Here is a 69,496-nt window from a genome sequence, read left to right on the forward strand (position 1 = left end):
GTGTCTCACTTGCAAGGTGAGTGCTCTAACCACTGAGCTACAGGACTTCACTTTTGGGGTGTCAGGGTGTCTGACACACACACAGAAACCCATCCCCAGGCTTAAGAGTATCCAAACCAAGTGAGAATTCCATGCATCCCACCTACACGTGGAAATCCCAGAGAGATAGATTGTTGAAATGGAATGTGCACTCTCTCCCTGAAGGGAAGCATCCTGTTTATCTAATTCAGGAAAGTATTAGGCGCAGGTTGGCAAGAGCCAAGGCCCGGGGACACGAGAGTGTGCATTGGGGTAACTGTTGGAGTCTAACCAACTAAAACCACATAGCTTGCCATTGAGAGACTGCCTGGCAAGCTTTCCCACTGCTCGACCACCCTACCCTTGCAGGGTTAACAGGAGCTATTCTCAATAATAGGGATCGAGAACTTCAGTGGAATTCTCCACAGAAACAGAAGCTTGCCAATTACCTGATGTTTAATCGCTGTAGACCTTGGGATGTCCTCCCAACGTGAAAGGCACTATACAAATGTAATTTTGTATTGTATTGTAGACCTCAGAGCCTCACTCACAGCTGTGAGGCCTGCCTTGTGTTTGAACATCCCTCTGTTTGGTGTGATGCCTCAGTGTGCCTGCATGCGCAGTCACTGAGGTGTGGGATCAGAGCTTGGGAACTGGATTGTTTACTCTTCAACTTGTGATGGAAAACTACCAGCGCCATTCTCAATCCAAATAAAATAAGCTTTACATTAAAATCTCCTTTCTGATCCAGCCCTCTGCGGCTGTCATAACACACAAACATTCCTTCCAGTCAATCCACTTCACAATATATTCTGTTAAACACTTTGAGACATCTCAATAACTTGATTAGACACTAAATCAAATGCAAGGATTATTATTAAAATTTGTTGGAAATATTATAGAATCATAGGGCAATCTAGGCTGGCCCTCTGGGCGGTAGAAACGCTATCCTTTTGACTAGACGTTAAACTGAGATCCCGTCTGAGCCTGTTCAGGTGGATGTTAGAGATCCTGCGGTGCCATTCGAAAAGAGAAGTGAGTTTCGCGCTCTCTCCAGTTTCCTGGCAAACAATCCCCAGATAAAATTATTTGTTCACTCTGCGCACAATTGGCAGCAGTGTTTTTCCCCACAAAATATACTGTCAATTTTCTATGAAGTGCTTTGTGATGTCCAACGATGTGATAAGGCGCTACATCAAATACAAGGATTATTATAATATATTATTTGATATGTTTTCCTGTGATAAAGCACAATACCAAATGCAAAAATAAATATTATTTTTATTATTAGTATTTTTGCTAGTTAGTTGTTTCCGTTGGGACTTACTCGCACTCATTCTCCACGGTGTGGTGGGCGGCTATTTGTTGGACACTGCTGTGGGCAATTGGCTGCCATGTTTCGCCCACAAAATACACTGTCAATCCACTTTGCAGTATATTCTGTGAAGCGCTTTGAGAAGTCTCGACTACATTATAAGGCCAATGCAAGGATTATTATTATTAGTTGACACTTATTATAATAGCGTATTCGTCCTCTGCCCCAAAGTGACCTGCAAACCTTGTACCAAACTTGTAACAAAAGCCGCTGTGTAAATACAAGTCATTTAGTGAAGTCGATTATGTATCGCTGTGTCCTGTAGAGGGGAATTATTAATAGATTTAATTCACTGTCGAGGAAAAAAAATGCACAAAGTGATGTCTCTTTTGAACCAGTGTAGCGGTGGTTGTCTAACACTGCTTCGCTGTGGGGGGTGGGGGATAATGTGATTACATGGAGCTTTGGAAATAACAGAGCAAAGTCACTGACCCATCCAAGCATGCCAGAGCCAGTCTCCCAAATCCAGGGAGCCAGTCGGCTATCTGTTACCAACAAGCTCCCTGATGGAATATCTGGGCTCTAATCACCTCTCCTCTTTGTTTTCCTGATGACCAGCCTTTATTAAGGAAAGCTCTGATTTAACCCCTCGCTGGGCTGTGGGAACCTGAGTCACGAGGCTGACCCCCACCCCTGCTTGAGTCGGGTTGGGTATCCATCTGCTGCCAGGAGACAGTGGACACACTGTTCTCCTCCCATCGCAGCACGGAGAACGAGCACAAACCAGACCCACCAAAACCAGCAAAATAACAATAATCAAAATAAGAATCATTCACCATGTCAAAACATCTCAAATAATCTATAATAATAATCCCTTCATTAGATTTAGTGCCTTGTTACACCTAACTGCGCTTTCACAGGATATACTGTAAAGTGAATTAACAGTGTATTTTGTGGGCAACATGCGGCAGCCAATTGCATACAGCAGTGTCCCACAAACAGCCGTGGATTGAGTGTGCAAATTTTTTTTAGATCTGGCCAATTTTTGGCCAGGACACCAGGAGAGGAACTCCCTTCTCTTTACGAATATCGTCACATGATCTTTAACGTACACCTGAACAGACATGGTTTAATGTCTCATCTGAAAGATGGATTTCCTTGCTTTCTGTTTCTTCAATTCTTCCTTTCTTCCTTTCTTTCTTTCTTTCTTTCTTTCTTTCTTTCTTTCTTTCGCAAGGTGAAATGCTGGGTATGTGGAAGTAGCATGAATTCATCAACTGCTGTGCCAATTGGCTGCCGTGTTTCGCCCACAAAATACACAGTCACTCCACTTTATAGTATATTCTGTGAAGCGCTTTGAGACTTCTCAATGACATGATAAGGTGTTATATCAAATGCAAGGATTACTCGAATTATTGTATGTTCCCTTGGCTTGAATCTCACATCCCATGGATAAAGCAGAATGACACCCTTCCCCGCCCTGTCTTCCACCCCCCACCCCCTCCCTCGCTACCAATCCTTAATTCCCGAAGATGAAGACACAGATAAAACGATCAGCATCCGAGCCTGTGACTGCGCCCGGCGGGGAGGTGGGGAAGGGAGGAGGAGGGAGCAAACCCTGGTGCCGTTGCTGATCCCTTCAGTCTCTGTGCTTTTATTCCCAGCTTAAACCAGCAATTTGCCCTGTTGCGGCTCAGGTGATTTGGCTGCAGACGAAACGTTCCAGTGTAGGAGCTCCCCAGTCACTGGGACCTTTAATCTGACTGCCCTCTGCGGGAGACTAGTCCCATTCTCCTTCAATTAGCTCCATCCTGTTTGAACTCACTGTTCTCTTTGTTATGGTCCCTGTGCCGTGCCTACTCCTGCACTCACCCAGTCACTCATCTCCCTCCCTCTTACAAGTTTGTTACAAGTTTTGCAGTTTTTGGGAAGAGGACAAATACGTTTTTATAAAAAGTATCAAATGCAAATTTTTTTAAATTTATTGTTTAGATCAGATGCAGTGCCTTATCATGACACCAAAATGTCTCAAAGCGCTTCACGGGATTTTACTCTCACGTGCGGTGACTGTGTGTTTTTGTAGCCAAATGTGTTGGGGTGTGTACTGCAAACTCACGATCACCTCGTGAGGCATCCCATAGCATAATTTAGCGTGCTCACCTTACAAGCGAGAGGACTGGGGTTCAATTCCCAAGTGGAGTGAAACTTTGGGCAAGGTTCCTTACTCCACACACCTGTTTACCCAGCAGTAAGTTGGAACCTGGTTGTTAGCGGATTTGCGGGTCACTTTCCGGGGGTAATAACGCCTCAAAAAAAATTGGTCGCTGTTTATGGTGTTATATCCACAACGGTTTGTGGGATACTGCTGTGCGCAATTGGCTACTGCATTTCCCCCGTACAATCCAAAACTCTGCAGCTTGTGTCCTCTCCCGCACCAGGCTCCCTATCACCTCCACCCTTGCCCGGCTCCCTTCCCTTGCCTCCTTCAAGGTCCAAGTTCCTGTTTGACCATTTCCACAGGGAAATGTGTATTCCATGTATAGGTGGCGTAAATATGTGGAACTCTCAGTCTGGTTTGGATTCTCTTAAGCACAGTGATGTGTTTTTACATGGGTCAGACACCCGGCTGATCACGGCAATGGGTTTCCATGTGTGTCAGACACCCGGCTGATCACGGCAATGGGTTTCCATGTGTGTCAGACACCGGGCTGATCACGGCAATGGGTTTCCATGTGTGTCAGACACCGGGCTGATCATGGCAATGGGTTTCCATGTGTGTCAGACACCCGGCTGATCACGGCAATGGGTTTCCATGTGTGTCAGACACCGGGCTGATCACGGCAATGGGTTTCCATGTGTGTCAGACACCCGGCTGATCACGGCAATGGGTTTCCATGTGTGTCAGACACCGGGCTGATCACGGCAATGGGTTTCCATGTGTGTCAGACACCGGGCTGATCATGGCAATGGGTTTCCATGTGTGTCAGACACCGGGCTGATCATGGCAATGGGTTTCCATGTGTGTCAGACACCCGGCTGATCACGGCAATGGGTTTCCATGTGTGTCAGACACCGGGCTGATCACGGTGATGGGTATTCGCATGGGTCCCTGTTCCCCTGTTTTCCTGTGTTGCTAATTCAGACTGTAAATACACAAACTGGCCCTCCCCACCCCCACCCCAGCGCGGCGATGCTGGAGTGGAACGTTAAGGTATTATTAGGTGATTGTCTTAAATAATGAGGCCCCCCACCCATGGCCACATCTTAATGACACTTTGCTCTCCATTAGCAGCTGCTAATCTGTCACATCCTGTGCCTGCTCTCAGCTTCCCACAGCAGTCTGACAGTCAGCACACACACACATACACACACGCTTGCTCGCTTGGTCACTTGCTCTCAAATGCTGCTGCAGAAAACAGACAAAATAAAATTCGATTTTATATTGCATCAAATTTGGTGTCGGTCTGGCTCAGGCAACAGCACTCCCGCCTCCGAGTCAGGAGGTTGTGAGTTCAAACTGCACATCGGGGACTTTGAGCTCACAGTCCAGGCTGACACTCCAGTGCAGGGGAGGGGGGAGCATTGCGTTTTCAGACATACTGTCCATTCGAGAGATATTAAAACGAGCTCCCTGTCAGTGCCTGTCCAGGTGAATGTTAAAGATCCCGCGGTGCTGTTGGAAAAGAGAAGGGAGTTTCTGCCTCCCGGTGTCCCGGACGATAATCTCCAGATAAAATCAGTCATTCACTTCATGGCTGTTAGTGGGGAGATTGCTGTTCGCAAATTGGCTGCTGTGTTTGCTCACAAAACACACGGTTGTTGCATTCACAGTATAAATCCTGTGCTTTGAGACATTTTTATTCTATTCTATTTTATAATCTATTGGAAAAAGAAGGGAGTTTCTTTCTCCTGGTGTCCTGGCCAACAATCACCCAAATAAAATTGGTCACTTACTCATTTGTTTCATGGCTATTTGTGAGACGTTGTTCATGAGACATTGTACTAAATGTAAAGATTATTATTATTATTTTGACGATGTGGTAAGGTCTGTGTGTGTGTGTGTGTGTGGAGGGAGGGGGGGTGGGGAGGAGAAAGCGACTGAGCTCTTTCAGAGCCAGGACAGGTACGTTGAGCCGAATAGCCTGTTTCCTTGTTGTAAATCTGTGGCGTGCTGTACCGGATCATTACCATTGAAAAGTTACAACTTAATTTAACATCATTGGTGTCAATTAAAGGGCTGTGAAGCCTTTGTGCCTGTGCTGCTTGTCCCAAGCTTTGCTCCCTGTGTGGCCAGAGACCAAACAATGGTAGGAAATCTTTTATACTCCAGTCCCAGGTCCCAGACGGCCACAGTTGCTTTGTGGCTTTTATCTCTCATTCACTTTCATGGTTGTTTGTGGGGATGTCGCTGTGTACAAATTGGTTTCCGCGTTCACCTGCAGGGTGTGCATAAGAACATAAGAATTGCTAGACGAAAGAAGAACAAGGTCCACCCAGCTGGCCTTTCACCATCCTAGCAGTCACATAACATGTTGTGTCACAAATTATATACTGTATCCCGAGATTTTATTTCATAACAGAAATCTATCTAATTTGCTTTGGGAAGAATTAACACTTTCTGCTTCCACTGCCTCTCCCTAGGGAGCCTGTTTCATACATTTACTACTCACTCACTGAAGTAGTGGTTCCACAGATTTATTTTGAATTTACCACCCTACAATCGCAGGCCGTGTCCTTTGCTTCTACTGCTTCTCCTGTTCAGTAAAAGGTGAAACAGCTTATCGTGGTTTACATTAGTCCCCTGTTTTTTTTACAATTAATTTCTTATTTTCGTTTGCGGTTGAGTCGAGCGTAACAGTGTCTGACACCAGTAACGTCCTCCTCACTCCATCCATGTTACTGAAGGTGTCACCGAACATGGAGACGGATCATTATCTGCCATGAAAATGATGGCGCTCACTCACACCGATCCTCTGGACGTCTAAATCCAGTTAAACACTTGTACTGACTACAATTAAGTACTTTTAAATACAATTGTTATCATTCTTCCACATGTTTAAGTCGTTGGTCAGTGCACTGTAGAAAAAGAACATTGGATAACAGGACTTTGTGAACACCCTGTACAAACACACAGTCACCACACTTGAGAAAAACTCTGTGAAACTCTGAGGAGGTTTAAAATTATACACACTGTATCAAACACAAGGGGTTTTATTAAAATCTTTATCAGGTGAATCATGTTAGCCAAAATTCACTTAATCTTAGTCTCATGTTCCTATGTCTCTTAAACAAGGGTAATAATCCCTCCTTTTAAAAAAAATTTGGTCCTACAATCCATGTCTTTTGTGGGACACTGCTGTGCGCAATTGACTGCCATGTTTCACCCACAAAATACACTGTCAATGCATTCAATTTAAATATATTCTGTGAAGGACGTTGAGATGTCTCAACAATGTGATAAGGTGCTATGTCAAATGCAAAGATTATTATTTATTATTTTAACCTTGTTTTGCCTTAATATTTAAAGTCCCACAGAATTGTGGAGTGATCCTGAACCCAGCCCTGGTTTGAAAACCATGTTTTCTTCAACTCCTAGATTCAGACTGGATTTATACCTTTCTCGTAGTGCTGTGTTAGGTTAAATTCTCAGATAATAATGGTCTCGCAGGATAAGACTCGGCAGAGGGAGGGTGGAACCGGGTCAGGATATTTAATATTTTATTTGGGTGATTGTTGCCAGGACACTGGGAGAGAGAAACTCCCTTCTCTTTTCCAATAGCACCGCGGGATTGTTAACATTCACCTGAAAAGCAGAGGGGACCTTGGTTTAATGTCATATCCGAAGGATGGCGCCTCTGACAATGCTATGCTCTCTCTTCCCCCAGCACTGCACTGCACTGGAATTTCAGTCTGGACTGCGAGCTAAAGGGCCCAATGTGGGGCCATAACATACAATGTTCTGCCTCAGAAACAAGAGTGCTACCAACTGAAGAAAAAAAGAGAGAAAGAAAGAGAGAGAGAGAGAGAGAGAGAGAGAGAGAAAGAAATAAAGAAAAGAGAAAGAAACAAAGAAAGTAAGAAAGAGGGGAAAAAAAGAGAAAAAGTAAGAGAGAGAAAAAAAGAAAGAAGGGAAGAAAGAAAAGAGAAATTGGAAGGAAGGAAGGAAGGAAGTGGGAAGGGGGGGGAGGAGGAAAAAAAGAGAAAGAAAGGAGAAAAAGAGAAAGTTTTATAGCACGTTATCACGTCAAAAGATCTCAAAGACTTCACGGTAATCAATATAAAGTGTAGCGACTAATTTTGTAGGCAAACTGACACCTACCTCCTGGGAGCTAAGCAGTGTGGGTGGGGGATGGAAGTCAGTTTCTCTCTATCCTGCTGTTCTTTATCTCTCTGCGGGAGGTGGAGAGAGATAAAAAGCAGCAAGATAGAGAGAAATTGTGAGTGAATGGTTGCCCTATGTTACTGTTGACAGCTTCGCTTGTCCCTGTTTGAGTGGTACCTGGAGGAGAGGTGACACTTTTCTCAGCTTGTTAGCAAAGTGAAAGTTCAGGGAGTGACTTGTGTGCTCAGCGCTAATGAGAAGCATGATGAGTAATTGACTGGTTTAATCTGGGACAAAGCGGGGCAGCAGGCAGAGCGTGAACCCCAAGGGGGGTATCAAAGGCTGGCTTGTCCCACTCGCTTGTTACATCTCAGAGGTCATTATAACAATCTGAAACTCTCTGTGTTGTGTGCTCACACATACACTGGCTAGTCACGATAATAATAATAATCCTTGCATTTGATATAGTGCCTTACCATGTCGTTGAGACTTCTCAAAGTGTGACACTGCTGTGGGCAACTGGCTACCGTGTTTCACCCACAAAATACTCAATCACTGCACTTTACAGTATATCTTGTGAAGCGCTTTGAGATGTCTCAACGATGTGATAAGGTGCTACATCAAATGCGAGCATTATTATTATTATCATCGAAATATCTCAAAGGCTACACAGGATTTACTGTAAGGTTTCTGACTGTATTTTGTAGGGAAATGCGGCAGACACTTTATGCACAGCACTGTCCCACAAACACCCATGGAGCGAGTGACCAATATTATCTGGGGGATTGTTGGCCAGGTCACCAGGAGAGAGAAAATCCCTTCTCTTTTTCAATAGCACCACAGGATTTTTAATGTCCAGCTGAACAGGGTGCAGACATGTTGGATCAACATCTCATCTGAAGGAAAGCGTCTCTGACAATGCAGCACTCTCTCTCCCCAACACTGAGCTGGAGTGTCAGCCTGGACTGTGAGCTCAGAGTCCACAATTTGGGGCTTGAACCCACAACCTCCTGACTGACTCAGATACAAGTACTTTCAACTGAGCCAGGCTGGTTAATCACATTGTTAAAAAAAATCAAAGCGCTTTCCCAGGATTTGTTGTACAGTGTAGTACAGCAAAGATCCCACATGTGAGCACACAACACAGTACAGTGACTTTGTGGGTGAACATGGCAGCCAATTTGCACACAAACATCCCACAAACAGCCATGAAGCCAATTTTTTAAGGACTGCAGAAAACAGCTTCAAATTAAGGCTGAATTTCTGAGAGGGGGAGGGCGGGCAGGCGGTCAGAATTCTGTGCTGTCTAAAATTTTAAATAATGGTCTCAGCCTAAGACTGGTGGAATTTTTCTCTCTTTCATCCTTCCTACCTTCCCTTCTTCATAAACTATAATAATATAATAATCCTTGTATTTAATATATCTTATTGCCTTATCTTATTGTTGAGACATCTCAAAATGTTTCACAGAATATATTGAAAAGTGGATGGACTGTATATTTTGTGGGTGAATCGTGGCAGCCAATTGTGCACAGCAGCGTCCCACAAACAGCCATGGAGTGAGTGACCGATTTTATTTGGTGTTTTGTTGGCCAGGACACCAAGAAAGAGAAACTCCCTTCTCATTTTGAATAGCGCCGCGGGATCTTTAACATCCACCTGAACAGGTAGACGGGAACTCGACTCATCCAAAGGACAGATTTCTTTGCTCTCTGTTTCTTCAATCCCTCTTTCTTTCTTTCTTTCTTTCTTTCTTTCTTTCTTTCTTTCTTTCTTTCTTTCTTTCTTTCTTTCTTTCTTTCTTTCTTTCTTTCTTTCTTTCTTTCTTTCTTTCTTTCTTTCTTTCTTTCTTTCTTTTTCTTTCTTTCTTTCTTTCCCTCTCTCTCTCTCTCTTTCTTTCACAAGATGAAACATTGAGTTATTCTCTAACACAGGATGGGTGGGTGGAGGTAACGTGAATACTTTAAAAATCTTAAAATGCCTTCATATATCATGTGGAGAGAGAGAGAGGGAGAGAGGGAGAGGGAGTTTGAGTTAATAAAACGTGAGTTGGACAGTGGGGTCGGTGTGTTGCGGGTGTCTAAAATCACACAATGCAAATCGAATTTCTTTCGAGTTGCAAATGTGTTCGTAAAGTCGCAAGTGAATGCGCTTTTTTTCTTTAACAAAACCGAACAGATAGATTCCTTCTGCCACGGTGTGGTGTAGGGCTGAAGCAGACCAGCTGTGGTTTGACCGTCTCAGCTTCTGCTCCATCACTGGTAAATGACCCCCAGCACCACAGCTCCAAATAGTTACCCGGAAAACACGTCCAGCGAATGAAACATTCCTGGTCACTTGTCACTGCAGAGACTCCATTCTCACTGAACGAATTTCAACTTCAATGAGCAGACTTTTTCTGGCGAATATGTTGTGGCGAAATGTTTCCGTGTTTACAATAAGGGTTTCAAAGGAAATCTCTGGCCTTGAGCTGTTTAGTAAGATCAAGTGTCACCCTCCCGACCAGCCTCCCAATTTAGTGCTTTAATAAGACAGTAATGTCAACTCTCCCACAGCTTCCCGTCACCATGTAAAAGGGACGGAAACTGCCCGCTGTATTGACAGAGGTTTTGTCAGCACAGCTGTCCTGACACAACCCCCACATCTATTCAACATAATCCCCCACCTCCCCTCTCCCCTCCTCCTCCTTATTGTCTCCCCCCCACCCCCACCCTCACCATCCAGCACAGGCAAATTACACATCTCAGCCTGACTCACTGCTCCGGCCTCTGGGGCAGAAGGTTATAATAATATAATAATACTTCTATTTTGATATAGCGCCTTATCACGTCATGGAGATTGTCTCAAAGCGCTTCATTGAATATACTGTAAAGTGAATTGACTGTATATTTTGTGGACAAAATGCAGCAGCCAATTGGGCACAGCAGGATTGAGTGATCAAATTATTATTTATTTTTGAAGGGATTATTATTGAAGGGAAAACAATCCTCCAATTGACTAACAACAGGGTTCCTACTTACTGCTAGGTAAACAGAGGCTTTTGGAGTAAGGAAACTTGCCTAAGGTTTCGCCCCATCCGGGAATCGAACCTGGGTCCTCTCGTGAGCAAGGCAGATTGTCCTCTTTGACCGTGCCTTTGATTATCCTCCCACCCAACCTTGTCTGTTGAGGTAGACGTTAAAGATCCCATGGCACTATTCGAAAAGAGAAAGGAGTTTTTCTTTCCAGGTATCCTGGCCAACAATCCATAAAATTAATCACTCACTTCATGGCTGTTTGTGTGCATACTGGCTGTTGCGTTTTGCCCACAAATTATAGTCACTACCCCCTACAATATACCTTGTGAAGCACTTTGAGATGCCTCACCATGATAAGGCGCTATATCAAATGCAAGGATTATTATTGTTGGAGGACAGGCGCGTTGAGTTTGGTCGAGGTGAGGACGTGGGTGGTGGAGTTGGACCTTGTGGATGATGGAGCTGGGAAGAACAGCGAGCAGCGAGCTTGAGAAATCGAGGTAGGAGGTGACAAGAGTGTCGATAGCATTGCATCTACAACATTTACAGCATTGAGCTGCCTCAACACTAAACGTCCGCTCTGAGCAATGAGGAAGCAAGAACAGAGGAAATATGAAGTGGTCACTGAGTCAGTCACCGGAGAGCGCAAGTTTAATACCATTCATATTATAATAATTCTTATAACAATAAATTTGTATGGTGCCTTTCACTTCGGGAGGACATCCCAAGACACTGCAAGGTCAGGGATTTTGACCCGAGCTGGTGGTTGGGATCAGGAGGGGTGGAGGGCAGGGAGAGTGGGGGTAGGAGGATGACCGAAGGCACATTCGAAGAGGAAGGTCTTGAGACGGGCCTTGAAAGAGGCGAGCATTGGGGTGATGGGAGTGTGGAGTTCGGTGCGGGTAAGGATACAGAGGTGGTGGAGCTGGGGAGACTGTCGAGAAGGGGTGCAGTGTAGTGCCTTTGTGTAGGTGAAACACGGCAGCCAATTGCACACAGCAGTGTCCCACAAACAACGATGGAGTAAGTAACCAATTTTATCTGGGAGATGGTTGGCCAGGACACCGGAACAGAGAAACTCTTCTTTTCGAATAGCGCCGTGGGATCTTTAACATCCACCTGGACAGGCACATGGGACCTCAGTGGTGTGGGGAGGGAGTGAAAAGAGCTCTTTCAGGGAACCGGCACAAGCACAAGGCTGTGTTGCCCCCTCATGGGGGAAATGAGCCTGACAGCCACACTGGGATGAAGCCTCATACTGAAGAATGCTTATTTGGTAATCTCTAGCGCCTCCATGTGGTAGCATGCAGCAATTGCACCCCATGTCTCAGAATCCATAAACACTATAAATTAGCAAATAGAAGTATAAATTAGCAAATAGAGGATCTAAAGGAGAATTTCGGAGAGATTAATAATAAATAATAATCCTTGCATTTGATACAGCGCTTTTCACGTCGGGAGGACGTCCCAAAACGCTTCACAGAACACACTGTAAAGTGAATTGACTGTATATTTGTGGGCGAACGCGGCAGCCAATTGCGCACAGCAATGTCCCACAAACAGTCGTAGATTCAAAATGACCAATTTATTATTGTTTTGTTTTGGAGGGATTATTATTAGGGGTGTGGAGTAAGGAAACTTGCCCAAGGTTTCGCCCTCTGCCTGGAATTGAACTCAGGTCTCTCGCTTGCAAAGCGAGTGCTCTAACCGCTGAGCTACAGGACTCCACACAAAGTGAGAATGTGGAACTCTCCACTGCAGATGAAACAGATAATGTAGATGTATTTAATAAATAATAATCCTTGTATTTGATATAGCGCCTTTCATATAAGGAGGACATCCAAATTGCTTCACAGAAAAGGGCAGTGAAAGTGTTTTTGTGTGCAGGTGAACATGACAGCCAATATGAATACAACAGAAGCCCACAAACGGCCAGGTTAAACTCCCATCTTTTTGAATAGTGCAGCGAGATTTTCAAAGTCCACCTGAACAGACACAGACGGGAGCTTGGTTTAATGTTTCATCCAAAGGACAAAAAAGGAAGCTGGACAACAAAACAACTTGCATTTATATAGCGGCCCTCACAGAGCGTAGCATCCCAGAGCACTTGAACTAGACCTTCACATGAGGGAGAGAGGAAGATAGAGAGTGGGAAGGAATGAGAAGTGAGGGTAACTCATGTGGAGTATAAACATCAGCACAGACTGGTTTGGTGAGTGGCCTGCTTTCGTGCTGTACAGTCTGTGTAAGTTGGATAGAGTTATTTTGGTTTGTTCATTATATGGTTTTCATTATTCCCTCGAGGACAGAGAATCATACATTAATATACAAAGCCCAATGGATCAGTAATTGAAGTACTATCAATCACTATACATACACTCAACAAATCAAATATTAGATATTAGAACTATAATTTTTGTGTTTGATACAGCGTCTTATCACATCATCGAAACATCTCAAAGCAATTCACACGATTTACTGGAACAACAACGACAAGATTTCATTTAGAGCGCCTTTCACCTCGGGAGGACGCCCCAAGGCACTGGACAGTTGGGTCAGGACCCGACATGGGGGAAATGGTCAGGGTGAGGGGAGGGAAGGGAGGGAGCGAGGAGGGGGAAGATGGAGTGACTCTGTATTTTCTCAGTGAAAGTGACAGCTAATCTGTGCACAGCAACATCCTGCAAACAGCCAATAGTGTGTAACTAACTCAGTGTGAGTGTATATAACTAACCTATCGGAGTCCCATAGTATATTGGTCGTTAGACCACTCGCCTCGCAAGGGTTCGATTCCCATTCTGAGCAAAACCTTAGGCAAGTTTCCTTATTCCACACGCATCTGTTTACCTGGCAGTAAGTAGGAACCCAGTTGTTAGTCGGATCACTTTCTGGAGATAATAATCCCTTCAAAAAATAATAATAATAATTTGGTCACTCAATGCACAACTGTTTGTGGGACACTGCTGTGCGCAATTGGCTGCCGCGTTTCGCCCACAAAATACCCAGTCAATTCACTTTAAAATATACGTATCCTGTGAAGCGCTTTGAGACGTCTCAATGACGTGATAAGACGCTATATCAAATGTCAGGATTATCACTGTTATTGTTATCATAAGAATAATAATCCCTCCAAAACCCCAAAACAGTAATAAATGGGTCATTTTCAATCTGCGACTGTTTGTGGGACATTGCTGTGCGCAATTGGCTGCCGCGTTCGCCCACAAATATACAGTCAATTCACTTTACAGTGTGTTCTGTGAAGCGCTTTGGGACGTCCTCCCGACGGGAAAAGCGCTATATCAAATGCGAGGATTATTATTATTATTATTATTAACTGTAACCCAGTGAGTGGGTCTGTGCAGCTGTAAGTGACTGAGGGAGCTGCTGTCCCCGCCGCTGCCTGTGAGGGGCGCTGTGGGGCGAGGCTCGCTGATTGGCCAGGCGGCTGGCGGGGTCAGAGGGCAGTAAGATGGCGGTTCCCATGAGCGAACTGCTGAGCTTCTGCGCGGAGCCGAGCGGCGCGGCCTCGCGGGTGGAGGTCAGGTTCATCAGCGGCCTGAAGGTGAGAGGGGCCCCGGGGAGCGGCTCTGCCGTGTGCTGGGGTGACCGGGGCCGAGGCCCGGCCCCCGCTGGCGGGAAGCCTGACCCGCTGACCCGCTGCTGGGACTGACACCCGAGGAGACCCGTCACCACGTGGCACAGCGTCTCCAAACCAACCCGCACCTGCGGGTGTCCCGTCCACACACACCGAAACCCCCCACACGGGGAGTTGGAATGGAATGCTCTCTCTCCCTGGAGGGACACCTCCTGGTTACCTAATTCTGGAGAGTATTAGGGCACAGGTCGGCGAGAGCTAAGGCTTGGGGACCCCAGAGTGTGCGTTGGGGTAACTGCTGGAGTCTAACCATAGCAGCATAGCCTGCCATTGAGAGTGCTGTCTGGCCAGCTTTCCCGCTGTGTGTCCAGCTGGGACCACCCTACCCGTGAGGGCTTTGGTTTGCAGGGTTAACAGGAGCTGAGTGGGAGGATTCCCTGCCCCCAGTGACTGGTCTGCCCTTCCAGGTCCTGGTGATGAGCCAGGCTGGGCTGTGCTGCCATCAGCAGTGCCCTGGAACACTGCGGACCCACTTGGCTCAGGATCCCGACGAGAGACCGTCACAGAGGGTGGGCTTGATTCTGACATTCTGTTGCCAAACATGTCACCTTGGAGCCAGTTCAGCTCTGAGGTGATCCGCTTACCTCCCATTCAGCACATAGCCAGGCTCCTCGCACTTGCGTCTTCCCCAGGGTCCCGCCGCTGAATCTTATTCTCAACCATCAGCAACGTTTTGTGGGAAACTGCAATCCAGGCTCAGAACCAAGGCCAGATTCTGTTTAAGAAACAGCTTTTAATAACGGCCAAATTACTGAAGGGTTTCACACAATTTGGAGCCACTTAAATCGGTTGCAGATCTGCCTGGCTCAGGAACCGGGCTGGAGACCGCCACAGAGGGTGGACTTGATTCATACATTCTGTCACCAAACATGTCATCTTAGAGCCAGCTCAGCCCCAAGAAGACCCCTCATACCATCCCGAGGATAATACTGGGGCTCAACTGTTGAGCAAATTATCAGTATCCTCACAGCTGGACTCCCTGTCTCTGGTCTCCTATCTTACTCCACTGCTTGTTCCCGTCTTCAGTCCTACCAACGATGGTCAGCGACTGTGCTCACCCCACACCTGCCTCGATTGAACCCTTCATCTTGCTTTTTCTCTCAATTTCTTCAAAACTCCTATAAAATTGATCTCTTGTGATCTTGCCTTCGGCAACATCATTAATTTATTTTACCTCTACTCCCTGCTGGGTGAGCTGCATTGTTTCTGTAAAGTGTTTCATTTATGAGTTGGAATAGAGTAGGGACAAGGCAAAGGGATTTTTATAGTGAGTTCCTGAGAGAGAAAAAAAATTGTGAATGAAGGCTCAGCTGCTGATGGTGAAATGGATGAAGTGAGGAACGAGCAATAGTCGGAGGAGGCAGGGCTGAAGGAGATGGCGACTCAGGAGATGATGAGGGGGGTTTCAGGATGAGGATCCATTGGGATCTGGTGGAGTCTGGCAAGGAGGGGTGATTGAAACATAGAACCATAGACATTTACAGCACAGAAGAAAGCCATTCGGCCCATCGTGTCTGTGACTGCTCCCTCAAGAACAATCCTTTCATTCCCTTTTCCTCGCCCTTCCTTTTACCCTATAGTTGACTCCTTTTAAAGGTATTTATCTAGTTCCCTTATGAAAGCTAATTTTGATTCTGCCTCAATCACCGCTCCCAGCAGGGAATTCAATATCCTAACCATCTTAAATTGATGCTCTCTAGTCACTGACTCACCGCCCACGAGCACATGGAGTTTGATTCAGGAGAATTAATAATGATAATCCTTGCATTTGATATAGTGCTTTATCACATTGTTGAAACACCTCAAAGCGCTTCACAGAATATATTGTAAAGTGAATTAACTGTATATTTTGTGGGCGAAACACAGCAGCCAATTGCGCTCAGCAATGACCCACGGTGGATTGAGTGACCAAGTTATAATTTTTTTTAAAATTGGACATTGCTTTGATGGCTGTCCTGGCCAATGCCCTATTTCTGTTTGTAACTGACTTTGTTTCTTCTTTTGAAGGGAAAGGGACTCTTTGCCACTAAAAGTGTAAGGAGAGGGGAAACCATCTTTGTGGAGCGCCCCCTGGTGTCTGCACAGTTCTTTTGGAATGCACTCTATAAATATAAGGGTAGGTGTCTTACCTCGAAGAATGATAGCGAGAATCTGGGGCAGGAAACATGGAATTCACTACCACAAACAACTGGTGGGTCCAACCCTGTTGAATATTCAATAGGGAGGTCAGGGAATGTTTGGTGTGCAAGGGTTTGAAGGGATATGATGAAAGACTCGATTGGCTGAATGGCTTCCTCCTATTCCTTGTTTTTTATGCTCTTGTGGGGGAGGGGGGGGGTGTCGGGGGAGGGATGGTAGGTGGGTACTTTAAGTTGGCATACATGTGGGAATCTCCGAGGCAGGTGGGGTTTGGGTTTACATGTGGGCGGAGGGGGATTACTGCACAGGTTGAGGGGTTGTTTTGTGGGCTGGATTGGTTGTGCAGGGGCAGAAGGGTTGGTGATGGGGGTTAGATGAGCTGGGGTGCGTGGGGTGTGTTACTTATACTGGGCTGATTTTGCAAGGCAGAAGGATGGGATTTGGGAGAGTTGAGTGCAGGTTGGGGGGGAATTTGCGAGATGTCACTGACCTGTGATGTGCTGTGCTCTGACCTGCTCTGTGTGTGGACAGCTTGTGACCACTGCATGCGCCCCCTGGAGACAGCGGACGAGAATGGCCGGAGGCTCTCAGCGAATCCCGACCTGATACTTCCTCACCAGGAGCAGTGCAGCGTCCGCCCACAGCTCCACCAGCTCTGTCCCTTCTGCCAGGTACCAGGGAATGGCACGCCAGGAAAAGCTTAGCATTCCGGGAACGGATGGCACACGCGAGTAGCGGCGCATAGTTGGTGCTCGGAGTAGTGTAGATTGGAAGCCTCTGAGCTCAGTATGTGTGTTGTCGTCCTGACATGAGAGGCTCTGTATAAATACAATTTGTTGTTGTTGTATGGGACACAGTGACAGGCTGCTCAGCCCATCAATACAGCACTTGTCGTTTTCTCCACACCAACTGCTCAGTCAGCTTGGCTCAGCTCATCACATTCTCGCCTCTGAGTCAGAAGGTTGTAGTTTCAAGCCGTCTTTGAGCTCACTGTCTAGGCTGACACTCCAGTGCATTGCTGGGGGGAGTGGTGCATTGTCGAAAGTTTTATCCTTCGGATTAGATGTTAAAATCTAGGTCCCATCTGTGCCTATTCAGGTGATTGTTAAAGATCCAGCAAAGAGAGCATTTAAAAAACGAAGGAATTTCTCTCTCCAAGTATCCTGGCCAACAATCCCCCAGATAAATTGCTTGGTCACTCACCACGAGCTGTGTCACACTTTGTGGCTGCTGTGTTTGTCTACAACAACAACAACGATTTATGCCATAAATCAAGAAATATTCAATCAAGAAAAGCTAGAAACACACTGTTGTCTTAAAACCGACTCACCTAGACGAGTGCGAATGTTCATGGATTAGTCACCACTTGTCTTATCTATAAAGCAAGCCATGGACTCGGTCCTTCCTACTGCTCAATCTATTAAACTTTACCAACTGACAACTTCCTCCCTTCTGCAGGGACATTGGCCTGCTCCATGTTCCTCACCCTGCCTGCTCCACCATCGCCAGTTGAGCCTTCAGTCTTTCTGTCCCAATCCTCTAGAACTCCATCCAGAGCTTCTTCGCCTCATCCCCTCCCTTGCCTCCTTCAAGGCCCGTCTTAAGACCTTCCTCTTTGACCGTGCCTTTGGTTATCCTTCCTCCTGCACCCCACTTGCCCTCTACTCCTCGTGATCCCAACCCTGCAGCTTGGGTCCAAATCCCTGACTGTCCAGCTCCTTGACACAAGAACAACTTGCATTTATATAGCGCCCCTCACGCAGGGTGCGTTTGACAGTGGCGGAGCATGACACCGAGCTGGGTGGATGTGACCATACGCACTGTCAAAAAGAAAGGTCTTCGGGCATGACCTAAAGATGGGGGAAGGAAGGGGAAAGGGGGCGGGATAGAGGAAGAGTGTTCCAGAGTTTTGGGGCGTAATGGCTGAAAGTGCGGCCACTGATGCTGGAACGGAGAACACGAGGGACATGCAAGAGATCGGAGCCAGTCAAGCGGAGGCAGCGGGTAGTGGTTTGGGTAGTAAGTCAGGGAGGTAGGCAGGTACCATGGTGTGAAGGGATTTGAAAACAAGTGTGAGGATCTTGAAATCGATCCATTCAACAATAGTGAGCCAGTAGAGCCTGGATAGAGCTGGTGTGATGGGGGGGGTGGGCGGCGGAGTTTGGGATCTTGTGGATGGCAGAGCTGGGGAGACCGGCAAATGAGGGCATTTGAAAAGTCGAGTCGGGAGGTGACAAACACATGGACGGAGGTACAGTTAGAGGTGACAATGTGGCGGAGGTGGAGGAAGGTGTCAGGAACTGGATGTGGGGGAGGAAGGACAGCACGAGTTCGGTGAGTCTGAGGGATAGGCCGGGGAGGTTGAAGAGGTCAGAGCCGCAGGACTGAAGACGTTGACGGGAGGCAAGGAGTATGGCTTCCGTCTTGTCAATATTTAGTTGCAGAAAGGTGAGCTCATCCAGGCCCTGATGTCTGCTGAACAATTCGACAGAACATCGACGGACCTAGAGTTGTGGAGTCCTGTAGCTCAGTGGTTAGAGCACTCGCCTTGCAAGCGAGAGACCTGAGTTCAATTCCAGGCACAGGGCGAAACCTTGGGCAAGTTTCCTTACTCCACACGCCTAATAATAATCCCTTCATAAACCAAAAACAATAATAAAATTGGTCATTTTCAATCTACGACTGTTTGTGGGACATTGCTGTGCGCAATTGGCTGCCGCGTTCGCCCACAAATATACAGTCAATTCACTTTACAGTGTGTTCTGTGAAGCGCTTTGGGACGTCCTCCCGACGTGAAAAGCGCTATATCAAATGCAAGGATTATTATTATTATTATTATTATAGAGTTGCAGCTGGAGGATGAGAATTAGATTTGGGACATGCTCCCAACGTGAAAGACGCTGTGTAAATATAATTTTTTGTTGTTGGTGGTCTACACTGAGCCAAGCTGACCCCTGTACTGTGTCTGTCCAGGTGGTGTACTGCAGTGCAGAGTGCAAACAGGTAGCCTTTAATCAGTATCATCAGGCTCTGTGCCTCGGGCCCTCGAAGGACGACCCTAAGCATCCTCTCAACAAGCTGCAGGAGGCATGGAGGTGAGCACAGACCCTGTTTGGGAGTCTCAAGTCTGAGCTACATCTGAGTGTGTTTATCTCTCTCTCAGATGTTTATGTGCGTGTGTATGTGGGGGTGGTGGAGGAGGCATGAGTGGGGGCTCTTGACAATCGCTCTCATCCCCCTCTGCTGTCCCCCCCATAGATTCAGGAGAGGAAAGGAAAAGATAAACACCTTATTGTCGGCAACACTGGTGCTCTCTCCCCCACTGGAGCTGTCTACTCTAATCCCATTCCCTGCTCTCTCCCCATTGTGTCTGTGCTGGTGCTCGCTCTCCACTGGAGCTCTCCACTGTAATCCCATTCCCTGCTCTCTCCCCATCATGTCTGTGTTGGTGCTCACTCCCCCACTGGAGCTCTCTACTCTAATCCCATTGCCTGCTCTCTCCCCATCGTGTCTGTGTTGGTGCTCACTCCCCCACTGGAGCTCTCTACTCTAATCCCATTCCCTGCTCTCTCTCCATCATGTCTGTGCTGGTGCTCGCTCCCCCACTGGCTCTCTACTCTAATCCCATGCCCTTCTCTCTCCCCATCATGTCTGTGCTGGTGTTCGCTCCCCCACTGGAGCTCTGTACTCTAATCCCATTCTCTATGTTATATTGTTATAATAGCCATGCTGTAACACTGCTTATTCTATGTCTGGGTGTTTCAGGAACATGCATTACCCTCCGGAGACTGCCAGTATTATGCTCATGGCCAGATTAGTTGCCACAGTGAAGCAGGTAAAGAGGCCGTCAGAGGAGGGGCGGGGGCGGGGCTCATGGGTGTGACAATGAGACACTGCGGAGGATGTTGGGGGAGGTACTTGTCAAATGAGAGAATTTTTACCTTCAAAATTATAAGTGTCCACAAAGTCCTGTTATCCCCACATTTTTTTTCCTATAATGCACTGAACAACAACTGAAACATGTGGAAGAATCATACAGTCTTACAGACCGAAGGAGGCCATTCGGCCCATTGTGCCTGTGCCGGCTCTTTGAAAAATTAGGCCAACTAGTCCCACTTCCCTGCTCTTTCCCCATACCCTGCAAATTTTCCTTTTCCAATGTATATTTAATTCCCTTTTTAAAGTTATTATTGAATTTGCTTTCATCACCCTTTCAGGCAGCACATTCCAGACCGTAACAACTCTCTGGGTAAAAAAAATCTCCTTGTGTCCCCTCTGGTTCTTTTGCAATTATCTTAAATCTGTGTCCTCTGGTTACCAACCCACCCACCAGAGAAAACAGTTTCTCCTTATTTACTCTTATCAAAACCCAATTATCAAAATAAATCATCGGAATGATAATTGTATTTAGAAGCTCTTAGTTGTATTCAGTACAAGTGTTTTAACTGTATTTAGACGTCCAGAGGATCGGTCGGTGTGAGTGAGTGCCATTATTTTCATGGTAGATTATGATCCGTCACCATGTTCAATGACATCTTTAGTAACGTGAATGTAGTGAGGAGGTGAAATACATCTCTGACAGCTTGTTTCAGCTCCTCCGTAGTCTCACATCGCTGTTTTGTAATAGGGGATAACAGGACTTTGTGGACACACCGTACTTCACAGTGAACCATGTCAAGTGTAGTGACTGTTTTGTGTAGCTCCACTTTCTTTATGTAAAGCCTCCCATCTGTGGTGTCATCCAAGTACATCTGCAGTGCACCATCTCTATGGCCTTGACTTTCTCCCCATGGGGAGTGGCAGAATTGGACACTGGGCACAGACTAACCAATATACGTTTACTCATTAACGTACATTTCCTCTTATTCTTTTTCCCAAAATTCATCATCTCACACTTGTTGTTAAACTTCACTTGCCACCTTTCTGCCCATTCCCAGCTGTTTGTGTCGGTTTTGCTCAGCCGCTTGCATTCTGGGTCAGAAGGTTGTGGGTATGGTCTTCCCACGTCAGAGACTTTGAGCTAACTGTCCATGATGGTGTTCCAGCACAGTCACTACACTTGTGGAGTTCTCTGAGACCTTTTGACATTGTAATGCTGTATTGAGTGGAAGGAACGCGCTCTCCTTGTTTTCTGCAAGTATCCCCTCTCCCCCTCCCCTCCCTCCCCCTTCCAAGTCAGGTGATTGACGTTTGCTGTGTGTGTCTCTCAAAAGGCAAAGGACAAAGCTCGCTGGCTCAAGCTCTTCTCCCAGTTCTGCAGCCGAACGGCCAACGAAGAGGAAGAGATTGTGCACAAGTTAATTGGGGACAAGTTCCAGGTCAGTATTTCTCAGGCCCAGGCCTCGCACTAGCCCGTGCCTCCGGGCCTGTCTTCCATCGTCTGATTCCCTGTCCACCAGCCCTCACTTATCCCTCCGCCGCCCATCACCCATCCCCGAGCCCTGCTCTATATCGCCCAATCCCCGGAGCTGAACTGCCATTGTTTGAGAGTGACCTGAAGCATTGCTGTTCACCCACTGGGGAAGGAATGGGCAGCCTTCAACGGAGGGGGGAGAAAAGTTCCATAAAACTCTGGGAGGGTTGGGGTTGCCTGCCTGTACCCCTCAGAGAGGGCAGCGGTGTCTGCCTGTACCTACTTGTAGATTAGTGGTGTTATCAGGTTCTGTGGTGGCAGGTATGTGTGTCACCGTGGTGATGGGTGTGTATGTCACTGTGGTGACAGGTGTCTGTGTCACTGGTGACAGGTGTCTGTGTCACTGGTGACAGGTGTGTATGTCACTGGTGACGGGTATGTGTGTCACTGGTAACGGGTGTGTAAGTCACTGTGTGAAGGGTATGTGTGTCACTGTGGTGAAGGGTGTTTGTCACTCCGGTGACAGGTGTGTGTGTCACTGTGGTGATGGGTGTGTGTGTGTCGCTGTGGTGATAGGTGGGTGTGTGTGTGTCACTGTGGTGATGGGTGTGTGTGTGTGTGTCACTGGTGATGGGTGGGAGTGTGTGTGTCACTGTGGTGATGGGTGTGTGTGTGTGTGTCACTGTGGTGATGGGTGGGTGTGTGTGTGTCACTATGATGATGGGCGGGTGTGTGTGTGTGTCACTGTGGTGACAGGTGTGTGTGGCACTGTGGTGCCAACAACAACAAGATTACATTTGTATAGCGCCTTTCATTTCGGGAGGACGTCCCAAGGCGCTGGACAGTGTACAGCATTTCAGACCCGAGCTGGGGTTGGGGGAGTAAGGGAGGGGAGGGGAAGAGGGGTGGCCGATGGCATGGTTGAAGAGGAGGGTCTTGAGGCAGGACTTGAAGGAGGCTAAGGAGGGGGCGAGGCGGAGTGACTGGGGGATGGAATTCCAGAGGTGCCAGGTGCTTGTGTGTCACTGTGGTGATGGGTGTGTGTCTCACGGTGAATGTGTCACTGTGTGTGGTTGTCTCCAGGGGCAGCAGCAGATCCTCAGACAGCTGTTTACTGAAGCTCTGCATGAGGAATGTCTCGCTCGGGTAAGTGACTAACCTCAGACCCTGCCCTTGCCGGGTAGTGGGCGGGGGTGGGGGAAAGGAAGGTAGGAGTTGGAGGGAAAGGGGGGAGATTCAAGCCACTTTCCCAGCCTTGCACGCACTGACTCGTCAGGACAGCTCCACGGGGGTCAGTGATGAACATCACAGGCCTGTTCCTGTCCTTCCGCCCAATACAATCTCCCTCAGGGTGTCGGTAGATCAAATGCTTCTTTTTTGTGTGGGGTGTGGGGGGGGCTGGGGGGTAGGGAATATTCTCTCTCGTCTGTTTGTTGGTGAACCAACTATTGTGGTCTCCTTGGGGCTCCAAGGCAGAGTGACAGCAACATAATGTAGGAATCGAGTCAACCCTTTCAATGGCAAGCAATGTGATTTTAGCTGGTTAGACTCCAACAGTTACCCCAACCAACACACAATCTGTCAACCTGTGCCTAATATTCTCCAGAATTAGGTAAGCACACTGCGTCCCTCCAGAGAGAGAGAGAGCACTTCCATTCCACACAGAAATTCCATGTATTCCCATGACATTACATGCATGGAACTCAATCTAGTTTGGAGACTTAAGCACATTGACGGGTTTCTGATCAACAGCTGATCACGGTGATGGGTTTCCGGGTGTGTCAGACACCCGGCTGATCACAGTGGTGGGTTTCCATGTGTGTCAGATCCGGATGACATGTGTTGTGCGCTCTGTTCCAGTGGTTCACTCCTGAGGGATTCCTTTCACTCCTCGCATTGGTTGGGACTAATGGGCAAGGCATCGGGACCAGGTGAGTCTCAACAAAGCCTGAGAGATCACACTACAGGACGAGGCAATTCAGCCAATCATGACTGTACTGAACTCTCCACTCTAATCCCATTCCCTGCTTTCTCCCCATTGTGTCTGTGCTGTTGCTCACTCCCTCACTGGAGCTCTCGACTTTAATCCCATTCTGCTGTCCTATCCCCGCATACCTTGCTTGGTGGATGCTAAAGATCCCGCGACATTATTAGAAAAGAGAAAGGAGTTTCTCCCGACGATCACTCATTCTTTAGTGACTGTTTGTGGGATGATACTGTGTGCAAACTGCCTATTGAATCTGGCTGCAAATAACTAAAGGGCGGTGGAGCTGAGATGAGGGCAGTAGAGGAGGGGTGGGGCAGTGGAGGGGAGAGGAGGGGCGGAGCAACTGAGGGGAGAGAAGGGACAGTGGTGGGGACAGGAGGAACGGAGCAGTGTTGCTGAGTTGTGCTGATGGGTTGCCTCTCTTTGCAGCTCTCTGAGTCAGTGGGTGCACGGGTGCGATGCACTGGAGCTTCCTGCACAGGAGCGAGAGGAGCTGGACGCCTTTATTGACCAGCTGTACAAGGACATCGAGAAAGGTACAACAATTGCCACCACAACAACAACCACAACAACCAACACCACCACAACAAGAAATTACATTTGATGTAGTGCCTTATCACCTCTTCAAGATATCTCAAAGAATATACTGTAAAGTGAATTGACAATATATTTTGTGGGCAAAACATGGCAGCCAATTGTCCCACAAACAGTCGTGGATTAAGTGACAAAATTATTTTTTTTTGAAGGAATTATTACGCCCCGAAAAGCGATCCGCCAATCAACTAACAACCGTGATCCTACTTACTGCTGGGTAAACAGAGGCTTGCAGAGTAAGGAATCAAACCCAGGTTTCTTGCTTGCAAGGAGAGGGTTCCAGCCACTGAGCTATAGGACTCCACGTGTTGAAAACAACAACTACAACAACCACAACAGTTTTGTAGTCCTGTAGCGTAGTAGTTAGAGCACTCGCAAGTGAGAGGACCCGGGTTTGATTCCCAGACAAGGTGAATCACCCAGGGGGTAGTGGCGGGGGTAGGGGCCAAGAGGTGGGGAGAGTTGATTGAAGTATCAAAGAGCAGAGAGGTCCTTAAGGTAAACATTGAAGGAGGTGAGGGACGGGAAGACTCATAAGGATTATGTGATGGTTCCAGAGGGTGGTAGCAGGTAGGCTAAAGGCCTGTCAGCAATGGTGGGGTGGGTAAGGCTGTTCAACACACCTTTATTAAGGGGGGAAAGCTCCTGAATAATGATTGGAGCAGAGGATCTTGGCTGACTTTCTCCCAGTTGAACCCCAGGGGGCGATGTCTGCTGCCCTCAAGTGGCTACTGGGCACCATGCACTGTCACTTTGCTGGTTTCTGGCTCATTAGGACACCCAGCGTCCTGAACCTGAGCTTCGGGGAGTCGGGAGACGGACAGACAGGAGCTGATGGCTGTGTCTTTTGTGTTACAGAAAGTGGCGAGTTCCTGAACTGTGAAGGCTCCGGCCTCTACGTGCTCCAGAGCTGCTGTAAGTGAGCGTGATCTACCGGCCTGAGAGACAGAGACACACTGAGCCTCAGGGACACTGAGCCTGAGGGACACAGTAGCCTGAGGGACACAGTGAGCCTGAGGGACAGAGACACAGTGAGCCTGAGGGACACAGTGAGCAGTGTGAGCTGAGCGAGGCACTGAGCAGCAGTGAGCTCACACTGACTGGGGCCTCTTCTGTTTCAGGTAACCACAGCTGCACCCCCAACTCTGAGACCTGTTTCCCACAGAGCAATTTCCTGCTGCACCTGACGGCACTGACGGACATCGAGGCGGGAGAGGTATGGTCCAACAACAACGGCAATTCGTGATTATACATCGCTCAACATTCAGGGAAGCGTCTTGGAGTGCTTACAGTTGCAGAGCCTGACAGCGAGCCAGTGAGAGAGAGGAGTTGACCTTGGAGGCAGCATAAGCAGTCAAAAGAGGAACAACTTCAGATGCAATGTGAAGACAGACAAGCAGGGGCGAGGCGGAGGGATTTGAGGGAGAGTTCCAGAGACTCGAGTCATAGTGGCTGAAAGTATGGCTGCCGATGGACAAGCAGAAGGCCTGAGTTTGTCGACCGAAGGGAGCAGGTAGAGAAGTGGGATATGAGCAGGTCAGATATGTAGGGAATTAAATGATTCGTACGCGAGTGTGAGAATCTTGAAATGTTGCATTCAGCAATAGGTAGCTAGTGGAGCCTGGCAAGCAACACCTGCGTGGTTGTGGGGAAGAGGGAGGTTGTCTTCCTTTTCCTAGAGACCGATAACCTGTGTGTTTGCCCCACAGGAGCTGTGTATCAGTTACCTTGAGTGCTGTCAGCGAGACCGCAGCAGGCATTCCCGCATGAAGATCCTCAGGTACCCAATAACAACAACTTGCATTTCTAATAATAATAATAATCCTTGCACTTTACTCATGCAGTTGAGATATCTCAAAGCGCTTCACAGAATATACTGTAAAGTAAATTGATTGTATATTTTGTGGGCGAGACGCGGCACCCAATTGCGCACAGCAGTGTCCCACAAACTGTCGTGGATTGAGTGATCACATTTTTTTTTAGGGATTATTACAACCAAAAAGTGAACAACTGGGTTCCTACTTACTGCTAGGATAAACATAGGCATGAGGGAGCTTTACTCTGTTTCAAACCTATGCTGTCACTGACCTGGGAGTGTGGACGGACAGCATTAGAGGGAGCTTTGCTCTATCGCTGACCTGCCTGTGCTTTTTCCCCTCAGAGAGAACTATCTCTTCACCTGTTCCTGTCCCAAGTGCCTGGCCCAGGCCAGCGATCCTGACCTGACTTCGGAGGAAGAGGAGGAGGCGGAGCTAGAGGATGAGATGACGGATGTGTAACGATGGCGAGCACCGCGGGCACAGGCTGACCCCACACCCACCAGCGGCAAGAGAGAGAGACACGGACACACGCAGAGAGTGAGCCTTCACCCACCCTAAAAAACACAAGCAAATAGCACACAATCTAACTGACTCCCTCCATCACTTGCTGACATCAAAAGAGCGGGAGAGAGACGGAGAGTGAGCGGGAGTGAGAGAGAGAGAGAGTGTGTGAACAAGCAGAGAGAGAGAGAGACAGAATGAGTGGGGGGGGGGGAGAGAGGGCGCAAGAAGTGGGGAGAGAAAAGAAGAGGATAGTGGAGAGTGAGAGCGCAAGTGGGAGGGTGTGGGTGATAAAGATGAGATCTGTTGTGGGGGTGGGGATGGCTTCCTCCATAAACAGCTGAAGGGGCTAGAAATGGGGAGAGAGTGCAGACACAAAGGCTGGAGTGTCAGCTGTCAGAAACTTCTCTGCCTCCCCCACTATCACTCTTTCCCCCTCTCCCCAAATCTTTTTTCACCCACCTCCCCCACTATCTCCCTTCTCCCACCAACCTGAAATCTCTCTCCTTCCTCCCCACATCTGAAATCGTTCTTCCCTCCTGCAAGAGTAGGAAGTACAGAGAGTCGGGGGGGGGGGGGAGGGTGAGAAGCCGAGGGGGTGGTTTTAGTGAGTAGGGTGTGAGCCCCACCAGTTGAGCTGAGCCAGACAACGAGAACAGGTGATGTGCTGTAACCACTTTACACATGTCAGTGTGGGGGGGGGGGGGGGGGTGACTCAATAAAGTCATCGCTCCGCATCGTGTTAAGGACACGTCAGTCAGACTGTGCCTTGTGGGCACGTTCTTTACATTCCCCCTCCCTGCCGAGAGAGGAGAGGAGCTCTCGCCCACGGGGGAAGGTTTAAGGCCCCCACATCGGGGGCTCTGAGCTCACAGTCCAGGTGCTGGGGGAGAAGCGCTGCATTGTCAGTGGCGTTGTGTTTCACGTGAAATGTTAAAAAACTGAAGTATAATGCCACGTCTGCTTATAAAATACACAGTACTACACTTTGCAGTAAATATCTGTCTCAAAGCTGCTGTTCTGTCAGTTGGTGGCTCAGGCTGTGCTGATGTGTAACATGATCATCCCATTTGTTTCCAATTCATCTCAACCTGGGCTGCGCATGAGGGGGTTTAACAATAACAAATTACATTTACACAGCGAGGACATCGGAAGGTACTGGACAATGAGGTGTTTGCACCCGAGCTGGGGTTTGGGTTCAGGAGAGATGGAGGGCTGGGAGGCACAGTCGAAGAGGAAGGTCTTGAGGAGGACCTTGAAGGAAGCAAAGGAGGGAACGAGGTGAAGGGACTGTGTGATGGAGTTCCAAAGTGTGATGGCAGAAAGGCTGAAGTCGTAAAGGCCAATGATAGGGCGGGCCAGGCAGGAGGGGGGGAGCCTGCTGAGCCGAGGTCGATATAGAGTTAGCTGGTCACTAATGTAGAGAAGAGCAAGACCACGAATGGCTTTAAAGGTGTGGACGAGGATATTGAACTTGATTCTCTGGAGGATGGGGAGCCAGTGAAGCTGGTTGGGGGTGATAGGGTCACGAAGTGCGGGAGCTTAGTGCTCAGAACCTACCCACGTGAAGGCCACTATATAAATGCAAGTTGTATCTGTTTAACGTGAAAGATGCTGAGAGAAGATGGCAATACAAAAACACACACACAGGTGTATTTGTGTAATATGCATTGCCTTTCTTTGTAACCAGCATGCCAGACACACAGTCCTACACATTATATACCTACACGCAGGCTCAGACATACACACAGGCACGTGGGCACACAGACTACACACATGCTTGCAAGTTTTGTATGTTTATAAAATAAGTCAATCTCAGAAGCTTTCAGATCTTCCAGCCTTCCAAAGTAGTGCAAAAATTAGTCAGAGGTGTGAGGGGGGTGATGTCGGGGCAAAGGATTGTGTTCTCTGTCTGCCCTGCCCCACCACACAGGATGGCTGCCTGAGCTGCAGACTGGGTGTTGTGGTCACATTGACTAGGATGGAAATGACAGCCCAGGGCAGGCCGCACTGTTCCAGCGATGTCCTGATAATGTACCTGGGCAACACAGGAAGGAAATGACAATCCGGCCACTCCAGATGTTCAAAGAAAGGCACATCCTTGTCAGTGTAGGGAACTGACAGCCAATTTGCAGACAACGATGAGATGAATGAGTGATTTTATCTGGGGGTTGGTAGCCAGAACACAGAGAGAGAAACACCATTCTCTTCCAATGGCGCCGCAGGATCTTTAACATCCACCTGAACAGGCACAGTTGGGGGGAGCTGGGTTTAACATCTCAGCTGAACGACGCTGCCTCTTACAATGCAACCGGCTAAGCTAGCTAGTGGAGTAAAGTAGAGGTTTCATCCTACCCAAGAATTGAATCCGGATCCTCTTGCAAGGGCGAGTGCTCTAACCACTATGCTGCAGGACCCCACTTACCCTCAGTCCACCAGTTTGATCTGGTCCTCGATGAACACGACATTGTTCAGCTCTGAGGGGGTTTGGCCAGCACCAGGTAAATCTACTCGTACCTTGTATGCCTCAAGAGCATCAGACACCAAACCTCATAGTGAATTTGTTTTGGTCAGCCTCATGACTGACATGGGGAAACCCATCACCATGCTTAAGAGTATATAAACCAAGCTGAGAAATCCATCCATCTCAACTACATATGAAATGCATGTGAACATTGCCACCATTTTCCTGACCGCAGCTCGGGCACATGTCCCTTCCCATTGAGTGATGGTTTCACCAGTTGGAGGTGCCGAGTTTAAGCAGCAGCTGCTTATCTTTCTGCAAGCCAATCAAGGTGGATTCCAGACGTTGGATATATAAATGTGTACTCGAACTCCAGGTAACGTCTTCCAGTAGCTGTTGCCCCAAACCTCGGAGTTTCCTCAGCTGTCTGGCGGGCATCTGCCTTCAACGTGGTGGAAGGAAAGGAATTTATGTGCAAGTGGGATGCAAACAATTCTCAGATTGGTTTTGATATTTTTAAGCACAGTGATGGGATTGATACCCGGTTGACCAAGAAAAGTGGAAATTTCAGAGAGATTGTTGGAATGGAATGTGCACGCTCTCCCTGGAGGGACACATCCTGTTTATCTCATTCCAGAGAGTATTAGGCGCAGGTTGGCAAGAGCCAAGGCTTGGGGACCCCAGAGAGCTGCATTGTCAGAAACATTGCCTTCAGATGGTTCTATCTGTGCTTGTTCAGGTGTATGTTAAGATCCTGTGGCACTATTTGAAAAGTTTCTCTCTCCAGGTGTCCTGACTGACAATCCCCCAGATAAAATGGCTCATTCGCTTTGTGGGCTAGTGCACAGAACGTTCACCTACAAATACACAGTCACTACATCCTGCAGCGATTTTCTGGGAAGTGTTCTGAGATGCTGCCATTGGCTCTACTTACAAAGACTCCTCCAACATTGTCAGTGAGGTTTGTCTGCAAGATGTAGCAGATATCTGACGGGTCCTCCCTATCTCTCTGATCTACCCCACTCCTCTGCTTCTCCTCTCACTCCTTCCATCTCCCGCAACCAGCTCCATGACCCTATCACCCTTTTCCTTGTGCCTTTCCTCAACCGACTCCACTGGCTCTCCATCCCCCAAAGGATATAGTTTAAGATCCTCATCCTCACTTTTAAAGCCCTCCACAATCTTGCTCCTCCCTACCTCAAACCCTGCCAACTTCTGCGGGCACCTGCTTCACGTCCCCCGCTCTACCCTCGGCAGTCGAGCCTTCAATTTTTCTGCCACCACTGTCTGGAACTCCATCCCAGATGGCCTTTGCCTCGCCCCTTCCCTCCAAGATGCATGTAAAGCTCTTCCTCTTTGACACACTTGACACACCCTTGACTCCAGGACCACTGCTGTCCTGACTGAATGTCTGTCAGACATCAAGTCCTGGTAGGAGCTAACTTTCTCCAGTTGAATGTCAACAAGACTGAGGCTCCCGATTGGCTCCCATCAGTGACTCCACACCTCGGGCACTGACAGCATCACCATCCATGGTTGCACACTCCACCTCACTGAGCCAGTCTGGAACCTTGGTGTCTTGTTTGACCTCAACCCCACATCCAACCCACTCTGCCTTCCCCCACCTCCCCAGGCTGGACTGTGTTGTCCTCAGCAGTGCCCTGGAATACTGCTGACCTGCCTGGTTTAGAAACTGCACTGGAGACCATCACAGAGAGTGGACCCAATTCCAGATTCTGGAACATCAGCCTGGACTGTGAGCACACAGTCCCCAATGTGGGGCTCGAAAACAGAAGCTACAGACCCCCAGAGCGGGACACGAGAGAATCTCTCACATTGAAAAGGCACAAAGAAAAGAGGTAAATAAGAATCGAGTCAGTACAAGACTTATGGATGATTTTACAGATGACCTGGCAACAATCCTCAATCTGAATATGGAATTCACTACCCCAGAAGGCTGTAGATGCTCAGTCTTCAAGGCTGAGACTGATAGATTTTTAAAACACAGAGGGATTAGGGGATATGGGGATAGTGCCGGTAATTAGAGTTAGGTCTGAAGATCAGCCATGATCTTATCGAATGGCGGGGCAGGCTCGAGGGGCCGAATGGCCTACTCCTGCTCCTAATCCTTATGTTCTTATGAAGACACCTGGCCACACCCATATCCTCTGCAGGCAGTGACCACTGCCCTTGGGCACAGTATATGGTGTTCTCAACGTCCTGTTAACTTTTTCTTACAATTAATTTTTATTTTCTGTTGCAGTTGAGTCAAGTGTAACAATGTGACACCAATAACTTCCTCCTCTATTCATGTTACAGAAGATGGCACCAAACATAGGGATGGATCATTATCTTCCATGAAAATAATGATAATAATAATCCTTGCATTTGATATAGTGCCTTATGTCGTTGAGAGACGTCTCAAAGTACTTCACAGAATGTACTGTGAAGTGGATTGACTGGGTATTTTGTGGGTAAAACGCTCACAAAATATTTGATCGCACTCACTCTCACCAACCCTCTGGATGTCTAAATACAGTTAAACACTTATACTGAATACAATTAAGTACTTCTATATACAGTTTTGCGGAGCTCATCACTGAATTGATGAGAGAGGGGAGATGACTCTGCCCGGGAATCAAATCCATGGCGGGAGGAGGGATGTTGTAAGAACGGGGCCAGATCTTCACCTGCTACTCCTCGTGCTTCACTGCCATCTCTGACTTGTTCAGGGCTGCGGTCAAGACAGTTATTGTTATGTGGAGGCCTGTAGTGTGGTGGTTGGAGCACTCGTCTCGCAAGGCAGAGGACCCAGATTTGATTCCCGGGCAGGGTGAAACCTTAGGCAAATTTTCTTACTCCACACATCTCTGTTTACCTAGCAGTAAGCTGGAATCCGGTTGTTAGTCGATTGGCGGATCACTTCAGGGGGTAATAATCCCCCCTCCCCCCACAAACAGTAATTTGGTCACTCATTACACAGCTGTTTGTGGGACGCTGCTGTGTGCAATTGGCTGCCGTCTTTCGCCCACAAAATACACAATCAATTTATTTTATAATATATTCTGTGAAGAGCTTGTGATGTCTCAATGACGTGATAAGATGCTGTATCAAATGCAAGTATTATTATAAGAGCAAAGCCCCCCACGGGACTATTGATCAGTGATTGCTCGTGAGAATGTGTCCCTGAGTGAAGAGATTCCCTCCCTTCTCCCCAAACTCCCCTGCTATCTCTTCTGAGAACTCCACCCTACCTCCCAAGTTCGAGAGACTTTCACAAACGTTCACTCACTCACTCAGTGACGGAAACCTCACTATTTTGCAACACTGTTTGCAATAAAAGTTGACTAGTTTGTAACACATTTGGAAATTACATAAACTCCCCCCACCCTCCCCCCCACACATCTCAGGCTCTTTCTCACACACAATGAGATTAACAGAACACGTCCCTCTCTCTCACACACACATAGGCCATGGCTGTGGTTACAGAGAAAGTTACAGCAACATGCTTGTGCCTCTGCATGTTGGCCTGTGCCTGAGCTCTGCACAGACATCATGGGGCAAACTGCCTTGTGTGCTGTGAAATTCTGTCGTACTGAATTCTGATCTCACTGATGAACCCCATTGCCTCTCCTGCCTCAGAGTGTACTTTGAGCTCACAGTGCACTCCTGTATAGAGAACGGCAATGTCAGAAGCACCGTCCTTTAGATGGGATGTTAAACCGAGGTGCTGTCTGAGCCTGTTTACGTGGTTATTAAAGATCCCATGTCATTACTTTTTCAAAAAAAGAGAAGGGAGTTTCTCTCTCCCTGTCCTGGCCAACAATTCTCCAAATAAAACTGGTCACTCACTGCAACAACAACAAAATTACATTTATAGAGCGCCTTTCACGTCTGGAGAACATCCCAAAGCGCTGAACAGTCAGGCGTCGGGGCCCGAGCATGGGGGAGGGATGAAGGAAGGCAGAAAAGTGGGAGGGAGACCAAAGGCACAGTCGAAGAGAAGGGTCTTCAGACCGGCCTTGAAGGAGCCAAGGGAGGAAGTGAGGCGAAGGGACCGTGGGATGGAGTTCCAGAGTGTGGGGGCAGAGAGGCTGAAATCCCGGCCATCGATGGTAGGGTGGATCGGGCGGGAGACATGGAGCTGACCGGAGCCCAATGAATGGAAGGAGCGGGCAGGTTGGTAGGGAGTCAGCAGGTCAGAGAGGTCGGAGGGGGCAAGGTCATGGATGGCCTTGAAGGTGAGTATGAGGATCTTGAACTCGATCCTCTGGGGAATGGGGAGCCAGTGGAGTCGGGCGAGGGTGGGAGTGATGGGGTCACGGAGCCTGGTGTGTGAAAGTACATGAGCTGCAGAGGTTTGGATGATCTGCAGCTTGTGAAGGGAAGAGTTGGGAAGGCCGATGAGGAAGGAGTTCCCGTAATTGAGCCTTGAGTGACATGCATAGGTGAGGGTTTCGGCAGCCTGAGGGGTGAGGCAGTGGTGGAGTCTGGCAAAATTGCGGAGGTGGTGGTAGACAGTGCCAGTCATGGCACGGATGTGAGGGAGAAAGGATAGTTCAGGGTCAAACAAGATACCCAGGTTACTGACTGGCTTAGTGAGGTTGAGTGTGCAGCCGTGGAGGCTGATGCTGCCAGTGCCTGAGGTGCGGAGGTGCTGGCGCGAGCCAATCAGGAGAGCCTCGGTCTTGCTGACGTTGAGCTGGAGAAAGTTGTCCCTTGTCCAGGACTTGATGTCGGACAAGCAGTCGGTCAGGACGCCAGTAATCCTGGAGTTCAGGGTGGAAGCAGAGCGGTAGAGTTGGGTGTCATCCGCATACATGTGGAAATTTAACCCATGTCTGCGGATGACGTCACCAAGGGGGAGCGTGTAGAGGGTGAAGAGGAGGGGACCGAGGATAGAGCCCTGAGGAACACCGCACAAGACAGTGAGGAGACTAGAGGAGAAACCGTTTGCCGCGATGAAGTGGAGGTGGTGTGAAAGGTAGGACCTGAACCAGTCAAGGACAGAACCTTGAAGGTTGAGGTGGGAGGAGAGGCGGTGGAGGAGGATTGAGTGGTCCATGGTGTCAAAGGCGGCGGAGAGGTCGAGGAGGACGAGGAGGCAGAGGGAGCCCTGGTCACATATGGTCAGGATATCGTTTGTGACCTTGACCAGAGCAGTTTCCGTGCTGTAGGCAGCACGGAAATCCAATTGGAGGGGTTCATGGAGGGAGTGGGAGGAGAGGAAAGAACAAAGCTGGGAGGCAACGGCTCTCTCAAGGACCTTGGATAGGAAGGGGAGATTTGAGATGGGCTGATAGCTGTGATGGGTCGAGGGAAGGTTTCTTCAAGGTGGGGGTGATAATGGCTGTTTTAAGGCTGCAGGGCTGTTTGTGGGAAGTTGTTGTGTGCAAATTAGCTGCCTCATTCACTCACTACACTTTACAATGAAATCCTGGGAAGCACTTTGAGACAAATCTACAGTGTGACAAGACGCTGAAACAAATGCAAGCTTAGAAAAACTCACTGACCACTCACCGTAGAAGCAATTCTCCCTCATCCACCCCCCCCCCCCCCCCCCCCCCCCACACACACCCAACAGTTAAAGGCTTTGATCAGGTCTCTTTTCAAAGTTTCTCTATCCAGTGAGAGCAGCCCCACATAGTCCAGTTTCATTTATAATAATCCTTGCATTTGATACAGTGCCATATCCCCAGAAAAGTGATCCACCAATCGACTAACAAGCAGGTTCCTACTTACTTCTCGGTAAACAGAAGCATTTGGAGTAAGGAAACTTGCCTCAGGATTCGCTCAACCAGGAATTGAACAAGGGTCCTCTCGCTTGCGAGGCAAGTGCTCTAACAACAACAACAAAATTACATTTATAGAACGCCTTTCACGCTGGGAGGACGTCCCAAAGCGCTGAAACTAATCACTAAACTACGGGACTAGAGCTGGCTACTGCTTTTGTGTAGTTAATGCAGCAACCAGAGGCTGACACTCCAGCCGAGTGCTGTGGAGAACAATGTATTGGAGAGCCTGGCTCTGACCTGTTAGCCCCCCATAGTGCCACTTGTTGAGTCTCCAGGTCCTAGTGACGGGCAGCCACATCTGGTCGATGACGTCCAAGATACTCCACAAGTTCCTGATGACACGTTGCAGCACCGAGGTGTAGTACATGTCAAACATGTAGCCAGCGTCTTGCAGCCCCTTAGCACTGAGGTCAGCGTCAAACCAGCCCAAGAAATGGTTCTTCCATCACCAACATATCAGCATGAAACACACCACCTGCTCCTTTGACCCCATCCCCATCCCTCTCCTTACTTCCCAGCTCAACCTCCTTGCCCCTCTATTCTCCGATCCCATCAATCTCTCTCTATTACCTGGCACCGTTCCCATCCCCCTAAAAACAGCTATAATCACCCCCATCCTGAAAAAACCTTCCCTGGACCCATCCCTGCCATCTAACTACCGGCCCATCTCCAACCTCCCTTTACTTTCCAAGTTCCTTGAAAGAATCGTTACGTTCCAGCTTTGCTCCTTCTTCTTCTCCTACCACTCCCTTCACGAGCCCCTCCAATTGGGTTTCCATGCTGCTCACAGCATAGAAACTACTCTGGTCAAGGACACAAACGACATTCCGTCCATCTGGAGTCCTGTAGCTCAGTGGTTAGAGCACTCACCTTGCAAGCGAGACACCTGGGTTCAATTCCAGGCAGGGCTAAACCTTGGGAAAGTTTCCTTACACCACACGCCTAATAATAATCCCTCCAAAACAAAAAAACAATAATAAATGGGTCATTTTTAATCCACGACTGTTTGTGGGACACTGCTGTGTACAATTGGCTGCTGCGTTTCGCCCACAAATATACGGTCAATTCACTTTACAGCATATTCTGTGAAGCGCTTTGAGACGTCAAGAAGACATGAAAAGCATTATATCAAATGCAAGGATTATTATTATTATTATCTGTGACCAGGGCTCCCTCTGCCTCCCCGTCCTCCTTGACCTCTCTGCTACCTTCGATACCGTGGACCACTCCATACTCCTCCACCGCCTCTCCTCTCACTTCAACCTTGAAGGTTCTGTCTATGAATGGTTCAGGTTTTATCTCTCATACCATTCCCAATTTGTATCTGTCAATGGTTTCACTTCCAGCCTGCGCAGTCTTGTGTGGTGTTCCTCAGGGTTCTGTCCTTGGTCCCCTCCTCTTCAACCTCTACATGCTCCCAGTTGGTGACATCATCCGCAGACATGGGGTCAACTTCTACATGCATGTGGATGGCAAACAACTCTACATCTCTGCCTCCACCCGCAATTCCAGGACCACTGGCGCCCTGACAGACTGTCTGTCAGACATCAAGTCCTGGATGATGGCCAACTTTAGCTGATTGTCAGCAAGATTGAGGCCCTCCAGATTGGCTCGCGCCTCAGGCACTGGCAGCATTAGCATCCATTGATGCACACACCACCTCACCAAGCCACTCAGGAACCTGGCGTCTTGTTCAGCCCTCAAATTCCTTTCTCCCCCATATCCCTGCCATGACCCGCTCTGCTTCCTCCCACCTCCGCAACATTTCCCGACTCCGCCCATGCCTCACCTCTCAGACTGCCGAAACCCTCATACACGCATTCGTCATATCAAGGTCCCACTACGGACACTGCCTCCTTGTCGGCCTCCCCAACTCTTCCCTCCACAAACTGAAGATCATCTAGAACTCTGCAGCTCGTGTCCTCTCCAGCACCAGGCTCCGTGACCCCATCACCCTCACCCACACTGGGTTCCATTGGCTCCCCATCCCCCAGAGGATAGAATTCAAAATCCTCATTCTCACTTTCAAGGCCCTCCATGGCCTTGCCCCCTTCTACATCTCCAATTTGCTAACCTCCTATCAACCTGTCCACTTCCTCCATTCAGCAGGCGCTAGCCTGCTCCATGTCTCCCGCCTGACCTGCCCTACTATCAGCAGCCGGGCTTTCAGCCTCTCTGTCCCACCCTTTGGAACTCCATCCCACAATCCCTTCACCTTGCTCCCTCCTTTGCAGCCTTCAAGAGACGACTCAAGATCCTCCTTTTCGACCGTGCCTTCTACTGCCCTCCTATCTCTCTGCCCTGCCTTATCCCAACCCTGCCCCCTGCCCACGCTCGGGTCCTGATCCCCGACTGTTCAGCGCCTTGGGACGTCCTCCCGACAATTTTGTTGTAGACAAGAGTGCATAAGCCTAATTAAATTCCATGCATAGGTTGGATGTATGGAATTCTCAGTTGGGTTTGGATACCCTTAAGCATGGTGGCAGGTTGCAGCATGTGTCGGACATCCAGCAGACCAAAATAAATTAGATTAAATTGAGCTGAATTGTAGCATTTCTATCTTAGCACGACCTTATGAGGAAGCTGGCAAAACTTTAGATAAAATGTTATGGAAAATGACTGTCTTGTGCCTTCTTGGTTCAGAAGTTAGAAGTGAATTGAACACAGCTGCAGCTCTCTTCAGCTGTTGATGTCACCCTTCTGCATTGTTTTAATCAGAATCAGCTGATGGGTACCATACAGTATTAAAACCAACATGAGTTAAGTCCTGCAGATCCACACCAATCATCTTGGTATTAGAAAAGGACCACGATAAACAGGGTATAGTCTCCAGATAAAATCGCTCATTCACGTCACGGCTGAGACATGTGAGAGATTGGCTGCGGTGTTCACTGACAAAACACACAGTCGTTGCACTTTACAGTAAAAANTCAATGAGGAGCTTTGAGATGTCCTCCTGATGAGAAAGGCATCGCATTGCATTGCCTTAAACACGAGGATTATTGTTATTATTACGGTATCTGAAAAGTGCTGCAAAGGTGAAGTGGGGGCAGAGTGCGCGGTGCCCATCCAGTGGTGGTTGTGCGGTATTGCACCGCCGCATATGTCGCTCAATTATAAGACAAAAGAACATTTCCGTCGAAATTTCTCAAGACGAGAGGTGGGGGACACGATGTTACACATCAAGAGAGGCCTCAACATCGTCTCATTGTTCCGCTTCCCTATAAGTTATCTACAAAGTAGGTGGTGGGTGGGGGGGGGGCAGTGGGATTTCCTTGCGCCATCCCCCAGGAGTAAAGCAATCCCACTGACCCGACCCTCCACAAAGGAGGGAATGGCGCGCTTCCTCCCGCCTCAGCCTCTGTTGTCATAGCGACTGACGATGGCCGTCGGGGGCGCCGCGACGAGCGGGGGGTTACGTTGCGCGCGCACACACACACGCACCCACGCGCGCGCGCGCGCCGGCTTGCTGGAAGCTTCTGCCGCGGTGCACTGTGGGATAGCCTGCAGGGGAGAGAGGGAGAGACGCCGCCGCCGAGATGATGGTGAGTGTGTGCGGCCGCTCGCAATCCGCCGCCATCTGCCCGGCCAGACGGCTTCATCCCGACCCCGCGGGCCCGGAGGCGGCCGCCGCGGGGCCAGGGTGCGGGTCACATCGATATAGGAGGCGCGGGTTGGGCCTTTGTGTATGTTTCGGGTGTTTTCTGCCCACACCCCACCCCCCACCCCACCCCGTGCGTGTTCTCAGGGGAGGGGGTCTGTCACCGAGGGACCAGAGGTGGGTGTGTGTCGGGGGAGGAGGGGCTATATCAGGGGTCGGGCAGGCGGTGGCTACTCAGGATCCGGGAAAAAAAACTTCTCTTAACTCGGGGGAAGGATCTTTTTAACACCGTCTTTAACACCGGCACCGGGAGGGCCGCGGGTTTAACGTCTCATCTGAAGCAAAGGCGTCTCCGACAATGCTGCTCCCCCCCCCCCCCCCCGTCATGCCCTGGAGCAGCATCCAGCACCGTGAGCTCCGACTCCACAATGTCGACAACAACAACAAAATTACATTTGTATATCGCGCCTTTCATGTCGGGAGGACAGGCGCTGGTCTATCAGATTCTCAGACCCGAGCCTGGGGTCGGGATTAGGGAGGCTGGAGGGGGGGGGGGGAGGAGGGTGATCGGAGACATAAGAACATAAGAATTAGGAGCAGGAGGAGGCCATTCGGCCCCTCGAGCCTGCCCCGCCATTCGATAAGATCATGGCTGATCTTCAGACCTAACTCTAATTACCTGCACTATCCCCATATCCCCTAATCCCTCTGTGTTTTAAAAATCTATCAGTCTCAGCCTTGAAGATGTTCAAGGACTGAGCATCTACAGCCTTCTGGGGTAGTGAATTCCATAAATTCACTATCCTCGGAGTGTAGAAATGTTTCCTCAACTCTGTTCTAAAAGGCTGACCCTTAATTTTAAGACTGTGACCCCTGTTTATAGATTCTCCATCCAGGGGAAACAGACCCTCTGTGTCTACTTTATCAGCCCTTTAAGAATCTTATAAGTTTCAATAAGATCTCCCCTAATTCTTCTGTCCTCTAGAGGATATAGCCCTAGTTTATTCAGCCTATCTTCATGGGTCAGTCCCCTCATCCCAGGAACTAACCGAGTGAATCTACGCTGCACCCCCTCTAGGGCAAGTATGTCCTTTTTAAATAAGGAGACCAAAACTGCACACAATACTCTAGGTGCGGTCTCACCAAGGCCCTATACAGTTGCAGCAAGACTTCCCTACTCTTGTACTCTAAACCTTTTGCAATGAACGCTAACATGCCGTTCGCCTTCTTAGTTGCTTGCTGCACCTGCAAACTAACTTTTTGAGACTGGTGTACAAGGACACCCAAATCCCTCTGAACACTAACACTATCTAAGCTCTCCCCCTCTAGAAAATAATCTGTTTTTCTATTTTTTCTACCTAGGTGAATAACTTCACACTTCCCCACATTAAATTCCATCTGCCACCTACTCGCCCACTCCCCTAGCCTATCTATATCCCATTGCAATCTTTTTGCATCATCCTCAGAGCTTACTCTCCCACCTAGTTTAGTGTCATCCGCGAATTTAGATACGTTACATTCAATGTCCTCGTCTAGATCAATGATGTAAATTGTAAATAGCAGAGGCCCAAGCACTGATCCTTGTGACACTTCAATAGTCACATCCTGCCAATTTGAGAATGACCCGTTTATCCCTACTCTCTGTTTTCTACCCGTTAGCCACTCTTCAATCCATGCTAATATGTTCCCATTAATCCCGTGGGCCTTAACCTTGTGCAATAGCCTTTGACACAGTCAAAGAGAAGGGTGTTGAGATGGGTCTTGAAGGAGGCAAGGGAGTGGGCGAAGCGGAGGGATTGTGGGATGGAGTTGCAGAGGGTGATGGCGGAAGCCCACCCGCTAATGGTGGGAAGGGCGAGGCAGAGGATGTGAAGCAGGCCGGAGCCCGCTGAAGGGAGGGAGCAGGCAGGATAGTAGGGGGTTAGGAGGTCTCAGAGGTAGGGAGGAGCAAGGCCATGGAGAGCTTTGAAGGTGAGGGTCAGGATATTGAACTGTATTTTCTGTGTGATGGAAAGCCGGTGGAGTTGGGTGTGGATGGGGTTGATAGGGTCACAGAGCCTGGAGCGGGAGAGGAGTGTGAACACAGCAATAACAACAACCTTCTAACACAGTGGAGACAGGGCTATGGCTGAGCTAGGATTACCCACTTCTCAGCCAAATGGTGCTTTGCTGTCTGAGTTGGTGTTGGATCTAAATGGTGTTCTGTGTTGAAAAATTTATCTGATCTTAACATTTTTTCACACAGAGTGTAGTGGAAATCTGGAACTCTTTCCCCAAAAAGGCTGTGGATGTTGGAACCATTCAAATTTTTAAGACTGCGGTGGATAGATTTTTATTTGGTCAGGCTATCAAAGTATATGGGGTTAAGGCGGGTAAACGGAGTTGAGGTACAGATCAGCCATGATCTAATAGAATGATAAACAGACTCAAGGGGCTGAATAATAATAAATAATAATCCTTGCATTTGATAAAGCGCTTTTCACGTGTTCTCGACATCTCAAAGCGCTTCACAGAATAGACTGTAAAGTGAATTGACTGTATATTTGTGGGTGAAACGCGGCAGCCAATTGTGCACAGCAGTGCCCCACAAACAGTCGTGGATTGAAAATGACCAATTTATTATTGCTTTGTTTTGGAGGGATTATTATTAGGTGTGTGGAGTAAGGAAACTTGCCCAAGGTTTCGTCCTGCCTGGAATTGAACCCAGGTGTCTCGCTTGCAAAGCGAGTGCTCTAACCACTGAGCTACAGGATTCCAGTGTAGGCCTACTCCTGTTCATATATGTATATATATGTAATGAGTTGTGAAGGCTGGTTTCACAACATTTTTTGCCCAGCCAGCTGGCTCACTCCCTGGCCAGTTCCCGTGCTAAGAAAAATCATCGACCTCTGAGTGGTCAGGTTCCTCTTGATGTTGTCTCCTCAGTGCCGTCCATGTGAAAGCAGGGAGTGATGTCAGTGGTGACCTGATACGTGTGGATTTAGCATTTCTTTGTAGCATGCAAAGCTAAAATGTCCAAATTCGGTCATCATCTCTGCCAACATCGCTTTGCTTGTCGGTGGTGTACTGACAGAGTAAGAAGTGACATAATGACCCGGAAGTCGGCCATTGAGCATGAGTCAGGCACCTGCGAGCATGAGCTGTGAATGGGGTTCACATTGCAATTGCGTTATAACCAAAATTTGCGCTATAAAGAGCGTTATAATGCCATCATCAGTGTATGTTGCAGCTTTCTTAGGGGTGGCCTTCGAGCCAGACATTGGTTATGACCTGAGAAGTTAGTAAGATAGTTTATAATGTACACCACAACTCAACACTGGCCTTTTGTTTTTATTTTAAAAAAAGGTTATTTTCTCTCCTCTCCCGAAGACATTGGACTCTTACCTTCTGCCCAGTGCCCTCCTTGGTCAAGTTGTGATTGATTGTTCACTAATAACTTTTGATAGGCTAATTGCCCAATAGGGCTATCCCAGTTGATCCTGATCCGGTGCTACCCCTCTCTGCACACTCACCTGCAGCAAGGCCCTCTGGTTAATCATTCGGAGCAGTAACCCATTCTGATTTTTCAACTGGTGAGAAAATATCTGAAACTTTGGGAAAAAGTCAACAAGAAATCTACCTGAGAGTTTGCTCTGGTATTACGTGCAGTCACAGACACTGGGAAAAAAAATCAGTGAATTCAAATTTAAAAAATTAAATTCAGATGAAAATGAGCTTATTTTCCCCTATTGACTTTCATGGGGAGAAAAAACCCTGGTTTATATTGTGAAACTGGCTGCATTATTCCTAAAAACTGTCCCGCAAAAAGAAACTTGCATTTTCCTCACATCAAAATGTCTCCCAAGTGCTTCACAGAAACTACTACACAGTTAAAGTGTGTGTGTGGGGTGGGGGGGGAAGAGAATGCTCTCTTACTTTGGTCCTGCCTTTAAGTCTCTTCCTCTTGGTTTAACTGTGATCTTTCTCCACATTGTATCCATTGGTACTGGCATCATCAACAACAGGATTTAACTTAATTTATATAGCACCTGTCACACAAGGTAGCATTTCAGAGCATTTTGACGGTGGTGGAGCACAGTCGAAGAGGAAGGTCTTCAGGCATGACCTGAAGATGGTGAGGGAGGGGACAAGTTGGAAGGGGTTGAGGAAGAGAGTTCCAGAGCTTCGGGGTGTAGTGGCAGAAAGCATGGCCACCGGTGGTTGAATGGAGGGACGAGCAGATATAACCATCTTCACCTCTCTTATTTCCAGCCCACACCAGTTATCCTCCTTAAGGAGGGCACAGACTCTTCCCAGGGAGTTCCTCAGCTCGTCAGTAACATCAATGCCTGCCAGGTCATTGCAGAGGCCGTTCGCACCACGCTGGGGCCCCGTGGCATGGACAAGCTTATTGTGGACGACCGAGGTAAGAGCAATGATCTTGGCTCTCTGAGGAGAATAGGAAGATCCCACAGGAGAAGGCCTCGGAAGGAAGGAGCTAAAATTTGATTTTGGTGCAGCGAAGAGTATTAAGGGCAATGTATTGACGGGGGGAACATTTATAGGAGCCAATGCCAATACAATAAGGCGAGGGTTGTAATAGAGGGATTAGAGTCTGAGGGGTCAGGCGTTAAACATGAAGGATGATCCCAACCTAGCTGGTTTTCTTATAGCACTGCTCTCCTGATCCGTGGTTAACAGAACTGCTAGCTTCTTGCAAGCACAAAGAATGGCTGTCTTCTGGGTCATCAGGTCACTTGTGTAATAATAATCCTTGCATTGGATATAGTGCCTCATTAAGATGTCTCAAAGCGCTCACAGAATATATTGTAAAGTAGATTGACTGCATTTTGTTGTCGAAACCCGGTAGCCAATTGCACTGAGCAGTGTCCCAAACAGTCGTGGATTGAGTGACCAATATGTTTTTTGGATGGATCATTACTCCTGGAAAGTAGTCCGTCAATCGACTAACAACCAGGTTCCTACTTACTATTAGGTAAACACAGGCGCTTCACTGTACTGTGAAGGATTTTGAGACATTTTGATGTGACGTGTTACACAAATGTTTTAATGCTATTGGAATCTCCCTGGATGTCTTGCTGGTCCTATAACTGTAATGATGTGCTATACTTTCAGGGAAAGCCACGATTTCAAATGATGGCGCCACCATCTTGAAGCTTCTGGATGTGGTTCACCCTGCTGCAAAGACTCTTGTGGACATCGCAAAATCTCAGGACGCTGAGGTAATTTATTAAAGATACTTTATATTAACTCTCAAATAAATAATGTTGACCCTCTGGAGATCTTGAAAGCAAAGCTCCTAAACTACACGAGCCTGCAGGAGTCCAGGGCTCTGCTGATGACAGACTAGCCTGCCCGGCCTGTAAGCATCCAGCCAGGCACCACCTCACCTCTATTTCTTAAGTAGCCTATTTCGCCCTACAATTGTAGGAGTGTACAGGAAGAAGCTAGATACACACTATAGCCACTCTTCACTGGAGCTCTCTATTCTAATCCCATTCCCTGCTCTCTCTTCATCGTATCTGTGCTGGTGCTTGCTCCCCCACTGGAGCTCTCTAATCCCATTCCCTGCTGTCCTCATCGTGTTTGTGCTGGTGCTCACACCCCCACTGGAGCTCACTAATTCCTATGCTCCGCCTTCCTCTGTCCCCTTTTGTATCTTCATCCTTCATATGTTTGTCAAATTCTGTTATCATATAGGAATTGACAACAATACACTAGATACCTGCTAATAAAAGTAACTAATGGTACTGCAATCATTGAGAGGCTGAATGTCATCTGGGCTGGAAAGGTTGAATCTCATTAAACAGTTTGGTGGTTTAATTTCAGGTGGGCGACGGGACCACTTCTGTTACATTGTTGGCTGCAGAGTTCCTGAGACAGATCAAATCGTATGTGGATGAGGGGCTTCACCCCCAGATCATCATTCGATCGTTCCGCACCGCGACTCAGCTGGTAAGTGAAGGGGTGTGAGGGAGGATGGGGCTCTAGGTCTGTGGTGCTGTAAAAATGAACTCCCTTCTCTTTGCCAATAGTGTTGTGTGGTCTTTAACTTCCACCTCAACAGGCAGTCAGACCTTGGTTTAATATCTCATTTGAAGATTAGAGTCTCGATCAATGCATTGCTCTCCCCCACCCCCAACACTGCACTGGAGTGTCAGTCTAGACTGTGAGCTCAAAATCTCCAGAGTGGGATTGAACCCACAACCTTCTGACAGGGAGGTGAAAGGCTTACAACTAAGCTAGGCTGAGACCTGTCAGATGTCAAGTTTAGAAATGTCACTAAGTCGTCACAAGACTAGTAAGATTGAGGGCAATCTCCATGCCCCTGTCAGGGTGAGGCTTTTTTTTAAGCGAAAAAAGCAAGCAGATGTGTAATATTTTGTTTCTCTTGAACAGGCTGTGGAAAAGATCAAAGCAATCGCTGTCACTGTAAAGACAGACAACCTGGAGTGAGTACAAACCTTTGCAGCTTGGCACCAGTGTCTGAGCAAATACAAGGAATATTTTTTGTAGCACATAGCGGCTAGGACACTGAGACAGGATGGGGGTTGCTACTCGGTGTTTGAGGAAAGGATCCTCTGTTTGAGAAAGCAGTTAGACCGAGTGCAGTGGGGTAGGAGCCATGGGTGCTTTTTCCTGTGTTATTCAGCACATTTGTACTGGCATCATAGGTGTGCTGCTCTTTGAAAGAGTATTTCATTTAATCCATTCACCAGCCTCTTCCCACCGCCCCCACCCCCATACAACAGCAACAACCACAACAAATTGCATTTATAATGCGCTTTCATGTCGGGAGGATGTCCAATACCCCTGCAAATGACTCCTTTTTATCTGGATCTCTCTTGAAAACTAGTATGGATTTTGCCTCAATCACTGTATATCTGGCAGGGTATTCCATGTACCAACACCTCTGTAAAAATAAAAATCCTCCCAATCTCCCACTCTGCTCCCTTGTAAATTATTTTATATTGATGGCCTCTGGTCACTAACTCAAAACAAATTACATTTATGTAGTGCCTTTCATGTCGGGAGGACATTCCAAGATGCTGAACAGTCAGGGATTTGGACCTGAGCTGGGGATTGGGACCGGGAGGGGTGGAGGGCAACTCACCAACGAATGAGAATAATTTTTCCCCACCCATCTACTCAATTAAAATGCTTCGTAATTTTAAAGACCTCTATTGGGGTCCCCTCAACCCTTGAAAATAGGTCCAGTTGTTCTAATTGTTCATATATGATTGTTCTAACGACTCTTCCCTGGTATCATCCTAGTAAATCCCCTCTGCACTCTCTCTGGTCCTGACATTTATCTTAAAGTTGTTTAGGATCTTAACGAATCCTAAACTTGTTTAGGATGTTGTCAAATGACTTCCCAGTGGTCAAAGCATTTCTGCTCAGTGCCTGTCTGAGCCGACCCCATCATCCTGATTGAATTATCATAGAAGTTGCTAAATAGGATAAAGTAAATCCATAACATTGCTTTCACGTAAGCTGAGGACACAGGATTCCGAAGTGTGCAAGGCAGGTTTAGGTCAGACACTAGGAACTATTTGAATACACAAAGGGAAGCAGCAGCTGGGATATATAGTATAGGAACTTGAGCAGGCTATTCATCCTAACGGATAGGCTTCTCGGGAAGGTTGCAAGTGGACAGCAGGCTGGGACAATTAAGAAACACTTTGACTCTGTAACAGTAGGGTGGGCATTTCTTATGCAAGTGAGCATAATATATGACTGAGAGTCTGCAAGGCTTCCTCTTGGAAAACATTTAAACCCTTTAATGCATTATGGTAATAAATCCTATATTTGATACAGTACAGTACCTTTCTTGTTGGGAGGACACCTCAAAGCGCTTCACAGGATATATTACAAAGTGCAGTGACTGTATTTCGTAGGCAGACTTGGCAGCTATTTTGTGCTCAGCAATGTGGTGTGGTCTGAATGCTTGCCTTCTCCCTGCAGAAAGCAGAAGGAGCTTTTGGAGAAGTGTGCGATCACAGCCCTGAGCTCCAAACTGATTGCTATGCAGAAAAACTTCTTCGGCAAGATGGTGGTGGACGCTGTCATGATGCTCGATGACCTGCTGCCTCTGAAGATGATCGGCATCAAGAAAGTGCAAGGAGGTGCACTGGAGGTAGGAATCCTGTAGCTTAGAGGTTAGCGCACTCGCATCACAAGCGAGAGGATCTGGGTTTGATTCCGGGCAGGGCGATACGTTGGGCAAGTTTCCTTATTCCACACGCCTCTGTTTACCTAGCAGTAAATAGCTACCCGGTTGTTAGTCGATTGGCAGATTGCTTTTCCAGGGATAATAATCCCTTAAAAAATGTTTTTCTTTTTCCACGACTTGTTTGTGAGACACTGCTGTGTGCAATTTGCTGCTGCGTTTTGCCCACAAAATATACCGTCAATTCACTTTACAGTGAAGCACCTTGAGACGTCTCGAAAACATAAGGTGCTATATCAAATGCAAAGATTATTGTATCGTAACGCAGGACAGGAGGAGGCTACCACCATCCTGGCAGTAGCATATCAGGTCGCAAACTATACATTGTATCTTGAGGTATTCTTTCCTAACAGAAATCTATCTAATTTAATAAGAACATTAGATAGATTTCTGCCTTTCCCCCCTTAATTCTCACATATTTCTTCTCCCCTTTAAACAGGTCAGTATAAAACATCCGAAACCTCAATTCCACCTATTCTTATAAGACCATTTTAGCTTCAAACTTAATATCAAGTAAACTCGTACTGTTGCTGAGCACACAATTAACAATCACTGATACTCCAGTCCAACTTCACCACTACAATGAGCTCAGATACAGTTATGTGGAGTGTATTTAAGCAGTATTCTACTCTAGTTACTCCAATTTATGGAGCTGATCTCGCCTCTCATATTTCACACTCTTCACGTTGATTGCAGGATTCCATGCTCATTGCTGGTGTTGCCTTCAAGAAGACTTTCTCCTACGCTGGCTTTGAAATGCAGCCCAAGAAGTACGAGAATCCCAAGATATCCCTGCTCAACGTGGAGTTAGAGCTCAAAGCCGAAAAGGACAACGCAGAGGTCCGAGTCAATAACGTGGAGGTCAGTGCTGATGTCCTTGCTATTATTGGAACTTTCTTAGGAATATCGAAAGGCCCATTGCAGTCATCAGTCAGAACCCATTCTAACACAGTGGTTGGGAAGTTCATAAAATTACTGGTTGCATTATAAACCAGTCGCCAGTCAATGCTTCTGTCAGGTCACCGCTGACTTCGCTTGGGAAACCATCCAGTCAGCAGTGAGCACACTCGTGACTGTTCCCAGCAGTTGCTGGGACACCATGACACTGGGATACCTGTCCCACTATTGTGTTAAAGTGCTTTGAGACGACTTGGCACAATATAAATATAAATTATGTTATAAATTGTGAGGACCTAAGCTGGTGGTCTGAGCTGACAGGTTGAGCCACAGCCTGTGGGGGGAGAGGGTGAGCACTGAGGCAGGCTGCTGACCAGAATGTTGTGTCTTGTTTGTAGGAGTACCAGGCAATTGTTGACGCCGAGTGGAGCATCCTGTATGATAAGCTGGAGAAGATCCATTTGTCTGGAGCCAAGGTGGTTCTGTCCAAGCTTCCCATCGGCGATGTGGCAACTCAGTACTTTGCTGACAGGGACCTGTTCTGTGCCGGCCGCGTCCCCGAGGAGGATCTCAAGAGGACCATGATGGTCAGTCAGGGTCATGGGGAATGGTGGGCAGGGCTCAGTCACCCAGTCAGTGGGGAAAAGTCCACACTTAGCTTTCATTAACTGCTCTCTTTTTACCACCATCCCGCCCCCCCCCCCCACTTCACTTAGTGCAGTTTCCTTATTCCACATGCCTGTGTTTAGCTCGCAGTAAGTAGGAAACCAGTTGTTAGTCAATTCGCGGATCGCATTCTTGGTGTAATAATCCCTCCAAAAAATAATAATAATTTGATAACGCAATCCACGACTCTTTGTGAGTCACTGCTATGCGCAACTGACTGCTGTGTTTTGCCACAAAATATATAGTCAATTCACTTTACAGTAAATTCTGTGAAGCACTTTGAGACGTCTCAACGACATAAGGCATTATATCAATATCAAGTGCAAGGATTATTATATTTTATCTATGATCAGCACCTTCTCAAGCAGGGGAAGGGTATTGGGGGATGGAGAATACCAGCAGGGATTTTGGCATTAGAGAGAATAATTTCTTGGAGCAGCAAATACAGAAAACTGGACCAGTTGGCCTGCTATTGTGTCATACATTCCTATGGTTCTGTAGCTGGCACACTGATACGTGCACTGGGTTTGGAAGTGACGTTTTGAGCTTGATGTCTCAGCGAGGACTTTAAAGAGAGAACATGTGCAGGCTAAATGTGATTGAGAGAGGAACCCAGAACAAACCTGAGATAACCAGCAGGATAAGAGGGCACATGTTCAAGCAAGCGAAGGGCAATTTGGGTGATATAAATTCTTTATAGAGACGAGAAATTATGTCTGGAATAAGAGTTGGTTGAGACCGGGGTACATTTAAAACACCGATCAATGTTGTAGTAGGATGAGGAGCGGTTGGTTATTCTGGAAAGCTAACAATAAATGACCTTGTATATTGTATCTTATCACATATTTGAATGGTTCACAGTGCTATATAGGGTTTATTTTTTGTAAAGTAAGCAAATGTGGCAGTTAACCTGCAAACAGTCATAAAGTGAGTGACCAACTTTATCTGGGAAAGCAATGTAGAATCCTGCCTGATATCGTGTAGAACATTCTGGTGTCTGGATAAGCATCTGACCAGTAATAATAAGGAGAAGAGCTGTAGAGTGGGATCAATAATAAATGGTAATGTAATAGCACAGACATGATGGGCTAAATGGCCTGCACTGGAAATTTCTGCCCTGTTACATGTGAACATATGTTCTGGCCGACAATCCTCCAGATACAAACTGGTTATTTGCTGTGCACAGATTCACTGCCACGTTTGCTACAAAATACAGTCACTACTACACTTTATAGTAATTGCTGTTAAGAGCTTTTTGATGTTTCAACGATGTGATAATAGTTGTATCAAGGGCGTTGCATTTACCAATCTGTTTTTCCGTTAGAAGCTCCAGAGAAAGTTTGTGAACTGATCATTGGCTAGTTTCTCCTTCAGATGAATGGCAGAGTGTTGTATTGGTTCTCAGTGCTCACTGTTTGCACTGTCTCTTGCCCTGTAGGCTTGTGGTGGCTCCATTCAGACCAGCGTCAATGCCCTGACAGAGGAGGTGCTGGGAGAGTGTGCCGTGTTTGAGGAGGTGCAGGTCGGGGGTGAAAGGTACGTCTCACATTGGGTCCTCATCTCCCTTTGTGGCTGTTTGTGTTTTAGTTGTAATCTATGTGTGGTGTAGATATTGCTCTCTCATTCTGTCTCAGTTTTGCTACCCTTTGGAGATTCCTGAACTCTGTGTTACCCACAAATATATTTTTGGCAATCTGTTTACACAAATAGTGTGCTTTAGGTCATGTCACGCGGTGGAGCAGAGCTGGCAAACTGGCAAACACTGAGCATTAAGGGAAAGTTAATTTCCTTTGTGGAGCTGTTAAAGCAGATCTAATCAATCTGACTTTAATGCTACCTCCAGCGCCTTGGGATGCCCTCCTGATGTGAAAGGCGCTCTATAAATGTAATTTTGTTGTTGATTGAACTCTTCCTGGGATAATTTCCCCCCTGAAATCTGCAGCATTTTCCTGTGGACGTCAGTGCCAGTCTATCTCAGTTAGCATTTTTCTCACCTCCCAAGTCAGACAGAAGGTTGTGGATTCAAGCCTTACAGTCCAGTCTGACTCTCTAAAGCAGTGCTCAGCGAGTGCTGCATTATCTGAGATGCTATCCTTTGAATGAGATGTTGGAGCAATGTGCCATCTGTCTGTTCAGGTGTACATTAAAGATCCTGTGACACTATTGGGAGTTCCTTCTAGTGTCCTGGCCAACAATCTTTAAGATAGGAACAAAAACAAGTCGCTGGGAACATTCAGCAGGTCAGGCAGCATCTATGGAGAAAGGAAAGTGAGTCAACGTTTCATGTCCACGACCCTTTGTCAGAACTGGGGCATGTTAATAATAATAATAATAATCCTTGCATTTGATATAGCGCTTTTCACGTCGGGAGGACGTCCCAAAGCGCTTCACAGAACACACTGTAAAGTGAATTGACTGTATATTTGTGGGCGAACGCAGCAGCCAATTTCACACAGCAATGTCCCACAAACAGTCGTAGATTGAAAATGACCAATTTATTATTGTTTTGGGTTTTGGAGGGATTATTATTAGGTGTGTGGAGTAAGGAAACTTGCCCAAGGTTTCGCCCTCTGCCTGGAATTGAACTCAGGTCTCTCACTTGCAAAGCGAGTGCTCTAACCACTGAGCTACAGGACTCCACGATTTGGGAGGGAGAAGCTTGTTTTGTTGCAACCCCCCTCCCTTTTGTTTTGCATCATTAACACCTCTTTAATCCATCATCCCCTGTTCTCTACCCCATTTTCTCCTTTGTCTTCCTATCCTGCCTCCCCGCTCTCTGTTAGGCCTTAAAAGCATCTGCAGTATTTTGCGTATTGTGTAATCTTTAAGATGAATTGGTTGTTACCTTATGACTGTCTCTGGGACCTCATACAATCTGTTTCTGTCGTGTTTGCTTACAAATGTACAGTCCCTTTATATTTTGCTTTATTATATATTAAAAATATATTAAATGAAGATATATTAAACAAAGGAATATTATAAAAGGTTAAGAATCGACAGATAGACATGCTGGGAACAACAGCAAATTACATTTATATAGCACCTTTCACGTCGGGAGGATGTCCCACTGCGCTGGACATTCAGAGATGTGCACCCGAACTGGAGGTTCGGATCTGTAGGGGTGGAGGTTAGGGGTAGGAGGATGACTGACTTGAGGAAGGTCTTGATACAGATGCGAGGGAGGGAGGGAGGCGAAGGGACTGTGGGATGGAATTCCAAAGGGTGGGGGCAGAGAGGCTGAAGGCTAATTTGACAGATAGACGGACCCCCATTTGGGAATGAAGAGGACAATCAACGGGGAACCATATTTTGTTTGGAATTCAAACTGGTCATGCAAAATCATGTGATTTCTCGTCTTATTAGGTACAACTTGTTCAAAGGCTGCCCCAAGGCAAGGACTTGCACCATCATTCTCCGCGGTGGGGCCGAGCAGTTCATGGAAGAGACAGAGCGCTCCCTTCACGATGCCATCATGATTGTCAGACGAGCTATTAAGGTGGGTGCCAGGGACTGAGCCAATGCTGGGGAGTTACTGTGGCTGCTGTGTCTAACCTTCTTCCTCCTCTATACTCACCACTTCCTGTTATGAGTGTTTGATGTTTCAGTCATTAAAGCTGCTGCAGCAATGAGGCGAGCGAGCATTGCCATTTGGAAGCTGTTTTCGGTGGCCTCTGGCAGCCCAGGCAGTCCCTGTTCTCTGGGCACGGGGCAGTGCTCGCTGCCATGTCACTCAGTTACAAGTGTAATGTACTCAACATGGATGTTTTCAAAAGGATTTGCTGATATGCCTGATTTATTGGTCAGATATATTGTACATTCTATTGTGAGGCTTCGCTAAACAACCTGACCCAGAAAGTTTCTGGTTATATTCAGGCTGTTTTTATGTACAAGTTGAACTATTGTCGGATAATTCTGTACCCGTCCTTCAGGTTAATGATGCCACGCTGTGCTTGGGTTTAGAGAGAGCATTTCAAAGTGGATTAAAGGGGAGGTTAGAGACTATGTCTTTACATAGAGGGCAGTGAGAGGTAGAATTTCCCTCAAAACCAGAGTTGGGACAGTGCATCCTTTCTACTTAGCGCACCGAGACATTGCCTCGCATGAAGGGCTATAAAAATGCAGGTTGTTGTTAAAAGGGAATGACAAATATTAGGATAGGGTGTGTATGTCTGTCGGAGGTGGGAGGGTGGAAAGGGTCTGTGCAGACTGGATGGCCTGCAGGCTTGTTTTTGTACCAGTGATGGACGTATGAGTGTGTAAAGTGTTTGCTGGCCTTCTGCAGAATGACTCAGTTGTTGCTGGCGGTGGAGCGATCGAGATGGAGCTTTCCAAGTACCTGCGGGATTATTCCAGGACCATCCCCGGCAAGCAGCAGCTGCTGATTGGAGCCTACGCCAAGGCTCTGGAGATCATCCCACGCCAGCTGTGTGACAATGCTGGCTTTGATGCCACCAATATCCTCAACAAGCTACGGGCCAAACATGCCCAGGTAAGGGGGGGCCACACACACAGGTAAGGGGGGGGTGGGGGCACACACACAGGTAAGGGGTAGGGGCACACACACAGGTAAGGGGGGGGCACACACACAGGTAAGGGGGGGCACACACACAGGTAAGGCGGGGGGCACACATACAGGTAAGGCGGGGGGCACACACACAGGTAAAGGGGGGGGCCACACATGCACACAGATAAAGTGGGGGACCACACACACACAGATAAAGGGGTGGGTGTCACGCGCACACGCACACATACATAGGTGAGGGGGGGCATACACACACACACACACACATGCAGGGAAGGTGGGAGGGCCACACGCACGTGCACACACACAGGTGGGGAGAGGTGGGGGGTGCACACGCACACAAGTGAAAGTGGGGGCCATATGCACACAGACACTCCACGCTGCAGCCTCACCCCTGATCCACTCCTCAATTATCCTTTGATAAAACCAAAAGGGTTTATTCCTCAAGAGTGAATTAGTGGAGTCCTGTAGTGTAGTGGTTAGTGCGCTCGCCTCACAAGTGAGAACCGGAGTTCAGTTCGCAGAAAGGGTGAAACCTTGGGCATGTTTCCTTAATCCACATGCCTCTGTTTACCTAGCGGTAAATGAGAACCCAGTTGTGAGTCTCGGCGGATGGCTTTTACGGGAGTAATACTCACTTGAAAAAAAAGTGTGGTCACTCAATCCACAACAAAATATCGTCAATCCACTTTACAATATATTCTGTGAAGCACTTTGATACATCTCAACGATGTGATAATGCACTATATCAAATGTAAGGATTATTATTATTATTGTTTTAACGCCTGACATTTCCTGGTTTATGCCCTACTCAGGCTGATCAAAGCCTTCCCTCTGGACTATTATACACAAGCCAGTCTCTCGTGCCCTCTGTCCCACCATCGGTAGCCAAGCTTTCAGCCACCATACCCTGCTCTCTGCTACTGTATATATCTGTCTCTCTCACACCTGCTCTCTAACTCACTGTCTCCCACCTTCTCCCTAAATCCCTCTGTCTTCCTTCTCCCTGTAAATTATCCGACATGGAACGTGTGGACAAGTTGTGCAGAAGATTGTGGGACCTGTTCCTCCGTGCTCACTGCAGGCTATTGCAGATTGTAATTCACAGCTGAATGAGAATACATCATAACAGCCATTATACAACACATGTCAGTACTGGAGCTGCAGTTAGTGTAGGCTGGAAACCTGTCCTGGCTGGGTGTTGGGAGGAGGAGAGTTGGTTTATGATGCCCACTGTAATATCAGCGTGGGGGGAGATGGTGGTGGGGGGAATTCATGTATTTGATACAGCACGCTTCATGTCTAGAGGACATCTCAAATGGCTTCACAGGTACTGACTGCTTTTGTGAGTGTGTTCTGACAGTGTTTCCGTGTTTTTAGGGCGGCATGTGGTATGGTGTGGACGTGACTAATGAGGACATCGCTGACAACTTCCAGGCGTGTGTGTGGGAGCCAGCCGTAGTCCGCATCAACGCTCTGACTGCAGCCTCAGAGGCCGCCTGCCTCATCCTGTCCGTGGATGAGACCATCAAGAACCCGCGCTCCACCGTGGACGGTCAGGCCGCCCCTAAGGGTCGCGGCAGAGGCCGGCCATTCCACTAGTGACCTCTCAGTAACCGGCCTCCCACCTGTCACTGCACAGTAACCTCAACTGAAGGTTTGTGTACTCTGGAGGTTGCTCCCACTGTCAAATTACCTGTTGTACATTCTTCCCAGGAGATAAAATGGTTTGCAAAGTGAACAAACACCAGAGTATGCACTCATATACACACAAGTATGCATAAACACACACTCATATACATACACTCAAAATATACATGTACACACACACACACATACATACTGTCCAGATCCTAGAAATGTCACACTGTACACTATTTATTTGGACTTGTTTTTGTTAAGGATGTGCCTGACGCCTGCCAGGAAATAAAGGTTGACTTTTGAAAATTATATGGTGGGTTTGTGGTTTGAGTTCGGGGATTGTGGCAAGAATGTGGTCTGTGTGACTGATTAGTTGTCACCGGAGCAGCCCAAGCGAGGGAGCTCCAGGGCCATTCTCCACTTGTCCAGAATGAGCACTATTCAACACAGAAGGAGCCCTTTAGTTACCGTTATGTGTATCGTCACGCTTTGTACTTGTGAGATTGCCATGTATCCCTCAATATTTTGCTTTCGCCTATAAAAAGCACAGTCACTCCTCTACAGTGGCTCCTATGAGCCCTTTCAGATGCCCTCCTGATGTGAAAGATGCCGTCTCAAATGTAAGGATTGTTTCTAACTGGCATGTGTGTCCCTGTTTTCCTGTCACTGCAAGGTGGGTGGAGAACATGGAACACGATCCGTGTGGCTGGCTGGCACACTACAAAATGGCTGTTTACACTATACAGTATATTCTGTGATGGGTTTTGAAACATCTTGACTGTGATAGGCACTTCATCAAATGCAAGGATTATTATTAATTTCAGGGCCCTCAGCTCACTGCTGATGTCACTTCCGGTGTGTTATACCAGGAATCGTCGCTGCTGTTGCTTTATGAAAGAAGTGATGTCAGCGCCGACCAAGAATTCAACCTTGTGGTGCTTTGTCATAATGTGAGTGTGAGACCCAGGTCACGATCTCCACTATAACCAGGGTCCAGTTTGTCAACAACAAATTACAATTCACCCAGCACTTTTCACACCAGAAGGACTGGACACTCAAGGATTTGGACCTGAGCTTGGGGTTGGAATCAGGAGTGGTGGAGGGCAGGGGTAGGAGGGTGACTAAAGGTGCGGTTGATGAGCCAGATTTTGAGACGGCCCTTGAAGGAAGCAAGGGAGGGGTCGAGGAGGAGAGGCTCTGGAATGGAGTTCCAGAGGGTGGAGCAGAGAGACTGATGGTGGGTGGGCCGGGTGGGGTACATGGTGCAGTCCGGAGGGAGTGCGTATGGGTTGGTATGGCGTTAGCAGGTCACAAAGGTGGGGCAGAGCCAAGGACGTGGACGGTTTTGAAAGCCAGGACAAGGATTTTGAACTCTAATCTCTAGGGATGGGGAATCAGTGGAGCTGAACATGGAGGCGGGTAGTAGGATCACAACCTTTTGCAGGAGAGGATGTGAGCTGGGAGAAATTCTGAATAATCTGCAGTTTGTGGAGGGAAGGGTTAGGAAGATCAGTGAACATAATCAACCCTGGATGTGATGAACACGTGGGTGAGGGTTTTGGTGGCCTGAGGGGAGAGGAAGTAGCGGAGCCGGTAATGCGGAGGTGGGGAAAGCAGAACGGATAATAACACGGATGTTGTGTAAGGATAGTTGAGAGTCAAACAAGACGCCAAGGTTCCCAACTGGCTCAGTGAGGTCGAGTGTGCAACCATGGATGGTGATGCTGCCAATGCCTGAGGTGAGGAGGCGCTGACAGGAGCCAATCAGGAGGGTCTCGGTCCTGTTGATATTCAACTGGAGAAAGTTAGCTTTCATCCAGGACTTAACGTCTGACAGACATTCTGTCAGGACAGCAGTGGTACTGGAGTTGAGGATGGATTCAGAGAGAGAGTTGGGTGTCATCCGCATACATGTGGAAGTTGATCCCACTTCAGTGGATGATGTCACCATGGGGGAGCATGTAGATATTGAAGAGGAGTGGACTAAGGACAGAGCCCTGAGGAATGCCAAACTTGACAGTGCAGGGGCTGGAGGAGAAGCTGTTTGTGGAGACAAAGTCGAGCGGTGCGAAAGGTAATAATAATAATAATAATAATCTTGCATTTGATATAGCGCTTTTCACGTCAGGAGGACGTCCCAAAGCACTTCACAGAACACACTGTAAAGTGAATTGACTGTATATTTGTGGGCGAACGCGGCAGCCAATTGCGCACAGCAATGTCCCACAAACAGTCGTAGAATGAAAATGACCAATTTATTATTGTTTTTGGTTTTGGAGGGATTATTATTAGGCTCTGTGTGGAGTAAGGAAACTTGCCCAAGGTTTCGCCCTGACCTGCCTGGAATTGAACTCAGGTCTCTCGCTTGCAAAGCGAGTGCTCTAACCACTGAGCTACAGGACTCCACGAGTAAGATTTGAACCAGTCAAGGACAGGACCATGAAGGTTGAGGTGAGAGGAGAGGCGGTTGCAGAGGATAGAATGATCGACAGTGTCAACGGCAGCAGATAGATCAAGGAGCACGACGAGACAAGAGGGAGCCCTCGTCACAGGCGGACCAAATGTTATTTGTGACTGACGAAAGCTGTCTGTGCTGTGGGCAGCACCGATCCTGATTGGAGGGGCTCGTAGAGAGAGTGGTGGGAGAGGAAGGAGCGAAGCTGGGAAGCAACGACTCGTTCCAGGACCAGGGAACAGAAAGGGAGGTCCAGTGAAGATTTTTGAGGATACGGATGATGATGGCTGTCTTTAAGGGGGTGGGAATGGTGCCAGTTGATAGGAAGAGGTTGATAATGTCTTAATAGAGGGTCAAAGGGGTGTAGCTGGGAATTAAGAAGAGGGTAGGGATGGGGTCGAGGGACAGGTGGCGGGCTTTATTTTGGATATGATGGAGGTGAAAGAAGAGGGGCACATTGCTGTGTGCAATTGGCTGCCAGGTTTCTCCCACAAAATACACAGTCACTATACTTTTGTATATTCTGTGAAGCGCTTTGCGACGTCTCAACGATAAGGCGCTATATCAAATGCAAGGATTGTTATTGAGATGAGCAATGTGGTGACATTTGTTCCACAAACCCTGGCCACTAGATGGCGCCATTGATACACAGGTCAGTCTGCAGTAGATGTTTCAGTCCATTGAAGAGGGAAATGGTAGCCATGTTCACTGAGATTATAATTAAAAGATGGGAAAGGGAAAGGTTATTGACCCATCAAGACACGACCTCCAGGCCACACAACCATCACCCACTCTCCGTCTCCCAAGGAAAGAAATTGTCCAGGTATTTCCTGATTTCCAAACTTAATCAAGCAAAACGTTTCACAATATTCATCCAATCGTTGCAGTCCCACTGCTCAGATCGGGCTTGCTTCACTGCAGACACCACATCTTGCCTCCCACAGTCCTGATAATAGTAATAATCTTTGCATTTGACATAGCGCCTCAACGTTGTTGAGCCATTTCAAAGCACTTTACAGAATATATTGTAAAGTGGACTTGATTTGTGAGCAAAATGCAGTAGCCAATTGCACACTAGACCGCTCGCCTTGCAAGTGAGAGACCTGGGTTCAATTCCTGGCAAGGCAAAATCTTGGGCAATTTTCCTTACTCCACACGCCTCGGTTTACCTAGCAGTAAGTAGGAACCTGGTTGTTAGTCAATTGGCGTATCAATTTTCCAGGGGTAATAATTCCTACAAAAAATAAATAAATTCGTCACTTCAATCCACGACTGTTTGTGGGACACTGCTGTGTGCATTTTTATCCACAAAATATAGTCACTACACTTTATATTCTGTGAAGAGCTTTAAGATGGCTCAAAGATGTCATACGGTGCTATATCAAATACAAGGATTATATATTATAAAAAAAGGAAATGACATGTGCGGAATCCCATCACCACGTGTAAGAGTCTCCGAACTGAGAATTCCTTGCATCCCACCTACACATGGAAATGCCATAGATAGATTGTTGGAATGGAATGCGCACTCTCTCCCTGAAGGGATGCATCCTGCTTACCGAATTCCGGAGAGTATTAGGTGCAGGTTGGCAAGAGCCAAGCCTTAGGGACAGCAGAGTGTAACTGTTGGAGTCTAACCAGCTAAAACTACATAGCCACTGATATTGCTGTCTGGCAAGCTTTCCCGCTGCTTGTCCTACCTATTCGGGCTTTGGCTTGCAGGGTTAACAGGAGCTGAATAGGAGGATTCCCTGCCCCCAGTCTGCCCTTCCAGGTCCTGCTGATGAGCTGGGCTGTGCTATCATCAAAGTGACCTGGAATACTGTGACCCTCCTGGCTCAGGAACCGGACTGGGGACCGTCACAAAAGGTGGGCTGGCTCTATTCCGACATTACGTTGTTATCTTGAAGCCAGTTCATTCCTGGGGAGACCCTGCTTACCACCCTCCCCTCCACCCACCCAAGGAGGATAGTCATTAAGAAGGACTTAATGTGCCTGACTGACCTACATCAAGTCCTAGATAAAGGCTTCTTCTTTTTACATTGCATTGATCTGATGTTTGAGTTTAATCCCCTGGCTCTGCAGCTTAATAAAATTAAACGTAAATTAAAATGCCAGGGCTCAGGAATCTGAGTTTGAAAAGTATGGAATTAAATCACAGAATGAAAACTAGTAGTGTGAATAAGTGCCCCCCAACCCTTGAGAGGATATACAACAACAAATCGTATTTATACAGTACCTTTCATGTCAGGAAGACGTGCCAAGGCTCTGGACATGCAAACACATATAACAACTTGCATTTATATAGTTCCCTTCACATGGGGTAGCGTCCCAGAGCGCTTAATGCATACACCATATTAACATATATACCGAATACCCCCAATATACAGTAAATATACACTGTATATTGCCAATATAACCAATTAGTAAAAACCAAAAGAGTTGCACAGGGATTGAACACTCCTAGTTTAGGCCATCTGGAGTCCCATAGTGTATTGGTTAGAGAAATCGCCTTGTAACTGAGAGGACCTTGGTTCGGATTCCCAGACAGGGCAAAACCTTAGGCAAGTTTCCTTATTCCACATCTCTCTGTCTAACCTAGCAGTCATTAGGAATCCAGTTGTTAGTTGATTGGCGGATCATTTTACCTTAAAAATAATAATCCCTTCAAAAAAGTTTGGTCACTCAATCCACGACTGTTTGTGGGATACTGCTATGCGCAATTGGCTGCCGAGTTTCGCCCACAAAATACAGTCACTCCATTTTACAATAAATTCTGTGAAGCGCTTTGAGACGTTTCGATGATGTGATAAGGCGCTGTATCAAATGCAAGGATAATTATATTTATATAGCATTTTTAGACTTGCCACAATTTGTTAAATAGTTGCATTTTGTTTCACCAAAACGTACAGAAAACTGGCTTCAAACTTAGGGTTGTGTATACGAATGAGAGCAGAGCACAGAAGGGAAGATTAAAGTCATAAAACAGAAAAAAAATACGAACAAACTAAACATGTGAAGTGTTCTGACTGTATTTTTGTGGGTGAATTAAGAGAAAAACAGTGGAATTTCTCTCCCAATCTTCCTTTCAGCTTTTTGCACAGGCTGCAGTTGTGGGGTGAAAGTTTTCGTGTCTGCTCAGGGCTGTTGTTGTCCCCAGTTAAACACTTTCTTGACCATTCAGAGCCTCCGAGGGGACTGAGCCCCAGCTATCAATTTACCGCAACTTCTGTCTCCAACACAGAGAAAGAGGGAGAGACCCTCAAACAGGGAGACAAAGAGGGAGAGAGACAGAGACCCTCATACAGGCAGAGAGGGAGAGACCCTCATACAGGCAGAGAGGGAGACCCTCATACAGGCAGAGAGGGAGAGGGAGACCCTCATACAGGCAGAGAGGGAGAGGGAGACCCTCATACAGGCAGAGAGGGAGAGGGAGACCCTCATACAGGCAGAGAGGGAGAGAGAGACCCTCATACAGGCAGAGAGGGAGAGAGAGACCCTCATACAGGCAGAGAGGGAGAGGGAGACCCTCATACAGGCAGAGAGGGAGAGGGAGACCCTCATACAGGCAGAGAGGGAGAGGGAGACCCTCATACAGGCAGAGAGGGAGAGGGAGACCCTCATACAGGCAGAGAGGGAGAGAGAGACCCTCATACAGGCAGAGAGGGAGACCCTCATACAGGCAGAGAGGGAGAGGGAGACCCTCATACAGGCAGAGAGGGAGAGGGAGACCCTCATACAGGCAGAGAGGGAGAGAGAGACCCTCATACAGGCAGAGAGGGAGACCCTCATACAGGCAGAGAGGGAGAGAGAGACCCTCATACAGGCAGAGAGGGAGAGAGAGACCCTCATACAGGCAGAGAGGGAGAGGGAGACCCTCATACAGGCAGAGAGGGAGAGGGAGACCCTCATACAGGCAGAGAGGGAGACCCTCATACAGGCAGAGAGGGAGAGGGAGACCCTCATACAGGCAGAGAGGGAGAGGGAGACCCTCATACAGGCAGAGAGGGAGACCCTCATACAGGCAGAGAGGGAGAGGGAGACCCTCATACAGGCAGAGAGGGAGAGAGAGACCCTCATACAGGCAGAGAGGGAGAGAGAGACCCTCATACAGGCAGAGAGGGAGAGAGAGAGACCCTCATACAGGCAGAGAAGGAGAGGGAGAGAGACAGACAGATAGAGGGAGAGAAATAGACAGAGAGAGAGAGAGAGAGAAAGATCCTCACTCGGGGAAAGAAAGAGACCCAGAGAGAGAGAGCCTCAGACAGAGAGAGGGGGAGAGAGAGCCTCAGACAGAGAGAGGGGGAGAGAGAGCCTCATACAGAGAGAGAGGGGAGAGAGAGCCTCATACAGAGAGGGGGGGAGAGAGAGCCCCAGACGGAGAGAGGGGGAGAGAGAGCCCCAGACAGAGAGAGGGGGAGAGAGAGCCCCAGACAGAGAGAGGGGGAGAGAGAGCCCCAGACGGAGAGAGGGGGAGAGAGAGCCCCAGACAGAGAGAGGGGGAGAGAGAGCCCCAGACAGAGAGAGGGGGAGAGAGAGCCCCAGACGGAGAGAGGGGGAGAGAGAGCCCCAGACAGAGAGAGGGGGAGAGAGAGCCCCAGACAGAGAGAGGGGGAGAGAGAGCCCCAGACGGAGAGAGGGGGAGAGAGAGCCCCAGACAGAGAGAGGGGGAGAGAGAGCCCCAGACAGAGAGAGGGGGAGAGAGAGCCTCAGACAGAGAGAGGGAGAGAGAGTCCCAGACGGAGAGAGGGGGAGAGAGAGCCCCAGACGGAGAGAGGGGGAGAGAGAGCCCCAGACAGAGAGAGGGGGAGAGAGAGCCCCAGACAGAGAGAGGGGGAGAGAGAGCCCCAGACAGAGAGAGGGGGAGAGAGAGCCCCAGACAGAGAGAGGGGGAGAGAGAGCCCCAGACAGAGAGAGGGGGAGAGAGAGCCCCAGACAGAGAGAGGGGGAGAGAGAGCCCCAGACAGAGAGAGGGGGAGAGAGAGCCCCAGACAGAGAGAGGGGGAGAGAGAGAGCCCCAGACGGACAGAGGGGGAGAGAGAACCCCAGACAGAGAGAGGGGGAGAGAGAGAGCCCCAGACGGGGGGGGGGGGGGGGGGGGGGGGGAGAGAGAGCCCCAGACAGAGAGAGGGGGAGAGAGAGCCTCAGACGGAGAGAGGGGGAGAGAGAAACATGGACACACAGAGAGATGGGAGTGGGATGGTGGGGGTCACCGACAAAAAGACAGAGAGAGGAGACGGGAGGGGATGGGGGGGGGATGGGGGGGGGGAGAGATAGAGAGGGGTGAGAGTACCAGAGGCAGGAGGGGGCATATTGGGGCTGTTGTGTGTGACAGAGGAACATTAATTGGGAGCAGTAGGGAGTTGCCCCACAACCTTCCTGGGAATGATATAACCCGAATCCTATAAACCCAGTGACAGCACAGCCCTGGGTGTGAGGGGCTCCGAAAGTGATTCCTGGAGAGAGAAGCGATCCCTGTGTCCGGGAGGGAGTGAGGGAGAGAAAAAGAGAAAGAGAGAGTTTGTGGAAAGTTAAGATCACCAGAAAGGAGAGAGAGCGGTTACTGGGACAGGTCGGTGTGAATCAGTCATTGCTCACTGTCAGGAATATGTTGCAGAGAGAGAGAAGCAGAGAGACACAGAGACACACACACAGACACACACAGACGACGAGAGAGAGACACACACAGAGACCCACATACAGAACGAAAGAGAGAGAAACACGCACAGAGACACACACAGACAACGAGACACACAGACACACACACAACGAGACACACAGACAACGAGAGAGAGAGACACACACAGACACACACACACAGAACGAGAGAGAGACACACACACACACACACAGACAACGAGAGAGACACACACACACCTGTACAGACACACACACACACAGAACGAGAGAGAGACACACACACAGACACACACACACAGAACGAGACACACACACACACACAGACACAGACAACGAGAGAGAGACACACACACACACACACACACAGACACACACACATACAGACAACGAGAGAGAGAGACACAGACAGACACACATACACAGAACGAGAGAGACAGACACAAACAACGAGACACACACAGACAACGGGAGACACACACACAACGAGCGAGAGAGAGAGAGACACACAGACACAGACAACGAGAGACACACAGACACAGACACACACACACACACACACACGGAAGGAGAGATCTGGGGATATTAAACTCCACATTAAGACCGGGGTTGGAGAAATTGGCAAAATTCTGCACAATACTGTGCTCCTGACTCAGTGAATGTCTGACAACCAGTGACTGACATGTAAATGTGAGAAGCGCAAAGACACCATTGCAAAGCCAACATGTGTTAAGTACAGAGAGAATCGCTGCCTTCTCCTCATCCCCGGAGCTCTACTCAGTGTTGGTTATTATTATTATTATTATTATTAAATAGGACGAATTTTAGAAGGTTACAATTATTTTAAAAAGTTATTTAAAAACTAACAAACTAAACCTGTTAAAACAATGAAAGCAAACTTTATATATATATTTATACACACACACACACACAATGTAATACACAACTCAAAGTCAACTTGGTCAAGAAAAAAAAACTTTTAAAAAGCTATACTTTCCAAATAAAGAGTAAGGTGTTAGTGGCACCATTTGCAGAAAACAAACTTTGAAATACATTTTTATTTTTATTTTAAAAAAGAGAAAACGTTGAAAGCAAAGCCAGGAGCGGGAATGAACCCACCCCTGTCTCTCTGACTCTCTCTCTCGGAACCGCCCCCNTCCACCTGTCCAGGTTGTGCATTGCTGTCTCCCTGTGAACATATGTATTTAGGGAACTTTACAGGTTTATGAAGCCGCTGTTCAGATCGTGTTCTGGCTCGGCACAAGGCTGCCTCCCCGTGGTGGCTCCCGCACGGTGATTTACATAGGATTTCGCCCCAGGACCATTTTGTCTTCAAATTTAAGATTGTGCAGAATTTTGCTGAATTCTCAAACCCAGGCTTCATTAGGCAGTGTTTTGCGTGGGGGAGAGATGAACCAGCTTTAAGTCTGCAATAAGTCTGCATTTGCTAAATTGACGTTCAATGTTGGTCACTCAATCCACGACTGTTTGTGGGCCACTGCTGCCGCGTTTCACCCACAACATAATAATAATAATAATAATAATAATCCTTGCATTTGATATAGCGTTTTTCACGTCGGGAGGACGTCCCAAAGCGCTTCACAGAACACACTGTAAAGTGAATTGACTGTATATTTGTGGGCGAACGCGGCAGCCAATTGCGCACAGCAATGTCCCACAAACAGTCATGGATTGAAAATGACTAATTTATTATTGTTTTTGGTTTTGGAGGGATTATTATTAGGCTCTGTGTGGAGTAAGGAAACTTGCCCAAGGTTTCGCCCTGCCTGGAACATATACAGTCACTGCACTTTACAGTATATTCTGTGAAGCGCTTTGAGATGTCTTGAAGATGTGATAAGGCGCTATAGCAAATGCAAGGTTTATTATTAAGATAAGCAGGTCTGATCACAGCCCCATAATGATTCTGGCACTTGATACACCATGTTATCATATCACGGAGACGTCTCAAAGCACTTCACAGGATTCACTGTAAAGTGTAGTGATTGTGTGTTTGTAGGTGAACATGGCTGCCGATTTGCACACAGTGAAGTGAGTGATTTTTCCCTGGGGATTGTCAGCCAGGACACGGCACTGATTTGAGGTTTACTGTGTGCGTTTTTTTCTCAATATTTTATGTTAGAAATTCAGAGCAACTCATCTCATCTTGGCTGCCTCGCTCGGCCTCTGAGACAATCTGTCTCCAGGTTTAAGGTCAGACAGGATCGTGGGGGAATCTTTAAACTGAGTCTTAATCTGCGGAAAGAGTGGCAACTGTAAATGGCAACTGGATTTAAGAATAGTTCAAAATTCTATTCAGCCATAAATGTGAAGACAGAATGTCCACAGGCGAATTTGGCAACCTTTGCCCGTTGCTGATCAGCAACCAAAAGGAAGGAGGGAGATTTGTGGATCTTGAGATCTGAGGTGATCAGTCAGTGGGGAAAGTAAAGATGGCTATAATAAAGTATGTAGTGTTATAGAACGGAAAATGGCAGTGTTAGGAGGTGACTTTGGGGTTCAGGTGGGGAATGGGGCCTAAATATTGAATTGTTATTATTTTTCTGTTGTGGAGAGAAACACAATGAACCCACACATCGTTTATGACAGATCTGGGCCAAGGAGAGACAACTAATAATATAATAATAATCCTTTACTTCACAATAACGTGAACCGTAAAGTGAATTGACTGTACTTTGTGGATGAAACGCGGCAGACAATTGCGCACAGCAGCGTCCCACTGACGGCTGACACTCTAGCAGAGTTCTGGGGAAGAGCGCTGCGTTGTCAGAGGTGTCGTATTTCAGATGGGATGTTAAACCGAGCTTCCCGCCTGCACCTGTTCAGGTGGCCATTAAAAATCCCGCGGCGCTGTTGGAAAAGGGAAGGGAGTTTCTCTCTCTCCCGGTGTCCTGGCCAACATTCCCCAGATAAAATTGGTTGTTCACTTCATGGCTGTTTGTGGGTCGTCACTGTGTGCAAATTCATTTTATAACACTTGCATTTGGTGAGGCACTTTGTATGTTGGGAAGACATCCGGTTGTTAGTCGATTGATGGATTGCTTTTCGGAGGTAATAATCCCTCCCACAAAAATGGTCACTCAATGCACGGCTGTTTGTGGGATACTGCTGTGTGCAGTTGGCTGGTGTGTTTTGCCCACAAAATACACAATCAATCCATTTTATGATATATTTTGTGAAGCGCATTGAGACATCTCAACAACATGATAAGACGCGATATAAAATGCAAGGATTATAATATTAGGAATAATGAACAGGCAAGACTCTCTTTGAGATGTTCTATTGAGAGATCAGGATTATTTAAATGTAAAATCAAATAATAATAAAATCAAATAAAAATGAAAGGCTATCGATAGGAGACAAGAAAGGGGGGAGATTGAGAGTTTATATATGAAGTTGAGAGTTAAAATGTATATTAAAATATATACAATATATAACTAACTGTGGGGGAAATGGGACCACAGTTGGTAATATAATATACACTTTTAGAAAGTATTTGGGAATTTTTTCGACAGAGGAGAATGGGAGAAAAAGAGAGAAATGGATGGAATTAAGTGTTACATTTTTTTTTAAAAAATCTTGATTTAGAGATTTTTGAGATGGGTCAAAATAACATGTTCCCTGGAGCATTTTCTCATGGATAAATTCTGTTACCTATTATTTCATTAGCGAAAACTCGGCACTACCTTCTCCTCCTCCTAAAATACATCGTAAATATTCAGATTTATTTTAACCCTTGGTGGCATACAATAAAGTTTCAGTGTATATTTATTTGAAAGAATGTAAAGCTCGTGTTATTATATAATAATGTTACATCAACAACAACAACAACAACAACAAGATTCCATTTATAAAGCTCGATAACGATATAAATAAGGTTTATTTTATTCTCTGAGCTCAGATAACATAACCTGACCTCGGGGGCAATGCAGACGGGGGAGGGCATTCACGTTTGGTCACGGTAAAACACGCGGTTCGTTGTTAACGAAAGGCGGAAACAAAGCATTGTTAACGAGGCAGGAAAACAGGAGCAGGAGAGGAGGCAAGTCAATGGGAAAGGCAGTCACTGAGCTGTAGGCAGGCAGTCAATGCCAGGCAGACAGGCAGTCAATGCCAGGCAGACAGGCAGTCAATGCCAGGCAGACAATCGATGCCAGGCAGGCAGTGCCAGGTGGGCAGGGAGCCCGAGCAGCTCAGGGTCAGGCTGCCTGTCACTCCCAGCGGCAGAGGCAGTGGCTCAGGGGGCGGGGCAGTCGCTCAAGGGGCGGGGCAGCAATTCAGGGGGCGCGGCAGTGGTCCAGAGGAGAGGCAGTGGTTCAGGGGGCGCGGCAGCTGATCAGGGGAGGGGCAGTGGTTCGTGGGGGCGGAGCAGTGTTGGGGAGGGGCAGTGGTTTGGGTGGAGGGGCAGTGGTTTGGGTGGAGGGGCAGTGGTTTGGGTGGAGGGGCAGTGGTTTGGGGAGAGGGGCAGTAGTTTGGGGGGAGGGGCAGTGATTGAGGCTGTCCCTGGTGCCCACGCCAGTCCTCCAGCGGGTACCTGCAGCTCAGTCTCTCCTTCCTAACCTCCACCCTCATCCCAACCCCAACCCTAACCCTGAGCCCCCTCAGTCAGTCAGTCAGTCAGACAGACAGACAGGCAGGCAGGCAGGCAGTCAAACAGACAGGCAGGGCAGGCAGCAGGCAGGCAGGCAGGCAGTCAGGCAGGCAGGCAGGCAGGCAGGCAGTCAGGCAGCAGCAGGCAGGCAGGCAGTCAGACAGACAGACAGGCAGGCAGGCAGGCAGGCAGGCAGGCAGACAGACAGACAGACAGACAGACAGACAGACAGACAGACAGACAGACAGACAGACAGACAGACAGACAGGCAGACAGGGTGTAGACCAGGGCTTCTGTTACACACACAAATGCGTTTGTAAACACATATATATGGATAGAATGCACAACGTACCCGCAAATATAAACACCAGTCCATATCATCTAAATTACTGACTCAAATACAAATATACGCCCATACACGCACACACTGACACAAACATACACACAAACAAATACTGTGCCCACTGACACAAACATACATACAAACACATATTATAAAATTACTGACTCACAAGTACAAATATACACATACAGACATAAAATATGCACTAGTGCAAACATTCACAGATACAAACATACAAAATGTACACAACTACAAACGTACACACGTACACAAATACAAAACCATACACAAGTGTACATTAATACGAACATACCCGCATAAAATGTACACAATTGCAAACATAACAGCAAACATACAAACCTTCACAAATACAAACGTATATGCACAACTATATACACAAAGACTAACACACACAGATATAAACACGCACACACAAAGACCATTTCAGTTAAGTCTACCCTGCGCTGTGAGACGTGCTGGCGACACGAAAGTCGGATAACAAATGTAAATGGTGTATATATGACAGTTATTTAGTGTTGTACAAGTGTGACCTGCCTCCCCCACACAGTGACTGACTGCTGGAGACGGTGTGGACAGCCTGGCCCTGTGCCGCTCACACAGCAGGACAGACACACAGTCAATGGGACCATATTCATTCGCTTTGACCGGGTGCGGGGTTTCTCCTGGTTTGGGTTGTATCAACGTGAACAAAATGCATATTTTTTGAAATGAGAAACGTTTTTAAAACATGCGTCTATTTGGTGGGAGGAGGCGAGGTTAATGCCAGAGGGTGAGACACAACAGCGAGAAAATACATCCAGTTTATTACTGAGATACTGGCTTTATTGTATTATTTTTGTTAAATTAAATTGTATCAATAAAAGCTTTCAGTGACACACATTGACCCGGGTTTATCCAGTGACTCACAATTCACAGAGCTATTGAGAAGTCAAATTATTTCATTTCGTTTCACACCCGAGAGAATATTGTCATTTTCTGTGTGCAAACATGGAACCGGATTTAATTATATTTTTAACTTTCTGTTTTTAACATAAAATGGCTTCGATTCCCGGCTCTCAAAAAAAATGTAATTTAATTTACCTTTATACAACAAAGCCGAACACAGTTCATAAACCCGCAATAATTATTTTTCACATGTACATTGAACGAATTCCGAAATAAATTTTTGGTTTAAAAAAAGTTGATTTTAGCAGTGAATTCGCTTAGAATTAAATTGGTTTAAGCTTTTGACTCCTGTCCTCTGTAACTGTGCACTATAAAACCTTCACAAAATATCAGTTATAAAGTAAAATGCGTCCTAAGGCGAAAATGTCTTAACTGTTCTGTCAAAGATCGTTGCTATCAGTGAAACACATCAAGTGCAGAGATCTGACTGTACACAAGTTGGCAATTAAATAATAATAATAATCCTTGCATTTATATAGCGCCTTATCACATCGTTGAGACTTCTCAAAGCGCTTCACATGATATACTGCCACATGAATTGACTGTATATTTTGGGGCAAAATGTTGGCTTCAATCATAAATAATTTGCTTTATGTCGAAATTCCACCTAAATATCTCCTGTTTCAATCACAATTCTACATTCGAAGCTGATCACTGACTGACTGTCACACCGCTTATGTTGAATTAAACACAACATTTGTTAATTCCTGGTAGTAATAATAATAATCCTTGCATTTGATATAGGCTTTATCACATTGTTGAAACTTGTCAAAGCGCCTCACAGAATATATTGTAAAGTGGAGTGACTGCATATTTTGTGGGCGAAACGCAGCAGCCAACTGCGCACTGCAGTGTCCCACAAACAGTCGTGGATTGAGTGACCACATTTTTTTTGAAGGGACTATCCTCCCAGAAAGTGATCCACCAATCAACTAACCTAGTTACT

At 47.5% G+C, this 69,496-nt stretch overlaps 2 protein-coding genes across 4 annotated transcripts; both read left to right on the forward strand.

Annotated features, from left to right (window-relative positions):
- Positions 1-14,117: 14,117 nt before the first annotated feature.
- On the forward strand, positions 14,118-26,887 carry smyd5 (SMYD family member 5). Of its 3 annotated transcripts, XM_007908567.2 has the most exons (13): positions 14,118-14,234; positions 16,335-16,443; positions 16,998-17,137; positions 19,440-19,561; positions 20,232-20,301; positions 21,680-21,784; positions 22,903-22,965; positions 23,680-23,750; positions 24,236-24,342; positions 25,259-25,315; positions 25,522-25,616; positions 26,110-26,180; positions 26,562-26,887. In XM_007908567.2, the coding sequence occupies exons 1-13, from the start codon at positions 14,142-14,144 to the stop codon at positions 26,677-26,679; spliced, it is 1,221 nt and encodes a 406-aa protein (XP_007906758.1). In that variant the 5' UTR covers positions 14,118-14,141; the 3' UTR covers positions 26,680-26,887. The 3 variants fall into 3 exon arrangements, with proteins under 3 accessions (XP_007906758.1, XP_042193393.1, XP_007906759.1); XM_007908568.2 differs by lacking the exons at positions 14,118-14,234; positions 16,335-16,443 and adding an exon at positions 16,452-16,518; XM_042337459.1 differs by lacking the exons at positions 16,335-16,443; positions 16,998-17,137.
- An 11,560-nt stretch (positions 26,888-38,447) lies between these two features.
- Positions 38,448-54,846, forward strand: cct7 (chaperonin containing TCP1, subunit 7 (eta)). Its single transcript, XM_007908569.2, has 12 exons — positions 38,448-38,525; positions 42,833-42,986; positions 43,697-43,803; positions 44,411-44,536; positions 44,981-45,033; positions 46,547-46,718; positions 47,508-47,672; positions 48,107-48,295; positions 49,813-49,910; positions 51,738-51,870; positions 52,657-52,863; positions 54,277-54,846. Exons 1-12 carry the CDS (start codon positions 38,520-38,522, stop codon positions 54,496-54,498), a joined length of 1,632 nt encoding a protein of 543 aa, XP_007906760.1. The 5' UTR covers positions 38,448-38,519; the 3' UTR covers positions 54,499-54,846.
- Positions 54,847-69,496: the final 14,650 nt, after the last annotated feature.

The sequence above is a fragment of the Callorhinchus milii genome, unplaced genomic scaffold (genome assembly GCF_018977255.1).
Source record: "Callorhinchus milii isolate IMCB2004 unplaced genomic scaffold, IMCB_Cmil_1.0 Scaffold1, whole genome shotgun sequence".
In the NCBI taxonomy this organism is placed as follows: Eukaryota; Metazoa; Chordata; class Chondrichthyes; order Chimaeriformes; family Callorhinchidae; genus Callorhinchus; species Callorhinchus milii.

What these genes read in the sequence shown, in the direction of transcription:
- smyd5 (XM_007908567.2), top strand. Translation starts at nt 14,142, where the DNA reads ATGGCGGTTCCCATGAGCGAACTGCTGAGCTTCTGCGCGGAGCCGAGC. An exon ending in TAGTTGCCACAGTGAAGCAG is followed by an intron (nt 20,302 to 21,679) that starts GTAAAGAGGCCG and finishes GTCTCTCAAAAG; the next exon opens with GCAAAGGACAAAGCTCGCTG. An exon ending in CTACGTGCTCCAGAGCTGCT is followed by an intron (nt 25,316 to 25,521) that starts GTAAGTGAGCGT and finishes CTTCTGTTTCAG; the next exon opens with GTAACCACAGCTGCACCCCC.
- cct7 (XM_007908569.2), top strand. An exon ending in TCCGAGTCAATAACGTGGAG is followed by an intron (nt 47,673 to 48,106) that starts GTCAGTGCTGAT and finishes TCTTGTTTGTAG; the next exon opens with GAGTACCAGGCAATTGTTGA. An exon ending in TTGTCAGACGAGCTATTAAG is followed by an intron (nt 51,871 to 52,656) that starts GTGGGTGCCAGG and finishes GGCCTTCTGCAG; the next exon opens with AATGACTCAGTTGTTGCTGG.